This window comes from Ixodes scapularis, unplaced genomic scaffold (genome assembly GCF_016920785.2).
Source record: "Ixodes scapularis isolate PalLabHiFi unplaced genomic scaffold, ASM1692078v2 PGA_scaffold6__148_contigs__length_123643588, whole genome shotgun sequence".
In the NCBI taxonomy this organism is placed as follows: domain Eukaryota; kingdom Metazoa; phylum Arthropoda; class Arachnida; order Ixodida; family Ixodidae; genus Ixodes; species Ixodes scapularis.
Genome location: NW_024609881.1, coordinates 59,870,367 through 59,941,877, shown reverse-complemented (window position 1 = coordinate 59,941,877; position 71,511 = coordinate 59,870,367). Strand labels below are relative to the sequence as shown.

Genomic DNA, 71,511 nt, shown 5'->3' with positions numbered 1-71,511 from the left:
ACGACTGGGGACGCTTTCACTGAAGCTTGTTTTGCTGCAATACACGCGTTTATTGTAGCAGAAGGAGCTTCAGTGAAAGCGTCCCCAGTCGTTCTGAGCTCCGTCAATTAAATATGCCGTATCGCTTGTCTGTCTGGCTTCAGTGTTGCTGTAGGCGACAAAACATGTGTCCAATTTTGTCACAAGAGGCATATTATGTCACGCACATGTAATTTTGATTTTATCTGGCTTAATGTGCTGTAGGTGGCTGGTCAAAGAAATTGGTACTTGGACGCAGCTAATCGCAAATATTTCTGACAGCTTCCAAGGCTTAAGAGCCAGCAGGTCCCAGTTTGCCTCTCCTCAGAGGTGAGAATTCCAGATTCCCGAAGCAGGAATACTGAAGCCAGACGACTGGTACAGCATTTTTAATTGACAGAGCTCGGAACGACTGGGGGCTCGTGCATTGAAGCTTATTCTTCTGTAATACACGCGAGCGACATTGACGTATGCCCAGTTACGTTGCAAGAGGTTATCTATGTCCTGCGCATGTAATTGTTTTAATCTTTTCGACTTAGTGTACTTTACGGGGCTACTCAATATAATTGCTACTTGAACGCAACTAATCGCAAATCTCTCTTCCAGTTTCCATGGCCTACAAGCAAGCAAGCACCAGTTTGTTTTTCCTCAAAGGTGAGCATTCCAGATACTTTAGTTAGGTGCAAAGCAGGAACTGTGAAGCCAGACGAGTTGATAGGTTTATTTATTGACGGAGCTCAGAATGATCCGTGGCAGTGGAATGGAAGCTTATTTTTCCCCAATCAAACGCAGACATAATTTTGAATCTATCCGGCTTAGTAAAAGATTTCTACTTGTTGCGAACTAATCGCAATTTTTTATTTTGCAGTTTCTATATGGCTACACCTAGCAGGTGCTGCTTTCATTAAAAGGTGAGGATTTCACAATCTGTTTTCAAACAGCAAGTTTTTGAATGAGGGTCCTAAACAATTAACTTTCTTTTGCAGTAAATGCCAGATCCTCCAGTTCAGGAATATGTTAAATATATTTTGTATGGATAAGCCCAGTGTTTCGCTTCTTTATTCATAATTTGACAACAACAACACTTTTTATTTTATCACTCAGAAATACACACAAGAAGAGACTGCGTGGCAAAGAAATGTTGTGCTGAACGTGATATTCCAACTCGCATATAGTTTTATTGGTAGCCGATATAATATATTGGATTCCAATATCCATAATACGCTGAGTATATTGGAATCTTAAACCCTTATTGGATCCCCATACGACACATGGGGATCCATGAAGGGTTTATACGGTATTGGATTCCAATATTTTCAGCGTATTATGGATATTGGAATCCCATAACAAATCCTTATTGTAATACAATACAATAAATGTAATGTTTTTCAATACACTGTCTATATTGTATTGCAATACAGTAAAAAGATATTGTTTACCAATATCCATAATACCCTGTTTATATTGGGGTTTTCCAATAGGGTAAACGAGAAAGAGGTGACACACGGCATGGTGAGCAAATATCAAAACAGGTGAGCTGTCTCGTCGCACAGAAAGGAACATGGAAATGAATTTTACTTATAAGCCATGAAGAATCAATGGCACCATTAATGATATTATGCAGGAATACCAAGTCAAGGACTGTTCTTCTGTGTGATAAAAGCTTCAGCGAAAATCTATTCAGTAAGCATTCATAGTCATAATACACGCGTCGTCCAATCCATCTATCATAAACAATTCGAACAAATCTTTTTTGCACACGTTCTATGATCAAAGCCTGTGTTACAGAAATTGAATTCCAAATCACAGAAGCAAACTCAAGCCTTGAAACCACTAAGGATTGAAGAAGATGTATTGAACAATGGGGCTTTTTAAAATGCTTGGTCAAACGCGATATAACTCCTAGAACTTTCATTGCAGAGCTGACAACAAAAGAGACATGATTTTTAAAAGTTAAACCGCAGTCAATGAACACACCAAGATTCCTTACAATTGACACTCGTTCAATCGGATTTTCCTCAAGATGATAAGTGTTATTTATGATCGCGCGGCGTCTGCACAAAGGTATCACTTTTGTTTTTAAGGGAACAGGGTAGGCCCTATTCTTCCCATGTGTTTCAGCCTATGTATGTGACCCTTTTTCTCAGGATGTGCTAGGGTTAGAGGATTCATGTTGGTATCATTGTATTTAGCTTTCTGTGTTCTCTTTACTGAACTAGATTTATTGTTATATATATTTTAGTTCTTTTTTGCTTTTGTTTTTACTGGACCCTTCTAATTTTAATGCCAAAATAGACAATAAACAGCTTGTCAAACAATATTGCCTTGATTAATTTCCATAATTCTAGTTCAGTAGACTCCCCCTTGTGTTGTCTTGTTAGTGGAGAAAAATGATACTTCTAGTTTTTATGGTTTAGGAGAAAAAGGGTCAAACGTCGCAAAAAAATGATGTTTTGAGATAATCGACTTTGAAGTGAAAAAAGGCACTTTATAATAAACTTGCACTCTAGAAATGCATGCTGATGTATCCGTTCGGTAGCCACCAGCCAGGTTGTCACCTCCATAGTCAATATTTAGTTTCTTTGTTTGCTGTCTTGCTTTTTGGGCCTCTTTTGTGACGAGCTGTGTAGCCCTGTCTGCCAAGTAAAGTCGTCGCCGGTCAACGTCCCACAACCACTGCACCATGAATCATCCTGGTAAAACGCCAAGTAGAGGCTTGAAGTTGTCCGTTTTGACGTCTCTCTAATCAGTGTGTCCACCAGCACTTTTCACAGTTCAGAAAGTAGGTGCAGGCGACGCCAGCTCTTAGTGCTGCTTTTTTAACCAGCTGCAAGTCCCCACCACAAACTTTGCACACCCAGCTTCGGCGACGGTACAGGACAGAAGGTCGTTGCCAATCAGTGCACAGTTGCAGTCACTAACACTTGCCTTGAGCTCTTCAAAGCGTGCTGCCGAGTGCGACAGCTTCGAAGAAGACGCACCCGTGGTAGCCGCTGCGTCAGGCATCAGAATGCGTTGCGGGGACTCGGCGGCATAAGAAATTGACCTATGCCGACTACTCTGGAAGCGATGCTTTTAAAATATCTTCTTCGTCTTCGTCATTTTTAACATTCCAACCTTGCCCGTGGAAGCATGCCGAAGCAGAAGCAAAAGTATGCGCGTCGCGACTGACACCGGCAGTGTCTGAGGATTTATGGGGCTAAAAATTAAAAGCTAGACAGCCTTTTGCTGTTGCTGGACGAGCAATAAACATTCCGCTTAATCTAGTGAAAATCTGCGTTTTTTTTACGTTTTTTTTTACAACATAGGAGAGATACAGATCGTGCATAGGTGTAAAAGGGGGCGTGGTCGGTCACCACCTAGGTTTCGGAAAACGTAATTTTTCCTGTAGATAAATCGCGCACGCTCAAATTACACAGTCAGCATTGTTCAGGAAAGACAGGGCAATCCAAATCCCTAAAAAACAAAAACTCAAATTTTTTCAAAATTTTGCTTTACCCTGTTCCCTTAAAGGATTAAGAAATAACTGATTTTGTTTACACCACTGTACTATATTAGACACATCATGTTGTATCAGATCACAATCTAAATGCAGTGAACACTCTTAAACAACTTGATATTGTCAGCAAATAAAAGCAGTTCAACGTTCTTTACACATGACACTTTATCATTTATAAAAATTGAAAAAAGTAGAGGACCCAAAATTAAACCCTGGTGCACGCCTGCTATTGAAAAAAAAAAACTCGTTGGAATAACTGTCAGCGACCCGAACACTATTTGATCGGAAAGACAAATAACTCTTAAACCAGTTACACAATTCTGTACGGACACCATACAGATGCAACTTGGACAAAAGCAACACGTGACTCACTTCATCGAAGGCTTTTGACAAATCAAAGTATATTGCATCTACTTGTTCTCTGTTTAAAAGAAACCGCACACAGTAATCTAAAAAGGTACACGAATTTCTTTCCACAAACCTACCCTTTAAAAAACCGTGCTGCAAGGGCGTTATTTTTTGACGGAAATAAAAAGTCATCCTGCTATGCACAACAATCTCAAAAATCTTGGAAAAAGCACAAAGCAGAGAAACTGGAGGGTAGTTCGCAACTACAGATGCGTCACCGCCTTTTAAGATAGGAACAACAACTGTTTTTTTCCAGAGCGAAGGGAAAACGCCTGAACTGAGTGACATATTGAAAATGTGCTTCAAAGTAGGAATGAACAGCTGACCGCAACCTTGGATAACAAAACCTGGTACACCATCTACACCAGAAGAACACTTCGGTTTTAACTTCCTTATCGCCTCGGCAATATCAAGAGAGTCCACTCTTATAGAACTCAAAAAATTGTGACAAATCAGCTCCTTATCCTCTGGTAGAACGGATTGCTGATTGTCAGAGAAACATTTGGCAAAATAATCAACGAAAACATCTGAAACTTCATGAGGTGATTAAACATAACCCAGGGTGTTATCTAACAGGCACGTAAGCAGATGACAGGACTAACGTTACGTGTATGTTGCTTCGTGACCTTCCAGAAAGTCTTCTGGCGGCGAAACAAGCTATTTTCTACGCTGTCAAGATGCATGCGTTTATCACGCTTGAACAGATTCTTCGCCAAGGCCCGAAATAAACTGAATTTGGTGTACATAAGTGAAGAGCCGCATTTTCTATAAAGACGGTGGAAATGTCCTTTCTTGACCAAATAACATTTTAAATCCCTGGAAAACCATTCAGGATGTTTGGATGGCTTTGTTGAACGCTTCGGTACAAAAGTGTCGATGGCATCTTTTACAATTGTCGTTAGAGTCTCGGTAGCACGATCGACATCAGACATGGCGAAAACGTTAGACCAGTCGAAAGTTTCAATATATTTATACAAGCCAAGGTAATCTCCTTTTAAAAAACTGTAAGCTAATGGCTTTGACGATATCCGCGACTTCCACGGAAGAGATAACTGGACTATTAAAGGTGGATGAAACTTATCAACTTGTACCAAAGGATCGGAAGCCAGACATAAGCTTAGAATGTGGACATTTGAAAGAACGAGATCTAAGATATTACCTGCGCAATTCGGTATTGAATTTAATTGTTCTAGACCACTCAAGTTAATAAAAGACAACAAAGAAAAGGCCTTTCTAGCTGTTAACGTATTATTGTTTAAAGCTTGCAATGACCACTCTACACCCGGAAGATTAAAATCTCCGTATATCTGAACACGAAACTTGTCAAAACCGATCTGCTTTCCGAGAAATTCAAAATGTTCAATACAAGTGGTTTCATCAAATAACGGGGGAAAATGGTACGTTCCTATCAGGTAATTAAATCCGTCACTTGCCTTAATCTCGATCCAGACACATTCTGAATAAGTTTCAAGATCAAACCGCCTATGCGATGCCACGGAAACTTTAGTTGCAATTAAAACTCCCTTTCCCATCGTTTGCCCCGTACACAAGTAGTCTCTATCCCTCCGATAGACCGTGTAGCTGGGGTTAAAGTAACTAGAGACTGATATACCATCACAAAGCCAGGTTTCAGTTATACATATAATATCATGACTTGAATTAGTTGAATTGTACAAAAACTCGTCGGCCTTAGTCCTCAGGCCTTGTACATTTTGGTAAAACACGGTATTGAGTTTATCTATAGATCTATAAATCTATAAATTACATCTATAAAAAATATAGATGTAATAACAAAAGATAAGATGTATGAGCTTGAGCACGGCTGAACAAGCACAGATGTTTGAAAAAAAGTACTGTCGAAAACTCAAATGTCAAAATAAAAATTAGGTAGAATGTGGATACAATTATGGATATGGTCATGAATGCAGTTAGCAGATTCAATATGAAGAATATGTGTTAGACGCAGGCTCAAGAAACCTGTTGCGTCTATATTCATTCAAATTACTTCGCAGAACCCAGCGCTGTAGTCTCAGGTGGGAGTATGCTGAATAAGTCTACCGAAAATGAGTGTAGACGGAAAGAGCAGTCTGATCTGCGACAATGAGCATTACGTAAGTGACATGTCATTATTACTGTTACAGTGCCGAATGCTTCAAACTGTCAGTCGCATCATTCTGTGAGTTTCCTCCGTACATTACAGGGTTTGGCCCTCTCGAATGCTTTGCGAGAAAAATGATGAACTGGAAATATCTAGAGTAGTTCTAAAAAAACTAGTTCCAGAATCTTGTCTCAGCATCGTAAACAATGTAAAAGTTTCTAAAGAAAAGGTTAGTGCAGGAATTGAATCAACTAAATACTTTGTTTTGCGAAACCATCTTGCCGTAGTAAACGTATAAGCTTCCCCTAGGTAGAGCTAGTCATTACGGACGATTGTGCCCATTGCGTTCCATAAAAATTTAATTTGCGACCTACAATATTTACAGACTCAACCAACTCTGAATAAGTGGACCACTTGGCATTAAAGATTGGCCTCACCATGACTGTCTGCCAACATCTACATAATAATTTCCATGAACCTATATATTTCCAGAAAATATTTGGTGCGAGCTGCTTAAAACACGAAAGCACTTTTTAACAAGTGCTGTTGTTGGGCAAGTTGGTATGGTACATTAGAAAACATGATTGCGCTTTGAAGACGGGGACATAGGAAGGACAGCCACCACAGAGTGCTAACTTGCAACTGATTTAATTCAAAAACCCCAGAGTAGAAACACACTGCATCAACGCACCAGATCTCATCCAATCCGTGGCGCTGCAACAAGCAGCAAGTACGCCAACTCCTTATCCGCCAAGTCAATTGACTCCACACTGACACAACACGTGCCGGAACAATTTAGAGCGTCAGCCTCCATAATCTCTCTAACAGTCCTATCTTTGTGCCTAGCAAGAACAGTAGACGAAGCAAATAATGGTTTGCCCCCGCAGTCATGATCTGTGGTGTCACTGTCATGACTGTGGGTGCAAACCATTATTTGCTTCGTCTACTGTTCTTGCTAGGCACAAAGATAGGACTGTTAGCGAGATTATGGAGGCTGACGCTATAAATAGTTCCGGCACGTGTTGTGTCAGTGTGACGTCAATTGACTTGGCGGATAAGGAGTTGTCGTTCTTGCGGTCTCAACCACGGAGTGGTTGAGATGTGGTGCGGTGACGCAGTGTATTTCTACGCTGAGGTTCTAGAATTAAATCAGTTGAAAGTTAGCGCTCTGTGGCGTCTGTCGTTCCTATGTCCCCGTCTTCAAAGCGCAATCATGTTTTCTAACGCACTTTTTAACACTAATAGAAAGCCTGTAGTGGGCCACAACTTAAGCAGTCTTCACTTCATTATGAAGAGCAATTACACATATGTCAACCATGATTATAGACCTGCAGTGAATTTTTTTCTTAAGTTGAACGTGCTATGCTTTTTTTACTATCTAAATCTTTGCAGAGCTGACAGTGTGCAAGTTCCTGTTTTTTTTTTATATTTCACATGTCCCGACTGCTGGGTGTGGTAGGCACATAGGATTGATGACACCAACGTAACACAATGAGTATTTTAAGAATTTGTTTGCGTATAGCACGAGCAAAGTGATCTGCGGGAACTTATTTCTGTGACACCATCGAACCTACATCCGCGGGCTTTAAGTTCACATGTTAATCTTGTCTGCAGACTCCTTTTTGTAATTGGAACTCTTTCCAACCCAAGATTTGAATATGTCTTTTGCATTTTAGGCTTAGTAGTGCTTTTGCTGTTCTATTAATAGGTAAGAAGAATGCTTATTTCAAGTGGCATACCTAACACCTGGTGGCACGAGGACTCCCCCGTCGTGACGCTGATCGAAAGTCACAGGCAGGGAGACACTGCGATGCTCTTGTTGCTGGGACTACCTCCCCCATGGTCCTGGCCAGACCACAGAAGATTGAGTCCAAACTTGTGGCCACTACGATCTCCAGATCTTGAGGGACACAAGTAGCTGAAAATAAAAACAAATCACAATCAAGTACTTGGCAGAGCTACATTAGAATGGCTAGCATATTCTTTCGTGATCAGCACATTGATCCTTTTATTTTAGTCATGGTCACCCCCCAGGACAAGGCCACGTAGGCGCTAAAATGATGGGTACCGAATTAAGGCGAATGATCAAATGCATTCATTCAACCCTCTTTCGCCCCAACCTGAGAGATTTCTGTCAAATATTCGCATTCAACAGTAAAGACTATAAATAATACTACTAATGCAATGCAGAGCCATATAGTGGGAGAGTTTAGACAGTGGGTGTGGCGACCAAGGCGCCGGAGAGGAGGAAAGGGAGGAGAACGCCGAAGGAGGGAGAGAGAAGGCAGCAAAGAGGCAAAGAGGAAACGACCGTCATTTTGACGCAAAGCTGTCGGCAAGGAGCACTGTTGAGGCTACGCGTCGTCTGGTACGGTCTTATTTCTTTTTTTTTTTTTTGCCTGAATAAAAGTTTGCATTCAAACATGGAGGAACTTTCTTTAGGTTTTCAAACCACCGAGGAATAACACTATATCATTTTATTGCCAGAGCCTGCCAAATAAAAGGAAAGAGCCGAAATTTGGATATCGATCCCATGCCGGGCTAATGAATGAAAATGGCGGCCCTCCCCGCTCAGCTAAAAGCAGCCTAGAGTTCACGCGCATGCGCTCACGCCTCTCGCTCTGTGCCGCGGGCTGATTAGCTCACTCGCAAGGGAGACGTTACGGCAGCGAAATCATAGACTGCCAGGCTCTCCCCATATATGGCTCTGCTGCAATGGAAACATTTTCCTACCCTCGTGCTCAGTGAGTGTCGACTGGAGATACAACTCCAGTTCATACATTCACTGAACACGAGGGTAGAGTGTAACAGCAGAGGGCAGGTGTCTGGATAGAAAGAGTTTAGTTGGCGCACCAAGAGGCCAACGAATAAAAATGGGCACTACTCTGAGCAAAATGCCCAAAAAGCGTGGATCTCGGCTTGACACTAACAGCGGCACACAGTATCTATTTTACTGACAAAGGGGTACAAAATCATTACTTTCAGCTACCTAATCAAACTAAATATTTTTCCCAAAAAATGCTTTTTGGGAAAATCTCTAAATTTACAACAACTATTAAGACAACAGCTAAAAAAAAACAATGGTAAAACCAACAATCGAATTCACCTGCTCTCCAGTAGCATGACATCTATGGCAGGCAGAGCTGCAGAATGAGCAAGGAGTTTAAAAGACAGAGTATGTCCTATGTATATTTTTTTCATGCTGCAAAGCAAGCGCTGGAAGGAGGTTTCACGACATTAACAAAATTTCTTGCAATCAGTTTAGAACTAGTTAGAGCATTGAACTTGTCCTTGCCCCTGGCATAACGTTTCAGTTTTGCCCATGGAAACTCACATAAATTTGTAAATAAAAACAAAAAAAGACTAACCTTCATAAAAAAATCTGTAACTTTGGCAAAGAAAAGTTACCTTGAACAAAATGTGTGCGATACAGTTGTACAGCGTCCATTTGTGTGCTTAACCAATTTTGAGGCAAATCGGTGACAATGAAAACAAGACATTAGAGTACAATTAACGGAAAGACAGAAAGGATGCATACCTACAACAAAAAAAAAAATTTGAACGACCCCGGGCAGGAATTTCTGGTGAGGCTCTCGGAGCGACTCCCTGCAAAGGGCCTGCGCAGACCAGAGAACAAGATCGGTCAGAGCTTGCAGCCATAAGGTGCTTCATACCATGAAGTTACAGAAGCGGGTGCAATTGGAAGCAAAGGGCATTTCATTTCCCTGCAGAACGAAGAGTTTAATAGCTAGTATGCATTCATAAGGTGATACAGTCATGAATGCACAGAGTTTTCAATGCAGCACTATATCACCAACTTGTTAACCATGCCGGGCAAAACTAAAAGCCGAGAGTATTATTCCAAATTATCTCAGCTTAAAGTTAACCACGATAGAAGCTTCAAGCCATCCTTGCAAATTCAGTGCACAAAGCAAGCCATGTGACATTCAAGTTGGACGCCATGGTACGTCGAGCTTAGAATCATGTGTCATGATGTTTTTGCTACAATGGCTTGTAGTGTCAAAAGTGGTCCAGCCTAAAGAGACGCAAAGTATAGATGTTTGTGAGTAGGGCCCTCACCTAGTCTGCAGCTACATTGCGAAATAGGACGTTCCAACCGGGATGTTTGCTGCCTGTAACCACACGACCAGCTTGTGCCGAGCAATTGTTCGAGCAGAGTACATGTCCTCAACAGTGCCATTATTTGACAAGCATTTTTAAGAATGTTAAACATAACTGACTTACAGAGAGACTCCACCTACACAACTAATGACTTGGGATACCTAACTGAATAGTGATATATCAACTAAATGCAAAACAATTAACTGGCAGGCATTAAATTTTTCAAGAGGCTGGGTCGACTCCGCATTAAGTTGAAGGAGTCGATCCGGAATAGGACAATACAAACAAAAATATGCCTTAGAATTCCTTTTGCACCCCAAAAATGATGTGTTTTTGAAGGTAAGGTACACAATGTTCTTGATTCAGAAAGTGCCTCAGCTGTACAAATGCATATGTAATAAGGGCACTTGCCAAGGCTATTCTACTCAGCTCTGTGCAGGTTAAGCTAAGTTAGTGTATAGAAGTACACGCTCACTGACGTCATGAGAAAGGCTGGCTGCGAGAAGTCTCCATTGTTCGACCTCCAGCCCGTCTGCTACCTTCGATGACGTTTCAGCGCCTGATAAGCCTGGAGTGAGCACATCTGTCCAAAGCGGGGTGAAAAGCCCAAGCACATGCTCGAGGATGCACAGCCCTTCTCTTTTTGTCATCGGCTATACTACATATTTTTAGTAAGACATAATTTTAAGTGAGAAAAAGTAGTGCAAATATGCAGTTCACCTTAAAGATAACAACAGTTGCCATTCACCATTTTCCAAATAAGTGCTCTCACCAATCGGAACATCTACACATGTGGTGCGTGAGTGGGTTGAGGACTGAGAGGCTAAAAAACGAAGCGCTCAAAAGGCTTGTCTGTCCTTCCAAACATGCGGGTAAATTTGTCGCAAATCCCAGATTTTTAGACAAAATGATTTAGGATGAGGAAATCTTGTCTACGCTTGAGGTAGAACATTGAATTGTGATTCCTCTATATTGTGCGAACCATCCTTTAAACTGCGGTACCACCAGCAAGTAAACTTTGTGCTGCGGCACGCGTCCATGCTGCCGGCTTCAGAGGAAAACCACTGCTCGTGTTGAAGACGCCATCCCACAATGTACAGGCAACAATGTTTAACAAACTAAAATAAAATTTATAACATTCAATAGACACAGATAGGCTCACAAAGTGTCGACACCACGATTGTTGTTGTTGGTTTTACTCTTGCATATAAACAAAAGTGACTTCCTCTTTCCTCCGATGTACAGTAAAACCCCCTTATCTTCATGGCCCCTATTTCTTCTCGAATCAGTCACAGAGGACATAATCGCAGCCACTGAATTCTGCAAAACTAAAGGCTGCGAAAATTAAAGGTTCGGAAACATTATGGGGTTTACTGTTCTTCCGTGTGTCACATGATGTTAATATTTCAAGGAGGATTAAGGTATTGGTTTAAGAAAAAACTGACCTATGAAAAAAAATGCCCTTCTCCAGGTTAGGCACGCGAGGATCTTTTGAACTACCTATAAAGTTTGTTGCAAGTTTGTTTCGGTAGGCGCTTTGGTAAAACGGAGTCAGAAAAGTAGCTATACTTGTTGTCAACTATTTTGTGCTGCATTATAAAGCTAGAGTAGATTCCACAGTGCTTCAGCACAGCACTCTTTGTTGCGAGAGCAGATGTGGTTTAGTGTTGCATCCCATTTGCATGATCCAGAGAAACTCTCGCTGACAGTGTTGGAGCACTCCAAATAATAACTGCCGACTGTGGAAGCATTGAGAGATGCACACATGCGAACTGTGCATTTCTTAAAAGTGGATTCGAGCAAAGGTAAATACAATATGTATACTTACGACGGCCATACTTGCCTTTCTGAAGTACGACCACTTTTCCCTCGGTAGCACCATCCAGTAAGAAGCACCAGCAACACGCCCATGAGACGCCGCCGCCTCCTGGATTGAATGACGACCCGCCTTAGGTCTTGGAAGGAGATCCGGAACACTGCTTTAGGCCAGATGTTGTATCTGGTGGGGCAGGGATTAGAAGTAAAAATTAACAAATTTATCTGAAGCGCTACATTCCTATAGGATAGCAGTATTTTTTTAGGCCAGTGATGCGTTTTGATTAAACACAAATGGTTGGTTTATATGATAAACCAGCAGCCCCTATTTTGCTTAAGTGTAACGCAGTGTCTAACGTTACGTCCGACGGAACCCGAAATAAAAATTAGTTACACCCAACGTAACTGTCAAGCATTCGAGTTACGTCCGACGTAACCCGAAATAAAAATTAAAGTTACCGTATTTACTGGAAAATAGGTCGAACTCTATTTCATGGACCCACCGAAAATAACATAAAAAAAAAAGAATTCAAATATAGGTCGACCTTTTTTTTATTTTTAAGAACAGGGGAAATTTTGGGCAAAAGAAACAAACCTTTATTTCAGGGTGTCGAACCGGAACCGAGCCGAAAACCGGAACCGAACCGGTATTTTTCCCGGAACTGAACCCGAACCCGAACCGTTATATTGTTATCGCGATGAACCCGAACCGGAACTGAACCGGAAAAAAATAACGGTTACCGGCTCATATCAAAACGGTTCGGCCACGCGCTGTTGACAATGAATGTGCTATCAATGCCATTTGTTTTTTTAAGTTCCGTCAACTGACACACACCTCGCTTACACATTTTTCTTCTCCACTCAGTCTTAGGAATATAAACGCCGCATCCATGAATCTTGACAAACGGTGCATCCATGAATCTTGACATAGGAACCAGTATTGCGCTGGTCGCGGCTTGCACGGAAGAAAGAAAAAAGGCGGTGCAAAAAACAAAATCGCGTCACGGGGTTTTACTTTCTTGCAATCTCGTAAATCCTAAATGCTGCTGTGTGCTCATTTCATAACACGGTTCTAGAACGCGCGAGTTTTTGAAGCTTGCTTCAATCGGAATGAGAAAAGAAAAGGCTGTGGAGTTTGATAATAATGCATCCGGTTTCGTATAGGCACTTAGAAGCTAACATATTTGTGAGACAGCGAACTCTTTTATTTAAATATTTATCCTATTACGTCCTTCTTGCGTTGCGTTCGGAGAAGTGTTTTCCATATTCCGTATCTTGTTTAATGAAAACTTCTTTAAAGGGGCCCTGCAATCATATTTAAGCGTCTACCTTTTTTGCGGTTTCCACGTCTTTTGGGGTTGAGGAAAGCCAGCGGGCACGGAGAGAGTAACTAAATATCAGTGCGTCATATTTTAACCGGACGACGCGGAAACCTCCTCCACCGACGAGGGCGACCCGCGGTACCGAAAGCGCGCAAACTGTGACGTCTTTGGTCCTGGGCTTGTCACTGGTCAAAGCCGCTAAGAGCTTTTTTTTAGTCGAGATACAAAATATAAGTGTCGCGAACCGTTTCAATTATGTATGAAAGTAGTTTTTGTTCACTATTTTAGATCAGAAAAGAAACAAATGCAGTTTAGAAAGTACGGAAACGAGAAATGACCCGTCGACATACCCGCCACCAAGCGGCGGAGAAAAACGGCGCATACAAGAAAAGGCTAGTGGGATGAGGCTACGTCGAACGAGGAGCGTAGAAAGGTCCCGGATGTACGCGGCGGCGCTGTGGTCGTATACCGGCTCAAGAATCCGACCGGTTCCGAGCGTTCCGAAGGCCTTCGGCGCGGGCCCTGCTGGCGATTTGGCCATTTGGCGGTGCGTCAGCGCGAAGTGGCTCCCGTTCTGAACTGATCTTTACCCCGTGTTTGCTGTCGTTTGTGGCCAATGAAGTGTTATGCCGAATTAGTGATTAGTCGCGCAGCAAATGCAATGCAAGCTGCCCTGGCCGCCCTCTTCATACAGCGTATCCAACACGTGCTTTAGTGGCGCCCTCTCGAGCCGTCGACACGGAGTGCGGCAGCCGTGTGCGCTCGATGAGCTACCTCAGCTCACTACCCTTCCTCTAGTTCAAGGCCACTCAAGCCAGGACCTACAACGTCATGAAAGAGGTTATTTTTTGCTTGTTTTTGTAATTCTAATTTGCCTATAACTTTTAAAGTAAAGCGAAATTTGAGAAAAGTTGGATTAAGTTACTACGTTCAGTACGCTCAGGTTCAGTGCAAATTAAAAACCAGTCAAAAAGTCATTGCAGGGCCCCTTTAAGGGTCTAATTTGAGTTACCGAAGGCTAGTTCAAATAAAGAGAGCTGTATTTTCTCCCCACTGTTCCTTCAATTACTTACACGCCGAGGTTTCGGGATAGTTAGCGAGTTCTACTTGCAAGTGGGTTTGTAAGGAGGTCGCGGATTTTATAGCTACTGCGTCGGACCCAATTAGATGAAGTGCGAATGCCTAAACGTCGGTGAGGTAACCTTTGAGTGCACATAAAGAAACCATTCCTGGTAGAAATCCCTGAGCCTTACACTACGATGTATCCCGTTTCGTATGTGCTGATTTCAGATGTTTTATTTGTAATATATTTTAATGTTGCAATTTCTCATATATAATTTCCGAACCGGTTCGCGAACCGGTTCAGCGCCCCGAAAAGGTTCGCGAACCGGTTCGCGGATCGAATTAATCGAACCGGAACTGAACCGGAACAAAATTAATTTACCTGAACCTGAACCGTAACCGAACCCGTATTTTTTTCGGTTCGACACACTGCTTTATTTACATCACTCTCAGCTAAATCACGGGGCTTCCCTCAAACGGTCTTGACGAGTGTGGCAGAGGTCACCCTACAGAAAGTAAAAGGCCACACAACCAGTAAAGTGACGCAGTCGGCACTGAGCAATATGAGGCCAGAGGTTGTACCATATGTACACAAAATGGCGCACAACCTCAAGAAGGTTGCAAACAGGTACGGAGTACCTCTCGTGTTTTCAGCGCCAAAGAAACTCGGACAACTTTGCCCTCGAATTACTAAAGAAATCAAGAACGATCGAGGATGTGGCACGAAGCACGCCAGGCCGTACATCGAATGCGTCACGGGGGTCGTGTATGAAATCCCCCTAACGTGTGGAAAATCTTACGTTGGACAAACGGGAAGATGCACGAATGACCGTTTAAGAGAGCACGCGCAAAATTTAAAGACAAATGACGGGGCACATTTGCCCGCGCACTGTAGGGTCTGCAAATGCGAGCCGCGCTTCGGTGATACCAAGATTCTCGGTAGAAGCAGAATTCAAAGGGCACGCGAACTGCAAGAGGCATATTTTATCAAGAAGAGGGGACCCCAGTGCGTCAGCGACACGTCAATAGCATTGTATAACGCTGAGATTCGTTTTTTCGATAAATACATGTAAACGGTTTTATGCTCTAATATCTCGCGCATGAGTAGCCTGGGTGACGATAAGTGTATCAGATATATATATATATATATATGTACTTCCATCTTCCTTTCCCAATACAGTTGTGAGTAGCGCCCGTGTTTGTCTTCTTTCTTGTGTACGTCTTTTTTAGCGCTTTTAACCATGGTTCAATTCAGTCAACACCAACTAGCCCAACAACAAGTTCTTTTAAATCACGGGGCGATGCCAAAAACTTCATCACCGTCAGAACTTCTCGACATGTCATCGTCGTCCGAAGCTTCGTCAGCTTGGTAGTCATCCTCGCAGATTCGCAACAATACTTCACTGACACCGTTGTAAAATGACGACAAGAAACGAAAGAAGGTGCGAAGCGACGAGAGACATAACTACAATGACGCAAGCAAAGCCGCCGTTTCGCCATGAGCAACACGCGAGCCGAGCCGCCACAAGCAACTAACAAAAGTAACATCTTTTTTTTTTCTTTTTTTGTGCGCCTTTGCGAGGATGGAGGGCAAAGTGCATGCGCATCGCGTTCCTCTCCTTCCCCATTGCCCTGCAGGGGGAACGCTAAAGGCGCAATGGCGAAATCCAACGCCCGAGGGGTGCGCGCAATAGCGACACCGGCCACCGCGGTTGTTTTCGGTTGTTTACCAAAAGATTTTTGAAACAAGGAGCGGCGCGTCTCTACGGCAACGCCGGCTCGGTGACTCGATAGCTTCATGCCTCTGGTAGGGTAGCAAAATTTGGTCGCGAATTTAGGTCGAATTTCTTTAGTCACAATTTCCGGAAAAAATAATAAAGAAATGTCTACTTATATTCGAACAATTAAGGTAGTCAGCCGCGCGCCGAGACACACATTATGAAAGCGATTGGTGCGAGCGACCAAGGCGATGAGCGACGTTTTCTAGAAGCCCAAGAGCCGAGCGGCGCAAGCAGTGAGAGTGAGAAATCGTTGCTCGGTGCCGGCACTCGTAGCTTCTCGCCGTCGCTCGTTTCGTTGATCGCTATATTGCTTACATGCCGTTCAGAAAGGCGCTCTAGGTGCTTACTATTGCATTAGGACCAGCCTCGCATCCAACAGTAACCAGTCTTGACTTTTTTTTAAGCCGCCCAGGTTAACATCGTACGTACATACATTTTCAAGCATGGCTCCTCGTTCATTGCTCCATTTACTTTTTCGTATATGACAAACCGCGATGAAGCACAATTATTCTAGTTCAAAATTGTCACGAACACTTGGCACGCAAGCTTACACTGTAGCGCAACTAACGTAATTTGAAAGTAGAACGAAAACGGGACGAGATTCGCTTACAGCTTCACGGAGACAAAGGCCTTCGAATCCTAGGCCTAACGGCCGAATTTGGGAGTCGCCTGCGGTCCGGCGATCGGACGAGTCGAGCCGGCCGCGCTGTGCTGACCCCGGCTGACCACGCCTAGTTGAACTATGAGAGGCGTCGTCGAGTTGAGAGCCAGAGACACAGTAGAAACGGACCGTAAAACCTCTGTCCCGTAAAACGCAGAAGGAGCCAGCGACGCCAAAACCGCTACGTCGCCGTCTCCGCGACGACCGGAAGCGTGGAAGCCGGGACTGGCCGGGAAGTTGGAAAAGGCGCGGCAGCGGAAGCCACTGGGCGGAAGCTTTACGTTTCGGTTTCGCTTTTCTCCGACGCCGGCCACGGTCGCGGGCTGGTGGGCTTGAGGCTGTTTGCGACGACGCGAGGGGCCACGAAACGACGCCGAGTTGGCCAAGTACGAGTCACGGCCCACGATACGATCAACGGGCCGTTTGCCGCTGTCGAACGGCGATGCGGTATCCGCGGCTTAGTGTCACGATCGGTTTGTTGCCGTGCACGTTGATTCAAAGCTTGAAGTTATGCATTTCCGTCCGTTCCGTTCCCGCACCAGCCGCACCACTTTTTCCGGTGCATCGCACGTGTAGGCCTTTCGACGCATTCAGTGAACGTAAAGATCGTGCCCGCTGTCATCGGTGCTGTGTTAGAAGTTGGGAGACGGAAGAAGCATCAAAACCAAGGCGTTTAGGACTCCAGTCCAGGCCGCCGGTCCACTCTGAACAAAAGGCGACGTAGGTGTGCACGCTTTGAGGAAGCCTCCACGTTTCGCCGCGCCAGACCTCGCCGATCGCGGGCGGACCAACCGGACCGCGAGTCCGAGAGGCTCTTGCGCAGCCAGGAACGGCACCGAGGTAGGAGCTGCTCGTTCTGCGCTACCATGCAGTGCTCTACAGTGCTCGGAGCTCTCGGTGTCATTCGTGCTTGCACTGAAGCCTTTGTGACCCCTTCGGACGCGCAAGTCGTACTTCGCAAAGGTTTGGATGGGGCCGCCCTCACCGAGCAGCTCCGCTATATTCCGCTTACTTATGATCGCCATAAAATCTTGCGTTTGTTCTCGGGAAAAAAATTACGAGGTTGGCCGCCGCCATGTTCTCATCTGTTCACTCGCTCCCGCAGCGAGCGCCTCCCGATAATCCTCCCCGTTCCAAAATGCGATGCGGTCTTCGTTTACATGGGCTGAATGAATGCGGACTCGCTAGCTCGATCCACCTCTGTCTAGTGACTTTAATGCAATGCGCTTTGCGCATTATGCCGTTTACATGACCGCATATTGAATGCGGCAACTGGATCCAATGCGACTAAGTCGCATTCATGTAAACGCGTCTTATGTTCTTTTTCGACATAAATGGTGTATGTAACGATACCGGTGGTAAACGATGGAAGTTTTTGGTGGAAGATGGCGGTCGTCTTTCTGCATGTATGGTTTGGTTTTACCGGTGGTCTTGTGGTATAAGTGTTTTTGTTGGAAAGATGGCGGTCGCCTATGTCATCGGACGCAAAATCATACCAGCCATACCAAATCATATCGGTGAGCAAACCGGCTGCCAGTATAGACAGACCCGGAGCCATAGCGGTGCCGGTATCTCCAGAGGTGGAGAACGCCAAGCCAATCTAGCTGCATGTATAATAACAAGAAATTGTGTTGGTGTCATACCAGAACTGAAGAAGCAGCAGGTTTGTTTCTTGTACGTTTTTCCAATAGGGTAGAGGGGCCTAATCCTAACGGTCAGTCGGATAATTACATACAACTTGTTAATTATCTTTTTAATTAGTGAAAATGAACATACGGTTTCAATTAGACAGCTGCTGAGAGTCATCGAAAACCACTAAATCAACTCTTTTTAGAAGCATATAACGCAGGGGTTTCATTTTACGCGTTCTGTAAAAAAACGCTTCATTTGGACGCGTGTCCAGGTTTCGGTTTCTTATCAGAGCGCATCTCTGCGCCCGCGGTCCTGTTACCCATGGGCGGTTTGCTCATCTCACTGCCGCGGCCGAGGTAGCGGCCAAGAGGGATTTCTTTGCAACGTGACCAGCTCCATGGGGACAAGAAGTACCTAGCGTCCCTGCCTAATGCCTGAGAAATACGTGTCGCTTCAAGTACAAAAGTTCAAATTCGCTAGTAGACAGTGACCGCAGAGCCTTTCAACTTGAATCCAATTAACTGCCCCTTTGTACCTTAGGGGCGCCAGGTAACGTTACGGCCAGGGAAGGTAAATACGAGCCAAAATAAAGAAAAAGTCACGCAATGTAAAAGCGGTGGCGGAATACGCCAGCGTCGAACGCCTTAACCTTCCGCTGTAAGCGCCTTGCAGGTGGGCGCATTTCGGTCTTCTACGGATGGGAAAGGAGGAGTCAAGGTGGGGGACCCAATTGGAAAAACGTAGAAGAAACAAACCTGCTGCTTGTACAGTTCGGGTATGACACCAACATAATTTCTTGTTATTATGTATGCAGCTAGTTTGGTTTGGCGTTCTGCATAACTGGAGATACCGGCACCACTATGGCTCCGGGTCTGTCTATACTGGCAGCCAGTTTGCTTGCCAATATGATGCGGTGTGCTGGTATGATTTTGCGTCCGATGACGTAGGCGACCGCCGTTTTCCAACAAAAAACGCTTATACCACACGACCACCGTTATAACCAAATCATACAAGCAGAAAGACGACCGCCATCTTCCAACTTAACGTCCATCGTTTACCACCGGTATCGTTACATACTCCATACATGTCGAAAAAGAACATAAGCCGCGTTTACATGAATGCGACTTAGTCGTATTGAATCCAGTTGCCGCATTCCATATGCGGTCATGTAAACGGCATAATGCGCAAAGCGCATCGCATTAAAGTCGCTAGACAGAGGTGGATCGAGATGTCGAGTCCGCATTCATTCAGCCCATGTAAACGGAAATCGCATCGCATTTTGGAACAGGGAGGATTATCGGAAGGCGCTCGCTGCGGGAGCGAGTGAACAGCGGAGAACATGGCGGCGGCCAATCTCGTCGGCGGCGCGGAGAGCGCTCCCGCAATTTTTTTCCCCAAGGACAAACGCAAGCTTTTATTGAGATCATAACTAAGCGGAATATAGCGGAGCTGCTCGGTGTGGGCGGCCCCGTCCAAACATTTGCGAAGTACGACTTGCGCGTCCGAAGGGGTCACAAAGACATCGGTGCAAGCACGAACGACACCGAGAGCTCCGAGCACTGTTGAGCACTGCATGGTAGCGCAGAACGAGCAGCTCCTACCTCGGTGCCGTTCCTGGCTGCGCAAGAGCCTCTCGGAGTCGGGGTCCGGTCGCGATCGGCGAGTTCTGGCGCGGCGAAACGCGGAGGCTTCCTCAAAGCGTGCGCACACACGTCGCCTCTCACTCAGAGTGAACCGGCGGCCCGGCCTGGAGTCCTAAACGCCTTGGTTTTGATGCTCCTTCCGTCTCGCAACTTCTTCCACAGCACCGAAAACAGCGGGCACCATCTTTACGGTCACTGAATGCTGAATGCGTCGAAAGGTCTCCACGTGCGATGCACCGGAAAACGTGGTGCGGCTGGTGCCGGAACGGAACTGCGTTAACTTCGAGCTTTGAGTCAGCGTGCACGGCAACAAACCGATCGTGACACCAAGCCGCGGATACCGCATCGCCGGTCGACAGCGGCAAACGGCCCGTTGCTCGTATCGTGGGCCGTGACTCGCACTCGGCCAACTCGGCATCTTTTCGTGGCCCCTCACGTCGTCGCAACCAGCCGCGAACCCGGCGCCGGAGAAAAGCGAAACCGAAACGTAAAGCTTCCGCCCAGTGGCTTCCGCTGTCGCGCCTTTTCCAACTTCCCGGCTTCCGCGCCTCCGGTCGTCGCGGAGATGGCGACGTAGTGGTTTTGGCGGTTTTGGCGTCGCTGGCTCGTTCTGCGTTTTGCGGGACAGAGGTTTTACGGTCCGTTTCTACTGCGTCTCTGGCTCTCAACTGGACGGCGCTTCTCCATAGTTCAACCGGGCGTGGTCAGCCTGGGTCAGGCCGGCTCGACTCGTCCGATCGCCGGACCGCAGGCGACTTCCCAGTTCGGCCGCGAGGCCTAGGATCCGAAGACGTCTGTCTCCGTGAAGCGGTAAGCGAATCCCGTCCCGTTTTCGTTCTACTTTTAAATTGCGTTAGGTGCGCTACAGCGTAAGCAGGCGTGCCAAGTGTTCGTAACAATTTTGAACTAGATTAATTGTGCTTCATTGCGGTTTGTCATTTACGGAAAATATAAATCGAGCAATGAACGAGGAGCCATGCTTAAAAACGATGCCTGTACGATGGTTAACTTCTACCTCGGCGGCTTTAAAAAAAAAGTCAAGACTGGTTACGGTTGGATGCGAGGCTGGTCCCAATGCAATGGTAAGCACTTAGAGCGCCTTTCTGAACGGCATGTAAGCAATATAGCGATCAACGAGACGAGCGACGGCGAGAAGGTACGAGTGCCGGCACCGAGCGACGAAGATTTCTCACTCTCGCTGCTTGCGCCGCTCGGTTCTTGGGCTTCTAGAAAACGTCGCTCATCGCCTTGGTCGCTCGCACCAATCGCTTTCATAATGTGTGTCTCGTCGCGCGGCTGACTACCGTGTTTATTCGAATATCATTCGACCTTTTTTTTTTTCTTCTTTTTTTTTCCGGAAATTGTGACTAAAGAATTTCGACCTACATTCGCGACCAAATCTTGCGACCCTACTGGAGGCATGAAGCTATCGAGTCACCGAGCCGGCGTTGCCGTAGAGCCGCGCCGCTCCTTGTTTCAAAAAGCTTTTGGTAAACAACCGAAAACAACCGCGGTGGCCGGTGTCGCTCTCGCGCGCACCCCTCGGGCGTTGGATTTCGCCATCGCGCATCTAGCGTTCCCCTTGCTGGGCAATGAGGAAGGAGATGAACGCGATGCGCCATGCACTCTGCCCTCCATCCTCGCAAACGCGCACAAAAAAAGAAAAAAAAAAGATGTCACTTTTGTTAGTTGCTTGCTGCGGCTCGGCTCGCGTGTTGCTCATGGCGAAAGGGCGGCTTTGCTTGCGTCTTTGTAGTTATGTATCTCGTCGCTTCGCACCTTCTTTCGTTTCTTGTCGTCATTTTACAACGGTGTCAGTGAAGTATTGTTGCGAATTTGCGAGGATGTCTACCAAGCTGACGAAGCTTCGGAGAATGATGACATGTCGAGAAGTTCTGACGGTGATGAAGTTTTTGACATCGCCCCGTGATTTAGCTGAGAGTGATGTAAATAAAGGTTTGTTTTTTTTTCCCAAAATTTCCCCTGTTCTTAAAAATAAAAAAAAAGGTTGACCTATATTTGAAATATTTTTTTTTTATTTTATTTTCGGTGGGTTCAACAAATAGAGTTCGTCCTATTTTCGAGTAAATACGGTAACTTTAATTTTTATTTCGAGTTACGTCGTACGTAACTCGAATGCCTGACAGTTACGTTGGGTGTAACTAATTTTTATTTCGGGTTCCGTAGGACGTAACGTTAGACACTGCGTTACATTTAAGCAAAATAGGGGCTGCTGGTTCATCATATGAACCAACCATTTGTGTTTAATTAAAACGCATCACTGGCCTAAAAAAAATTCTGCTATCCTATAGGAATGTAGCGCTTCAGATAAATTTGCTAATTTTTACTTTTAGTCCCCGCCCCACCCGATACAACATTTGGCCTAAAGCAGTGTTCCGAATCTCCTTCCAAGACCTCAGGCGGGTCGTCATTCAATCCAGGAGTCGGCGGCGTCTCATGGGCGTGTTGCTGGTGCTTCTTGCTGGATGGTGCTACCGAGGAAAAGTGGTCGTGCTTCGGAAAGGCAAGTATGGCCGTCGTAAGTATACATATTGTTTTTACCTTCGCTCGAATCCACTTTTAAGAAATGCACATTTCGCATGTGTGCATCTCTCAATGCTTCTACAGTCGGCTGTTATTATTTGGAGTGCTCCAACACTGTCAGCACTAGTTTCTCTGGATCATGCGAATGGGATGCAACACTAAACCACATATGCTCTCGCAACAAACAGTGCTGTGCTGAGGCGCTTTGGAATCTACTCTAGTTTATAATGCAGCACAAAATAGTTGACGCCAAGTATAGCTACTTTTGTGATCCCGTTTTACCAAAAGCTCTGCCGAAACAAACTTGCCACCTTATAGGTAGTGCAAAAGAACCTCGCGTGCCTAACCTGAAGAAGGGCATTTTTTTTCATAGGTCAATTTTTTCTTAAACCAATACCTTCAGCCTCCTTGAAAGTTAACATCATGTGACACACGGAAGAACAGTAAACCCCTTAATGTTAATGAACCTTTAATTTTTGCAGCCTTTAATTTTGTAGAATTCAGTGGCTACGATTATGTCCTCTGTGACCAATTCGCGAAGAAATAGGGGCCACGAAGATAAGGGGTTTTTACTGTACAGCGGAGGAAAGAGGAAGTCACTTTTGTTTGTATGCAAGAGTTAAACCAACAACAACAATCATGGTGTCGACACTTTGTGAGCCTATCTGTGTCTGTTGAACATTATCAATTTTATTTTAGTTTGTTTAACATTGTTGCCTGTACATTGTGGGATGGCGTCTTCAACACGAGCAGTGGTTTTCCTCTGAAGCAGGCAGCATGGAGGCGTGCCGCAGCACAACATAGTTTATTTGCAGGTGGTACCGCAGTTTGAAGGATGGCTCGGATAATATGGGGGAATCACAATTCAATGTTTTACCTCGGGCGTAGACAAGAGTTGCTCATTCTAAATCATTTTGTCTAGAAATTGGGGATTTGCGACGAATTTGTCCGCATGGTTGGAAGTGCCAGACAAGCCTTCTGAGCGCTTCGTTTTCTAGCCTCTCAGTCCTGAACCCACTCACGCACCACATGTGTAGATGTTCCGATAGGTGGGAGCACTTATTTGGAAAATGGAGAATGGCAACTGTTGTTATCTTTAAGGTGGACTGCATATTTGCAATACTTTTTCTCACTTAAATATATGTAGTATAGCCGACGACAAAAAGAGAATGGCTGGGCTTCCTCCAGCACGTGCTTGTGCTTTTCACCCCGCTCTGGACAGATGTGCTCACTCCAGGCTCATCAGGCGCTGAAACGTCGTCGAAGGTAGCAGACAGGCTGGAGGTCGAACAACGGAGACTTCTCCCTGCCTTTCTCATGGTGTCAGTGAGTGTGTACTATACTCTAACTTTGCTTAACCTGCACAGAGCTGAGTAGAATAGCCTTGGCAAGTGCCCTTATTGCATATGCATTTGTACAGTTGAGGCACTTTCTGAATCAAGAACATTGTGTACCTTACCTTCAAAAACATCATTTTGGGGGTGCAAAAGGAATTCTAAGGCATATTTTTGTTTGTATTGTCCTATTACGCATCGACTCCTTCAACTTAATGCAGAGTCGACCCAACCTCTTGAAAAATTTAATGCCTGCCAGGTAATTGTTTTGCATTTAGTTAATATATCAGTATTCAGTTAGGTATCCCAAGTCATTAGTCGTTGAGGTGGAGTCTCTCTGTAAGTCAGTCGTGTTTAACATTCATAAAAATGCTCGTCAAATAATGGCACTGTCGAGGACATGTACTCAGCTCGAACAATCGCTGGACACAACCTGGTCGTGTGGTTGCAGGCAGCAAACATCCCGGTTGGAACGTCCTATTTCGCAATGTAGCTGCAGACTAGGTGAGGGCCCTACTCACAAACGTCCATACTTTGCGTCTCTTTAGGCTGGACCACTTTTGACACTACAAGCCATTGCAGCAAAAACAGCATGACACATGATTATAAGCTGGACGTACCATGGCGTCCAACTAGAAGGTCACATGGCTTGCTTTGTGCACTGAATTTGCAAGGATGGCTTGAAGCTTCTGTCGTGGTTAACTCTAAGCTGAGATAGTTTGGAATAATGCTCTCGGCTTTTAGTGTTGCCCGGCATGCTTAACAAGTTGGTGATATAGTGCTGCATTGAAAAGTCTGTGCATTCATGACTGTATCACCTTATGAATGCATACTAGCTATTAAACTCTTCGTTCTGCAGAGAAATGAAATGCACTTTGCTTCCAATTGCACTCGGTTCTGTAACTTCATGGTGTGAAGCACCTTATGGCTGCAAGCTCTGACCGATCTTGTTCTGTGGTCTGCGCAGGCCTATTGCAGGGAGTCGCTCCGAGAGCCTCACCAGAGTTTCCTGCCCGTGGTTGTTCTAAATTTTTTTGTTGTAGGTATGCATCCTTTCCCTCTTTCCCTTAATTGTACTCAAACGTCGTCTTTTCATTGTCGCCGATTTGCCTCAAAAGGTAACTTTTCTTTGCCAAAGTTACAGATTTTTTTATGAACATTAGTCTTTTTTGTTTTTATTTACAAATGTATGTGAGTTTTCATGGGCAACACTAAAACGTTATGCCAGGGGCAAGGACAAGTTCGCCGCTCTAACTTGTTCTCAACTGATTGCAAGAAATTTCGTTAATGTCGTGAAACCTCCTTCTAGCGCTTGCTTTGCAGCATGAAAAAAAATTATAAATAGGACATACTCTGTTTTTAAACTGCTTGCTCATTCTGCAGGTCTGCCTGCCATAGATGTCGTGCTACTGGACAGCAGTTGAATTCGATTGTTGGTTTTGCCATTTTGTTTTTTTAGCTGTTGTATTAATAGTTCTTGTAAATTTAGAGATTTTCCCAAAAAGCAAGCCGGGAAGAATAGTTTGATTAGGTAGCTGAAAATAGTGATTTAGTACCCCTTTGTCAGTAAAATAAATACTGTGTGTCGCTGTTAGTGTCAAGCCGAGATCCACGCTTTTTTGGCATTTTGCTCAGAGTTGTACCCATTTTTATTCGCTAGCCTCTTGGTGCGCCAACTAAACTCTTTCTATCCAGACACCTGCCCTCTGCTGGTAATCTCTACCTTCATGTTCAGCGAGTGTATGAACTGGAGTTGTATCCCCAGTCGACACTTGCTGAGCACGAGGAGAAAAATCTTTCCATTGTAGCAGAGCCATATATGGGGAGAGTCTAGCAGCATATGATTTCGCTGCCGTAAAGTCTCCCTTCCGAGTGAGCTAATCAGCCCGCGGAACAGAGCGAGAGGCGTGAGCGAATGTGCGTGAACTCTAGGCTGCTCCCAGCTTAGCGGGGAGGGCCGCCATTTTAAGTCATTCGCCCGGCATGGGATCGATATTCAAATTTCGGTTCTTTCCTTTTATTTGGCAGGCCCTGGCAATAAAATGATATAGTGTTATTCCTCGGTGGCTTAAAAACATAAAGAAAGAAGTTCCTCCAGGTTTGAACGCACTTTTATTCAGGCAAAAAAAAAAGCAGACAACGCATAGACTCAACAGTGCTCCGTGCCGACAGCTTTGCGTCAAAATGGCGGTCATCTCCTCTTTGCTGCCTTCTCTCTCCCTCCTTCGGCGTTCTCCTCCCTTTCCTCCTCTCCGGCGCCTTCGTTGCCACACCCACTGGCTAAACTCTGCCACTATACGGCTCTGCATTGCGCTAGTAGTTTTATTTATAGTCTTTACAGTTGAATGTAAATATTTGACAGAAGTCTCTCAGGTTGGGGCGAAAGAGGGTTAAATGAACGCATTTGATCATTCACCTTAATTCGGTACCCATCACTATGACGCCTACGTGGCCTTGTCCTGGGGGTGACTATGACTGAAATAAGAGGATCTACATGCTGATCACGAAAGAATATGCTAGCCATTCTAATGTAGCTCTGCCAAGTACTTGATTGTGATTTGTTTTTATTTTCAGCTACTTGGGTGCCTCAAGATCTGGAGATCCTAGTGGCCACAAGCTTGGACTCAATCTTTTTCTGCGGTCTGGCCAGGACCATGGGGTGGTAATCCCAGCAACGAGCGTCGCAGTATCTCCCTGCCTGTGACTTTCGATCAGCGTCACGACAGGGGAGTCCTCGTGCCACCAGGTGTTAGGTATGCCACTTGAAATAAGCATTTTTCTTACCTATTAATAGAATAGCAAAAGCACTACTAAGCCTGAAATGCAAAAAAACATATTCAAATCTTTGGTTGGATGGAGTTCCAATTACAAAAAGGAGTCTGCAGACATGATTAACGTGAACTTAAATCCCGCGAATGTAGGTTCGACGGTGTCACAGAAATAACTTCCCGCAGATCGCCTTGCTCGTGCTATACCCAAACCAATTCTTAAAATAATCATTGTGTTTCGTTGGTGTCATCAATCTTATGTCCCTACTACACCCAGCAGTCGGGACATGTGAATTATAAAAAAACAGGAACTGGCACATTGTCAGCTCTACAAAGATTCATATAGTAAACAGAGCATAGCACGTTCAGCTTAAGAAAAAAATTCAGTGCAGGCCTATATTCATGGTTCACATATGTGTAATTGCCCTTCATAATGAAGTGAAAACTGCTTAAGTTGTGGCCCACTACAGGCTTTCTATTAGTGTTAAAAAGTGCGGTAGAAAACATGATTGCACTTGGAAGACGGGGACATAGGAAGGACAGACACAACAGAGCGCTAACTTTCAACTGATTTAATTCAAGAACCTCAGCGTAGAAACGGACGGTGTCACCGCACCACATCTCAACCAATCCGTGGCCCTGCCACGGACCGCTAGTACGCCAACTCCTTATCCGGCAAGTCATTTGACGCCACACTGACACAACTTGTGCCGGAACTATTTATAGTGTCAACCTCCATAATCTCGCTAACAGTCCTATCTTTGTGCCTCTCAAGAACAGTAGACGAAGCAAATAATGGTTTGCACCCGCAGTCTTGGCAGTGACACGACAGATCATGACTGCGAGTGCAAACCATTATTTGCTTTGTCTACTGTTCTTGATAGGCACAAAGATATGACTGTTAGAGAGATTATGGAGGCTGATGCTATAAATAGCTCCGGCACGTGTTGTATCAGTGTGACGTCAATTGACTTCGCGGATAAGGAGTTGGCGTACTTGCGGTCCGTGGCAGTGCCACGGATTGGCTGAGATATGGTGCGGTGTCGCAGTGTGTTTCTACGCAGAGGTTATTGAATTAAATCAGTTGAAAGTTAGCACTCTGTGGTGTCTGTCCTTCCTATGTCCCCGTCTTCAAAGCGCAATCATGTTTTCTAATGTACCGTACCAACTTGCCCAACAATGAGCACTTGTTAAAAAGTGCTATTGTGTTTTAAGCAGCTCGCACCAAATATTTTCTTGAAGCACATAGGTTCATGGAAATTATTATGTAGATGTTGGCAGACAGTCATGGTGAGGCCAATCTTTAATGCCAAGTGGTCCACTTATTCAGAGTTAATTGAGTTTGTAAATATTGTAGGTCGCAAATTAAATTTTTATGGTACGCAATGGGCACAATCATCCGTAATGACTAGCACTACCTAGGGGAACTTCGTACGTTTACTACGGCAAGATGGTTTCGAAAAACAAAATATTTAGTTTATTCTACTCCTGCACTAACCTTGTCTTTAGAAACTTTTTATATTCTTTGCGATGCTGAGATAAGATTCTGTAAATAGTTTTTCTACTACTCTAGATATTTCCAGTTCGTCATTACGGAGTGAACTCACAGAATGATGCGACTGACAGTTTGGAACATTCCGCACTGTAACAGTAATAATGACATGTCACTTATGTAATGCTCATTATCGCAGATCAAACTGCTTTTTCCGTCTACACTCTTTTTCAGTAGACTCATTCAGCGAACTCCCACCTGAGACTGCAGCGCTGGGTTCTGCAAATAAATTTGAATGAATATAGACGCAACAGGTTTCTTTGAGCGTGCGTCTAACACATATTCTTCATATTGAATCTGCTAACTGTATTCATGACCATGTCCATAATTGTATCCACATTCCAGCTTATTTTTATTTTGACATTTGAGTTTTCTTCAGTACTTTTCTCAACATCTGTGCTTGTTGAGCCGTACTCAGGTCCATACATCTTGCCTTTCGCGATTACATTAATAAATAAAACTTGATGCCGAGTAAGAATTCAAGGTACCGAATCTGTCGTGCGAGCTAAATAAGAACCAATAAAAAGCTCTACAAAGGAAATTTTGTTAAAGGAGGCTGTATGGGCATTAGAATAGCACATGCCATGCTAAAAAAAAAAAATTACAAATTCTTGTTAGGTATGCAAGGATGACAGTGCTGTGCTGTTTCTGATGTGTCAAAAAAAATCAGTGTCATACAGTGTTCCTTATGGAAGTACAAACTGTTGAATTCAAAGCCCAGAAGTTTTCTTCAAGAATGTTCCTGAATACAAATGTATTTAGAGATCTGAGCTACTGACTCATACATGACTATGTGATAAACATTCATTTTCATGTGCATTATAGTTTACAAGGTCTAGTCTGCATTGATTTATTGCATTCACGCTGAAACTGGGAGGGGTTCTCTGGGCATGAATAAAGAGATAAACATTTCTTGAAATCAAAACATTTGAGAACGGACAAAAGGAAGGATCTGAGAACGGTATCTTAGATTCTCTTCTTTTTCTCACAGTATCTCTAATGTTCCCTTTATTTCACCTGATGAATTTAGTTTTTAGCGCAGCTCTTAGCACCCGTTTCCGCGTTTCGCGGCGTCGCTGTCGGCGTAACCGCCCAACAAAACTTGACAGGAAATTGAATTAATGTTGTGGTCATGTGACGTTAATATTTCCGCTAAGTCTAGCTGAGAAACTGAATTTTTTTTATGGATGACGTGACACGGTCATGCAACGTCATTTTCCCGGCTACTTTTAGGGGAAAAACTGCATTTGTGTTGAGGTCATGTGACATCAATTTCCGCGCTAAATTTAGTGGGAAACTTAACCCGCTAAATTTAGTGGGGAAATTTTCCCGCTAAATTCAGGGAAATTTCCCCCTAAATGGGAGGGAGCAGAAGAGGAGGAGGGGAGGGCGAGGAGGGGCCCTACCCTCCCATCTTCCTCTTCAAGATCTGTACTGTATTTTCACATTACAGAGAATTGTGAACGTCTCATATTTTATCTCATGTTTTTTCTACTTTTATATTGCAGGTGCGCTTGCAGCACAAATCTGGGTTGTGCTGATCCTCTACGCACAAGTTAGGAACTCCTGAGTGGCAAGAGTGGGAGTTTGGTCTGACAGCTCAAGGGACACCATTGTTCAGTATTGAATTTTCAATTATCTTCTTTTGAGCAAAGTTAAGCTTTGCTGCATGCAGTTCTTCTAAATATAAATGCCTGCAACCAAATTTACCAGGTCACGACATTTTGCCTCTGCTCTTAATGCTCCTTGTGAGCCTCGGATTAGAGCTTACCGGTGTGCAAACATCATGCTTGTTTGAAACCACTCACTGATGTAGAGACTCGCTGACATCCAGCGTTCCAATGAAACGCTGGATATCCATAAGTCTTTCTTGAACAATGCAAGCGGGAAAGGAACCATACAATCGTATCGTATTGGGGGACATTCTACAGAGTGTTTTTTTGTATGTTTTACAGATTTAAAAAAAAAGCCGTATAAGCTACATTTACGCAGTCTGTGCACGTGTGTTATATGGCCAGGGCGGCATAGTATAAAAGGCTAATTTGTAATGATCAGTCGGCTTATTACAGAGATGTGCCAGATTTCTTTGAGAAAACTAGATGGAGGTTCATTCTAGCGTAGCTTTATCCCGCGAATCTGAATATCCCGTTCGTTTTCCACAAAGATATAACTAAACATGAGAAAACACAAAAAAAACATCCTACCAATAGTGACATCGTAAGAACACCCTTCGGCCGCGAAGCGTGTGTCGCTTAAGGGCCGCGCGTCCAATCGCAAGTTTTCTAGGTATATTCTCCCGAATTGGCACCAGTCGCGACACATTTTTCTGCCCTTTTAAAAAATAGCATGTACGTGCATAGCTTTGATAGGCGCTGAAAATGCGTGAACAAAGATTTTGAAAGCTGCTCTTGTGACGTCGCTCTCTAGGGAAGTGCTTTCACAGCGCTTTAAAAATGACTCTATGCAGCCTCAATTAATTAAATTAGCAAATAATTTTGATATTTGAGATTCTGGAGGTCAAATGAAGAAGATTTAAAAGTGTTTTCTCAAATACAAAACCGCTTCAGCCTCTCCTAAGAATAGTATGTTCCTTAAATTTTTAATCAGTAAAATAGACCCATGGTTCCAATTAGAAACTTGCTAAGCATAATCAAAACACACTAAATCAATTTTCTTTGTGAAGATATAAGACAAGAGCAGCATTTTATGGTGTTCTAAAAAAATGGTCAAATTGGACGCGTTTCCAGACTTCGATTTCTTACCAGAGCGCATCTTTGCACCTACGGTCCTGCTGCCCGGTGGCCGCAGTGCGAAGCCGCCCCCTCGCCTCCCTTGTAGGATGGAGGGAAGCAAGGTGCACGTGTGTTGCGCGTCTAAGCCCCTGGAGAACAGGACCGTGGGCGCAAAGATGAGCTCTGATAAGAAACTGAAACCTAGAAACTCGTCCAAATAAAGCATTTTTACAGAACGCATCAAATGCTACCCCTGCATTATATCCTTCTAAAAAGTGTTGATTTTGTGGTTTTCAGTGACTCAGCAAGTTTCTATTAGAAACCATATTTTCATTTTCACTAATTAAAAAGTTAATTAACAAATTGTATTTAATTACCAGACTGATTGTTACGACTAGGTCCCTATACTATGTACGCCTGGCCGTATAACTCGCCTGCACAAATCGCATTAATTTAGCTTTCACGAACTTTCTAGACATATATGTAAAGCTTAAAGCTAAATCGCCCTCTACAACAGTGAAAAGGCCAACCACCACGTTGGACCCATATGGCTCCACCATGCAGGTATCGCCTTTTCGCTGTTATAGGATGTCCCATATTATGTTATGCATGTATGGTTCCGCCCGTCTATATGGTTCCGCCGTAATCCACTACGCCGGTATAGAATGTCCCATAATACGACACGCTTGTATGGTTCCGCCTACCTGTATCATTCCGCCTTAATCCACTATACTAAAGCTGCCTTTTCGCTTGTACAGGATGTCCCATATTACGGTTACGCTTGTATGAGCCTTTTCCATCATCTTTCCATCATCGAAATTTTCCAACAGTGGAGGAGGTTACACTAAACTCCGCCTCCTCGAAGGGGGGGGGGGGGGGTCGCGGATGTAAACTTTTCGGCGTCGGCAATGGCAGACGTGCTGTACCAGCTGTAGCTATAGCCGTGAGTCCTTCGCGTGGTTTCTGGTTTAAAAAAAAAGAAAAGAACGTTCCGCTTCTGTCCTGTGTGATTTAAAGGTCGGCTACGATCAGGCGCTGTACAAGGGGCAGTGTTACCAGGGGAAACAAAAACGTGCTGAGTCTTAGGATGTTGTGGGCACATTCTCGACGGTGTTCTGGGAGGATATACAGATTGAAAGCTCTTTCTCGATTCGGTGGATGGCGGTGCATGTCCGTTCTTAGTTGGTGGTGTGATTTGTCTGGTTAATTCTGATAACAAACGACACTCTATCCTATTAGATAGGTGCGTGGTTCTCTGCAAATTGCAAACTTAGAGGGACAAGCAGCTCCTAGCCGCACGAAAAATGAGCAAAAACAGGTATGTGATGTCCTTACATCCCTGTTGGAAAGTCTCGATGATGGAAAGATGACGGAAAAGGCTCATACAAGCGTAACCGTAATATGGGACATCCTATACAAGCGAAAAAGGCGGCTCCAGTATAGTGGAATAACGCGGAACGATACAGGTGGGCGGAACCATACAAGCGTGGCGTATTATGGGACATCCTATACCAGCGTAGTGGATTAAGGCGGAACCAAGTAGGCGGACGGAACCATACATGCATAATGTAATATGGGACATCCTATACCAGCAAAAAGGCGATACCAGCATGATGGAGCCATATGGCTCCACCATGTTGGTTTCACCTTTTCACTGTTGTACAGGGCAATTTAGTTTTAAGCTTTACATATATGTTTAGAAAGGTCGTGAAAGCTAAATTAATGCGGTTTGTGCAGGCGAGTTATACGGCCAGGCGTACGTAGTATAGGGACCTAGTCATAACGATCAGTCAGATAATTAAATACAATTTGTTAATCAACTTTTTAATTAGTGAAGATGAAAATAGGGTTTCAATTAGAAACTTGCTGAGTCATTGAAAACCACAAAATCAAGTTTTTTTAGAAGGATATAATGCAGGGGTAGCGTTTTATGCGTTCTGTAAAAAGCTTTATTTGGACGAGTTTCTAGGTTTCAGTTTCTTATCAGAGCTCATCTCTGCGCCCATGGTCCTGCTCCCCAGGGGCTTAGACTCGCAACATACGTGCGCCTTGCTTCCCTTCATCCTACGAGGGAGGCGAGGGGGCGGCTTCGCACTGCGGCCACCGGGCAGCTGAACCGCAGGTGCAAAGATGCGCTCTGGTAAGAAACCGAAGTCTGGAAACGCGTCCAAATTAACCATTTTTTTAGAACGCCATAAAATGCTACTCTTGTCTTATATCTTTACAGAGAAAATTGATTTAGTGTGTTTTGATGATGCTTAGCAAGTTTCTAATTGGAACCATGGGTCTATTTTCACTGATTAAAAATTTCACGAACATACTATACTTAGAGAGAGGCTGAAGCAGTTTTATATTTGGGAAAACACTCAAATCTTCGTCATTCGACCTCCAGAATCTCAAATATCAAAATTATTTGCTAATTTAATTAATTGAGGCTGCATAGTCATTTTTAAAGCGCTGTGAAAGCACTTTCCTACAGAGCGACGTCACAAGAGCAGCTTTCAAAATCTTTGTTCACGCATCTTCAGCGCCTATCAAAGCTATGCACGCACATGCTATTTTTTAAAAGGGCAGAAAAATGTGTCACGACTGGTGCCAATGCCGGAGAATATACCTAGAAAACTTGCGATTGGACGCTCGGCCCTTAAGCGACACACGCTTGGCGGCCGAAAGGTCTTCTTACGATGTCACTGTTGGTTGGATGTTTTTTTGTGTTTTCTCACGTTTAGTTATATCTTTGAGGAAAACGAACGGGATATTCAGATTCGCGGGATAAAACTACGCTAGAATGAACCTCCATCGAGTTTTCTGAAAGAAGTCTGGCACATCTCTGTAATAAGCCGACTGATCATCACAAATTAGCCTTTTATACTATGCCGCCCTGGCCATATAACTCACGTGCACAGACCGCGTAAATGTAGCTTCTACGGCTTTTTTAAAAACAATATGTAAAACATAGAAAAAACACTCTGTACCCTATTGAAAATATTTCCATACTCGGCATACTGGGCCAGTATCAAACCGGATTATTGGACGGGCAAACTGGGAATACTGGTAGTGGTTTTACTGGGCATACTGGGCCAGTATCAAACTGAATTATTGGACGGGTATACTGGATGCACTGGAAATACTGGATATACTGGGCATATGATAAAACCAGCCATACTGGTCACACAGGTACACCGGTTTCACTGGTGAAAACGGTACAACTCGTACCTGAGACCAGTACAGCCAGCTTCACCACACTGAAAACTCAGGCTACAAACTATCACAACGATTTTATTTGCATAGAAATTTTAACCACTCCTTTAGTGGTTTTAACAATAAAAAATGGTAAATACAAGGCTGAATAACTAACTGAAAATAGTCAGCCAAGAACCAAGTGTCTCGTATATTGAAGGCACCATGGTGCCTTCAATATACGAGACACTAACTAGAAAGAAAAGACTGACTAGACAATAAGAACATTCAGCGTGTGGCGCAACATAAAGTCCTAAGGATAACACAGTTTCACCTTCCATCCGAGCACAGGGGGGAGCTATGAGTCACCCCAGGCAATCCAGCGCTGGGAGGGTATCACGTAATGTTCTGGTTGGGCAGAGATCAAGGAAACATGGCGCTCTCTCAACGGTGGATTGGCTGGGGTGGCTGGTAGCATCCGCTGCGCTTGGAGAGGAGGTGAAACTAAGTATAAAAGAGAATTTAAAAAAAAAAAAAAAAAAAAAAAAAAAACATTCATGGTGCGGTCAAATATGCTCGAGGCACCATACTGTCGGTCAAATATGCCCGAGTAAAGATTAAAAAAGTCCGACTGTACAAGAAAAACAAAAAAAACATTGCATGGTGCCTTTATTATGCCCGAGGCACTAAAGAAGATAAAAGAAAGTCTAAATACTAGTCATGACTCAACATGGGCTGGAAACTGGACTCTCCCAACTGTGGGTTTGCTGGAATGGACGTAGCGTCCGCCACACTTTGACAGAAGGTGAAACCAAATATAAAAAAGAATTAAAAAAAACATTCAGGGTGTGGTGCAACGCCTGTCTGTCAAATATACCCGACGCACCACACTGTAAAGATTAAAGTTTAACTACACAAGAACGAAAAAAACCATTGCATGGTGCTTTCAATATATTCGAGACACTAAACAAGATAAAAGAATGTGACTAGACAATAAACACATTCAACGTGTGGCGCGACATAAAGCCCTGACTTTAACACATTGTTTCACCTTCCGTCCGAGCGCAGCGGAGGCTACAAGCCACCGCAGCCAATCCAGCGTCCGGATGGTATCACGTAATGTTCTGGTTGGGCGGAATTCAAGGAAACGTGACACTCTCTCAACGGTGGGTTGGCTGAGATGGCTGGTATCATCCGCTGCGCTTGGAGAGAAGGTGAAACGAAGTATAAAAGAGAATTAAAAAAAAAAACATTCATGGTGCGGTCAAATATGCTCGAGGCACCATACTGTCGGTCAAATATGCCCGAGTAAGGATTAAAAACGTCCGACTAGACAAACACTAAAAATACTATTGAATGGTTATTTCAATATACCCAACACACTAAACAAGACAAAAGAAAGTGACTAGACAATAAAAACATTTGTGTGGAGCAACATAAACCCCTAAAGCCTTCCATTCGAGCGCAGCGGATTCTATGAGCCACACCAGGCAATCCAGCGTCCGGAGGGTATCACGTGATGTTCTGGTCGGGGGGAGCTCAAGCAAACATGACTCTCTCTCAACAGTGGGTTGGCTGAGATGGCTGGCAGCCTCCGCTGCGCTTGGACAAAAGGTAAGATCAAGTATAAAATAATAAAAAAAACAAAAAACATTCGTGGTGCGGTGTGACGCCTGTCAGTCAAATATGCACAACATAAAAACATGAAGGTAAAAAATTGCACTAAAAAAGAATAAAAGAAAAAAAAATTCTTCGATTAGAAAAGCGCCAGAAAACAAGGACAACAGGAAGAATAGACGAAACGATGCGCTGTTGTCCTTGTTTTCTGGCGCTTTTCTAATCTAAGATAAACCAACTTGCCCAACTCAACATTCTTTTACAGAAAAAAATCACTCTGCACTGCGGCACCTGGCAGGGCGGCCCAGATCCGAAAGAAAGTTCGTCATTGTATTGTTAATCTGTCGCAGACGGACAGCATGGTCTTCTTGGGGGTTGGCAGCCTCAGGGTTTGGGTGGTGGTTGATGTAGTAGCTCAAGGCGTCTGAAAGAAAATTGGATCAATAGTTACTAGTTAGAAGTAATGTAAGACCCGCATAAAATCAGAGTTCTTTTTTTTCATATTTTGCCATGTAAAATTTGCGGCCCGTATTATACGCGGGTCCCAACAATTTTCAGCTTCAATGAGGCGCGATCTAACGCAGTTTGACATAGTTTCGGTTTCAAAGCAATATGGTGTTCAAAATAGCTATCATCCCCATTGAAGGGTTAGGGAAACGAAATTCCAGTGCTTATTTTCTAGCTTGAATGTGTTGCATGTTGCACCCTAACCCCAAAAACACCAGTCTTCCGTTGAAAGGCACAAGAAAACTAATTCTAAAGCTAAATAAACAATCTTTCAATGTGCACCTGGTGGATGCATGCGGAGCCTATTTGGGAGCTAATCTGACAATGTTGGGGAACTTGCTACGTACTCGTAACATAGCAGATTCCCTCGGAGCAGCGCCGCCCTTTGGAATTACAACATTTTCCCTTTTAGCTTACCACCTAGCTCAACTCACATATTGCGTATTGTACCAAATGGTCGAAGGGGAAAGAAAGGGAGGACTCCCCTCTTTCTTGGACCCTCGTTCGTGCAACCGGAAACAGCCATTCTCCCCACAGAAGATTAGCCAGTCCCTCAAAACACAAATGTTACTTTCCCCACCCCGTTCAGCCCTAAGCTGACAGTGTTGTGGAAGCTACGTCCTCCATGGGCCAGTCACATGCTCGGTTGTAACGCACCGACGCTATTGACACCACCAAAACTCTGACAATGCCACCAAGGGCAAAGCTCATAACCACGCCTGCCTTGCTACTCCATGGACGCGAGAAATCTTTTCTTTCTGTTTTTGTTTGCACCGGATATCCCGACGCATCGCGCTCTCCATTCGCTTCTCTTCGAGCGCTTGCTCGAGTGCACCGTTTGGAACGAACAATATAGCCAGTCATTCAAAATACAAACGTGTAATTATCATTTACGGTTATTATCCGTCATGCTTGACTCATTTCCAAACGAAATCTGAATATTTAAATTTTTGTTTCCGTACCCCTTTAAAATAGCAATGTCCGAGGTGCCACCATCTTCCGCAGTCAGGCTAGTTTTCGGGCCCGACGGTCCGAAAGCAACACTCTGCTGCCTTCAAAAGAAAAGTCATTTTGGTTGTGGAAGACATCGGCAACAGTGCTGCCGGATGACAATTCGCCATAAATGAAGGCAGCATCACCCGATGAGACGACAAACGCAAGCTGATCGCGTGCAACGAAACGAGAAGCTTTAGAGGCCCAATGAATGGAGTGTTCGCCGACGTCGAGGCACATCTCAGCGACTTTGTGAAAGAGCAATGTAAATGGCACCTTGCTGTAAACATCGAGCTGCTGCATGAGAAGGCGAGAGAACTTTGGCAAGCCGACCCCCCACTGTGTTGCTTGCTCTATTCGCCGCGCCAAGTTTTCACTGCATCGGCGCACGCTCGTCTCTCGCCCTTTCAAGATGTGCGGGATTTCAGATGCACTTGACGGCACCGAAGCTGAAGACGACTGCCTTTGGGAAGAGGCGTCGAACAAGGAGTCTCATGGAAGTGATGACAGTGGTTGAGGTTTGATTACGACACAAATAAACATTTTTCTTAAAGGACACATGCAAAGGAAAAAAACATTTCTTGTAAACAGGCTAGATGGAAAAAGAATATTATAAAACGAATTAAAAACAAAGAAAAAAAATTTAGCTATATTTACGGCACAAAACGAATTTGTATCTGGCACTCGCGGGTCAAAGTCACGCTGCCGCCGCCGCACGCTGAGCGTTGTGCGACGCCGCTTCAACGCGTTTCTCCGCACCACCGTCTCTGCACAGCACACAGGTCTATCACGTCGGCTTATGCTTTTCCAGGGATTTCCTTTGGGCTCTAGAAGTTTACTTATTAACCTTACTTTTTTGTTATACTTCAAACAAAGATGAGTAAGTTACTTTTAGAGGCCATAGGAAGCTTCCGAAAGAGCACAAGCACCACGTGATAAATATGGGCCAGTCACGTGATAAGTAAGGGCCATTGTTCCGCGGCGCCAACTATAAATTCGTATAGCGCCGTAAATATAGCTCTAAAATTTTTTTTTCTTCGTTGGACTCTCAATTTGTTGTGTGGACTAATTGATCTTAAAAACTAGGGATGTCGCGAACCACCCTAGGTTCGATTTCGAAAGGTTTCGATATTTTCGAAGCGAGCTGAGGTTCGATTTCGAAAGGTTTCGATATTTCAGACCGTACGGAAGTTCCAATTCGAAAAATTCACAACTTTCCAATATCGTGGGGTTTCGAATTCGAAAAGTTCGAAGCTTTCACGGTTTCTAAAAGTTCGGGTTTGATTATTTCGAATATTTCTTTACTTGATGTTCGATAAATTCGAAGATTTCGAACTTCCCTAATTTGAAGTTCGAAAGATTCGAATTTCTTTGGATCTGAAGTTCGAAAACTTCGAACGTTTCGAATTCTTAAAGAAGTAAAGTTCGATCAATTCGAAGATTTCAAATTTCTTTCTACATAAAGTTCGAAGGTTTCGATTCTCTTTTAGAGCTAAAGTTAAAAAAAAAGAAAAAAACTTTGAAGGTGTTTTAAATTTTTTTGAAGTCCGAGTGCGCAAAATTAGAAGTCCGGTTTTCATGTTCCGCCAAAGTTTCAGTTTCAAATAATGTTTTCACGCCTCACTGGTTTTCACGAAATCAGGTTTAGAAAAGTTCGGGTGTGATATTTAAACTGTGCGAAGTTGGTCAGGCAACTAAATAAGACGACGAGTGTCCCGGACGTGCTGGAATATTTTCCAGTGCAGAGTGACATGTGACAATAGATCAGTAATCGTGACCGTCAGCCCGGTGTGATCATTAACGTGCATCACGAAGTAGTGATCCTACGAACGCACCGTTTACCGATACTCATACAGTTCGAAACGGCAAGGGGCAGGCAGGTGATTGAGGCTCAGAAAAACCTTGAAGTGATCTGGCAAAATGTCCCCCCTACTCCCTTGCACGCTGGAAGTAATCCGATCGAACGCCGCCCGATTGACACTGGCATATAGTGAGTTTAGTTTACACATGATGCAAAATCTTGAAACTGGGAATGAAATTCGAAAGAAAAATTGTAAGACAGAAAGAAGGGGACAGGACAACGTCTCATACTGAACTCTGGGAATGAAATTTGAAAGAAAAAGTGTCAGAAGACAGAAAAAAGGGGACAGGCCAACGTCTCAAACTCACCTCAGGACAGTGTCTCAAACTCAACTCAGCTGAAAACTCAGCTCAGCCGAGTTTGAGACGTTGTCCTGTCCCCTTTTTTTCTTTCTTCTTACACTATTTTTTTGCGAATTTCATTTCCAGTCGCGGGATTTTGCATCATGATCAACATACACCAGCTCGCCTGCACCTTGACAATATTTTTGCTTGTAATTGCTTTGGAGGTTTATTTTTTGGCACGGAAGAAACGCCACGGCGAGCAAAAAGCACAAAAGCTGACACAACTTGAGGTCGAGGAGCGTTCTACCATACCAGTGGCGTCGGAAGAGGAAGAACGGGGGGGGGGGGGGGGGGGGGCGCTCCAGCCTCTCTCCCCCCCCTCCAGGATATTTAGGATTGTTAAAGAAAACAATACGGGGAAACAGGGCATAATCGAACTTATTTAGTCTGAAATTATTTATGCACATGTAGAGCTACTGTCGCTCTTCACTGCATAAAAGATCGCGTAGATGGTCGTTGTTGGAAACTGGTTTTCAGAAGGCAGTACTCGTCCCATGCTCGGTGGCTCGGAAGTTCAAAGCTATGCCTTTTTGACCTAAATAACTGTGCCATTGGTAATAAATAATGAATAATTAAACATAAAAATAAGTGCAAAAATAAAAAAAAAATTGGAGAAAAAAATACTATCAAGAACCCGCCGGAAGTGTTGTATTCTTGCATATTCAGGAGGCCCAGAACTATGAAACAAATTTCTCCTACCAAAATCTGTACAGGCCAGAAGAAACACGTCCCGAAAGCGTAAAATGAGAAAAAAAAATTATGACGTGCTGAACTTGAAAAATTCTGAAAATCTTCCCCCATGAGATAATTTATTCCTCAACATGAAAAAAAAATATATACATTATTTTGTATTCTGTAGATGGTAATGATATGTAGTGCCTCTCGTGTTAATTTAAATACGATACCTCAAACAACGTAGGCGAAAAAATTACCAAGTTTAGGGCATAATTGCCCGTAGGTACCATGTTTGGATATTTCTTCAAAACTCGTCTTGAACAGCAATAATCATATCTTAAGACGACACTTACCTAGGCTATACATAGATCATTCTTAAAAAAGTTTAACATCTCTGCCATAAATAGCTCCGGCTATGCGTGCTTCAAATATGACACAAACGACAATTGTGAAAAACCCGTCGTCCTTCGTCCCTTCGTCGCTCCTTCGGGAATCTATTTCTTTAAAACCAAGCATGCCAGATGATTGAAATAAACGGCATTGTCTTTCGCAAGGAATGCGGCACCACATGCAAAATTGGGAAAAAAAATTACGAATGTACCTCACTGCTTGAATCCAAATGAAACCGGCCGCCGGTCTTTCGAAGTTCGAAGAACTACGAACTTTCACCCTAAAAGTTCGAGTTCGAACTTTTGACTTTTCTGGAATCAAAAGTTCGACAATTTTCGATTTCTTTAGATTAATAGGTTCGAAAGTTCGAAAATTATCGACTTTCTCAGCGTAGAAAGTTCGAAAGTTCGAAAGGGTTCAAACCTTTTAGTGCAAGAACTTCGAAAGTTCGAAAATAATCGAATTTTTTAGTCTATCAAGTTCGAAAGTTCGACAAGCATCGAATTTTGCTGCGTCATAAGTTCGAAAAGCATTGAACTTCTCAGTTTAATAAGTTCGAAAATTTGACTTCGGTCGAATTTGTCCATATGGAAAGTTCGAAAATTCGAAATCGTTCGAACCGCTTGATTCGATCACCGAAACTTCGATTCGAAAAAAGTTCGCGACATCCCTATTAAAAACCCTGAATTTTGATACTGCCAGTTGCACAAACCAGACTGGTTTTTATATTTTCCTGGAATCCTTGGACAAGTTGTGTTTTCCTCTTCTATTTTGATTCAAACGTTTGTTCGTAAATGTCGCAGAAAGGTGTCTTCCTCCCCTCATCAGAAAAACGAGGTAGCCTCCCCATTATACAAGCTCTTGATGCTGGTGGCAGATTGAAGACAGAACAACAAAGTTTTGTTCAAGCATTTGAGAGTGCACATGATAAACACTATTCAAAAGCCACCTCTGCATCACATATCTAAATTCTGAAGATACACCAAAACACATAGCTTACTTTTTACTGCGGCCACCTTCCTTGGTGTGAGTGCTTGCTTTGCTGCGGCTCCAAGTTTGGCCAGGCGACGGCTGGCTTGGCCTGTCACGCTTCTTTGCCGCAGCTCTTCGATGGACCAGATGCACCGCATGAGATCTTTAGTGAATCTCTGGTCACTTGGCAGTTTCAAAAGGTGCGTCATTTTTGTTTCGGAGAGGTAGACATCGTCTCCCAGATGAATCTGTGACAAAAGGCACGCAATAATAAGGAAGGATTCTATGAAGAAAGCAGGATTTTGCAAAAATCATTTCGTAATATTGGTCGGTTTCAGGACATGCAATGCTTTAGTCACTCTAATGTTAAGGCCCGTTCACACGCTTGCAACCTCTTAGAACCGAGTGTCTTGGAACCTCTTAATCTCTCTTACGACAAGAGGCAGTCCAGCATATTTTCTAGTTCTCTTGTGCATTATCCTTTCTTTCTTGGCTCGAAAAACGTTTGTCAACGTTATAAACGAGCCTGGTATTACAAACATTTGACCTCGGAAATCCAAAACCTCCGCTCTTGTGAAATGCAGTTCCAGAGTCACCGCATAGGTGTCACCAGCATGCCAGTGTGCTCTCTTGTCTTAAGTAATTTTAAGAGGTTTCAACAGGTCTCATTTCTCTTGGTCGTACTCGAATGCAAGTGTATGAAAGGGCCTCAAGTAACCAAAACACATGATGTCAGTTCAGTCCTCTCTGAACTTTAGTGCTTATATATTAGTCACCGATGTGCACAGAGGGATTGGAATACTGATTAGTGCGCCAAGCGCTGCGAAGAGGAGAAATCTCGAGTCATGACAGATGCATGCGGCACCTGCCGCGGAGAGAACGCCGAGAATGTCAACACATCGCACTTCTCGTAAGAGCGAGCAGTAGCTATGCTGATCATTGCAAGGCATTTCCTCAGTAGATGCACGGAGTGCTGGCTGATTCTCCCCTTACAAGGACAATGAAACAAAAAATGTAAACCAGTCACTTACATTCCCTTGCCTGACTTCATAGAGTGGTCGCAGTGGACCCTGGACAGCTGCATTCAGCTGGTGTGCTGTCCATGAAATATAAAAGTGTGTGCACTGATGAGATGAAATGGTTAGCTTGATTTTAGGCAGAATTTACAGAAACTCCCTAAGGATTCACAAGTACTTGACAAAGCATAAGTACAGCCTGTTCAAGGCGAACTCCATTCAACCTAAAATGTTGGGATTACGACGAACCCACATTGGAAAGGACTACAGTAAAACCTCGTTATAACAAAATGGGATAGAACAAACTAATGGATATAACAAAGCAATCATAATTCCCCTTGCTTCCTAATAGCGGAAAGAAATGGACATTGGCTATAACAAACTAATGGTTATAACAAAATAATTATGACCGCTCCTTCAACTTTGTTATAACGAGATTTCACTGTATACTGTAAGTGGGGACAACTTTCTGCGGCTATGAAGTTAGGGGGGGCACTAAAGGAGGTTTCTAAGGTTGTTTTGGTGATAACTCACTTTAGAGATCTAGGCAGCCAAAAAATTACAAAAGCATGATCATGCGCAACCTGACCGAACGACACACGGTGCTCAACAGCTAATCACAACTGCTCGCTTCCCACATGTATTTACCATATATGTTAGTGTCCCAAATTAGCACTTCCTACGGCACCAGAAATTTGAATGACAGCATTCCGACTAACAAAAAAGCAGCAAAAACTCGTCATCACTCGCCAGCGCTAACAATATCGCGCTTTGTACCCAACTGCTTTCTATGAGAAAACAAACGCTGATATCAATATGTACAATCATCAGACTTTGATGGCTCGGTTTACCAAGATTTCCAGCTTCGCCATGAACAGGACGTTGAGGAAGAGCCGCTGGTGGGGCAGGGTGTTGGTCCAGAGGAGGTGCTGCCACAGGGATCGGAGCGGGGCGATCCAAAAGGGGGACAGCTGCAGGGGCAGGAACGGGCTCTTGATCCAAAGGGGGGGCTGGAACGTTGTGTTGATCCATAGGGGGGGCTGCTGCAGGGGCGGGGGCATTGTGTTGATCCATCGGGGGGACAGCTACAGTGGCGGGAGCAGGGTGCTGAGGCAGAGAGGGTGCCGCTGCAGGAATGGGAGAAGCAAGGAGTAGAGCTGCCATTGACACGAGACCAAGGGAGGCAGCTGATGCTAGAGCACGCGGAAAAGATGGAGACCTATTCATTAATTTCGATCATTTAAACAAGCTCCTGGCTTTGAAGAACCTCAGCATCTTTAGAATGCCTGAAAACTGTATAGCTGAAAGATGCTTTATGGCCTTTACTGATTTAGCCTCCAACATCCAAAAGCGTGGCCTTTAATCTTCCCTGCGACATCAGAATGTCAGTAACCCAGACTTACCCGAGTACGACGCAGAAGCAAGATCAGACCCATGGCGGCTGTTCGAAGCATGACGACCTAGAAAGTAAATACAATAATTGGTTCCTGGCTTTGCAAAACCTCAATATCTTTAGAATGCCTGAAAACTGTATAGCTGAAAGATGCTTTAAGGCCTTTACCGATTTAGCCTCCAACATCTAAAAGCGTGGCCTTTAATCTTCCCCGCGGCATTAGAATGTCAGTAATCCAGACTTACCCAAGTGGGACGTAGAAGCAAGATCAGACCCATCGCGACTGTTCGAAGATTGATGACCTAAGGAGTAAATACAATTATTGGCTCCTGGCTTTGCAGAACCTCAATATCTTTAGAATGCCTGAAAACTTTCTAGCTGAAAGATGCTTTATGGCCTTTGCCGATTTAGCCTCCAACATCTAAAAGCGTGACCTTTAATCTTCCTCGCGGCATTAGAATGTCAGTAATCCAGACTTACCCAAGTGGGACGTAGAAGCAAGATCAGACCCATCGAGAATGTTCGAAGCTTGATGACCTAAGGAGTGAATACAATTATTGGCTCCTGGCTTTGCAGACCCTCAATATCTTTAAAATGCCTGAAAGCTTTCTAGCCGAAAGATGCTCTATGGCCTTTACCGATTTTGCCTCCAACATTCAAAAGCATGGCCTTTAATCTTGCCCATGACATTAGAATGTCAGTAATCTAGACTTACCCGAGTGTGATGTAGAAGCAAGATCAAAGCCATCGCGGCTGTTTGAAGCTCGACGACCTGAAAAGGAAATACAATTATTGATTAGCGCATGAAAAGACATGCTCTGAAGAGCAATTTACCAAGGGACACTGCAGCTCCGTTCTGTGAAGCCTTCTTACGGGCCACTTCTGCAAAAAATGGAAGTAGAAGCAATAGAAACACTGTTACACAAACAAAATCCATAAAACAGGGGTAGGACAGAAAAAAAAATTATTTTGGAGTAATTTTTGGACGAGGAAAATTTGCGTTTTGCAGCAGCTTAGGACCAAAATATCCCACATTTCAGAACAGAAAGCATTGAAAACGCAGCTTTGATTATGGCCACTGCGCCCCAAATAAGTGAGCTTGACCACTGCACTAGAAACGCTGACCATAACGGTAAGTTCAAAATGGCATCACCGTCCATATTTGCAAATAGGTTAAAAAAAGCATCAATATTATGCAGTAAAACCCAGCAGAAAACAATGATTTGGGAAAATGTAACCATTAAAGGGGCTATGACAGATAGATTATTCTTGATATGGAATGCTCATAGGCTACTTAGTAGATACACCAATTGTGCTATTTTTAGAGCTCTGGTAATTGCAATAATCGGTTTATAAATTTTTATCATTTTCATCTGGCGACCAGGCAACACTGCACAAGTTACTCACACCCATGGCGTCCATAAACCATGTGATCATGAACGCTCTCTCATTCAAGGCGCCCCCATGATCGCCCAAGCTCTCCCTCGCCGCGGCACAATCAAAACCGCTCACGCAGCACGGTAACCGACACGCTATTCTTGCTCTCGGCCCCGGCCCGTTCACCTTCCACCCTGCAAGTGCCTGCGAGACATTCTAGGACGACGGTGACCACGCCGAGTTCGTCCATAACTCGCATCTCTGGAGCTGGTCGTCAGCGGGTTGCAGTCAAAATGAACAGCTTCCAACGTCTCTTGATAGCAATCACCCTCATTGCTGCTGCGGTCAATGTCGAACACTTTGACAAGGCGAGCAGCAATGCCGTAATCGTCACAGACCGTATGCTTGAAAAGCGGAAGGTAAACGAGGAAGCTGAAGCTCGAGACGCCATGAGAGCCAAGTCTGTGAGCTTGCGCAAGGGGACGCCGCGTGGGAGGCTGGTGAAGTCACCAGCCTCCCAGCCAGGGTGGCATTTTCAAATAGGGCGGGTCCGAGGGACCCGCATATAAATCGATTCATCCACGAAACTAACGCGCCACTCTCAAAGCAAACTTAGGAGGATTATAGAAACATACAAGGGGTCCTAACAGTACAGTTATCTCATTTTATTTTTGGCATCTCATAACCCCCTAAAGGTGTATCCACACGACGGACCAAATTGCTGTTTCGGTCCGCGGGCCGCGCATTACGTGATCTTACGTCACCGGTTTTCGAGGTCCGCCGGCGGTCCGCGGACGGCGCTTCTGAGAAATGCCAAGTGACTTTTTTCGCCCGAACCTTGGCGGCGGACCGCGGCGTTTTTAGTATAATTGAAGTGCCAAGTCTGGCAACAAGCTGACTTTTGTTGTTTGGACTGGAATCCAAATCCCATGTCGTTTTCTTTAGGCGCCAACTGGTGAAGACGAAGAAGACCAACCTTTTGTTGTGCTTCGATGGCGGTATGGTGTGACGATGCAACTTTTTACTTAATCGCGCTCGTGGAGCAATTCCCCGCTCTGTGGGACAATAGATGCATGCCCTTTCCGGTTCACTTAAGTCCTCCACGTCCTCAATAGTCAACGCCAGGGCCACCGCGGCCAAACGTCCCTTTCGTTCAACCTCCATCTTGGCTCCTTACAAATAGCCGCAAAGCAGCTCGCTGCATGCGTTTGGCGGAGCTGTGAGGTCGAGGGTTAGTCTGGCCCGTTCGCTCTGTCAATCTCTTTTGGTCCGCCGTGTGGATGCTCATTTCAGCCGGGCGGTCCGCGGGCCGCGCATCACGTGATCAATCGGTCCGCGGCCCGGTCCGTCGTGTGGATACACTTTAAGGGATGTCGAACCGAAATCTGGATTCCACAAAACATACAGCAAAAGCGTGCAATGGGATGCTACAAACACAAAAACATCACTCATCAGCAATATATCTAACCGATGACTGTATTTAAAAAAAAAAAAAGGCGTACTTGACAGAAATGTTTACGTCTCTTTTCTCCGAGGAGAGGCAACGGCCCTCGCGTCTTCACCTCGCCACCTTGAGGGGGCAAAGCGAAGAGAGGAGGAAACAAGATATCTTCACGTCACGCGCCTCGTCGGCCTGGTTCAATCTCGGCCTCTTTTTCCAAAAATATGGCCGTCCATTCGAGATATCGCCCAACGAGTAATGTTGTAGTGATTGTAGCGTCCAGACCTACATCTGCATTTTTTTTTTAATCCAAATTTTGGTTTACGATCCCTTAAATGATATTGAGGAATTTCAGATGAATTTTATATCGGACTGAGTTTGATGGCCATACTAATGCAGAATTTTAAATTAGAGTTCTGCATTTCTTTAAATAAGCATTTGACACAATTAAGACGAAAGAGTGTCAAGAGAGCAAATAGTTCAAAGCCGATTGGGCTAACCCAAATACTGCCCGCACCTTGCTGCTCCTAACACGGCAATGCAAGGCAGCAAAGCCCACTAAGCATGAAGGCCGTGACAGTGTGCACAGTGGTTAAGAGATAGGCAAGAAACGATTTGTAATTTCCCCCAAGTGCCCTGGCGCACATCCGACCAATAGACGATTTGCTATTTTCCCAAGCGCCTTGGCCCGCGCGCGAGGAATGGTGGGGAGACTGTCCCTCGCCTGGCCGCCCTGCCTTGAGATCGCATTGCCTCCTCTTAATCCTCTGTTTTTCAATTCCATTACTTACGTTTATCTATTCAAGCACATTTTTTTACGGCTTCTAAGTGTTTTTATTCTCATAGTATTTGTGTCTTTATTTTTCCTTTTTCGACGAGAGTGCCAACGGACAACACGCCGCTTCGCGCGTCGTTCCCCAGGTGAGTACTACCGTTGCCACTGATTCCTATCGCGCTGTTCATTATAATTCAATTTGACCCGCGTGCAGTCGAGAGGAGCCATTTATAAACACCCGCGTGCATGTCATAGAGATAGGCAGAGGTCTGAATCAACAATCGCGACGCGAGAGCCCAGTACGCTGTGATTTGGCCGCCCGCACTCGCTCCGTTGACTCGGACTGTAGCGTGTGCCTTCGAGTGCCGCTTGCTTGACCAAGATACAGCACGCCGCTTTGTCGCCGCGGATCATTTGCCCGAATGCCTGCGAAACCGTAACACCATTCAGCATATCCAACGCTGCGGCGCCTGACAACTGCATGCAGTTGTCAGCACTTGAAAAAGGGTGTTTGCAACTGAAAACCGCTTAGCCTTAGCATATAGATCAGGGGTGGCCAAGCTGCGGCTCCCGAGCCGCATGCGGCTCTTCGCGTGTCAAAGTACGGCTCGCAACTCCCTCCCCTGTTCCCCCCCCCCCCCCCCCCCCCCCCCCGTTAAAAAGAGAAATGGAACGCGTTTTAAATCGAAAGACAGGTTGCGGGATTGTAGTCTTGTGCTACTGCTACCTTACGTACAGAGGGACTGCTTTTGACTCGGATAGATTAAAAGTAGTTCGAGTTCCGTTTATTTGTCTGAACAAAAGCCCCGCCCCCCCCCCCCCCCCCTACCCCCCCTTGCGGCTCTTGGAAGTTTCGTGGTTTTGTTTACGGCTCTTAGGCCGGGTCAGCCTGGCCACCTCTGATATAGATTAAGAAGGCATACCATAAGCGCCTGACAACTGCTGCAGTTGTCAGGCGCCGCAACGTTGCGTATGCCTCAGCTTCGCAAACGTTCGTACAAATTATTCGCGGCGACAAAGCGGCATGCTTATGTTGGTCAAGTAAGCGGCACTAGAAGGCATACGTTACAGTGCGAGTCAACGGAGCAAGCGCGGGCAGTCAAATCACAGCGCACCCGGCTCTCGCGTCGCGATTGTTGATTAAGAGCTCTGCCTACCCCTATGACATGTGCGCGGGTATTAATAAACTGCTCCCCTCAGCTGCACGCGGGTCAAATTGACCCAAAATAAGCAGCTAACAGCACGAAAGGAATCGGTAGCAACGGTAGTACTCACCCGAGGAACGACGCGCGAAGCGACATGTTGTCCTGTCGGCACTCCCGTCGAAAAAGGCAAAATAAAGGCACCAATACTATATATTTACAAGAAATATTGAACGCAGAAGAGAATAGAACCACTTAGAAACAAAAAAATACACTGGAATAGATAAAATTAGGTAATGGACTCGAAACACAGAGGATTAAGAGGAGGCAAGCGACAAGGCAATACGATCTCAAGGCAGAGCGGCCAGGCGAGGGACAATCTCTCCCATAATCCCTCGCGTGCGGGCCAGGGCACTTGGGGGATTTTGCAAAAGGTCTATTGTGGGAACAGCGTTTTCGTATGCCCAGTCCCCCGGCTGCTCTTCGATCAGATTGCCTTCCGTTGCCGTGCATGTCCTCTTTATCTTCGTTATTTAGCGTTAATTCTTTCTTTTCACATAATCTAGTTCATTATTTTCTTTTATATGTGTACTTATTTCGTTCTCCATGCCGTATTTTCCGTGCAAGATTCGCTCTTGTGTGTACATTTTGTCGCCTTCAAAACGAGTGTTGAGGGACGCCAGGCTGCTTCTGAAGCGAGTATTACTGTTTTCACCATGCACTATCCCACCATTAGCTCACTTATCTACCTGCATGCAATGACCAGACAATAGTTTCAAAAACCAGTGAACATGTCACCACTGAAAAACAAAACCGTAATTGCAAAGCGAAGGCAACAGTGCTTGGATTTGGCCGTTTGCGCTCGCTGTGTGAAATGTGAACATATGACATCAGACTACTGTTTGCGTGCCCAATATGGAAGAGGCTGCTTTGTCATCACGAATAGTGCATTTGCACGATCCTTTCCTGGCTTGCCGCAGTTGCGATCTGATGGCCATGTCTGGACTGCGATTTTCGTAAACAGTCGTATCTTCACCAAAACACACCTCAGGAGCAGCGAAAGAGGCGGTTTGGCGTCCATCAATGCCCACGTCGAAAACGACAGAAAAAACATGCAAGAGCAAATCGTACACAAAAAATACAGTAGGCAGAACGAAATAAGTACACTTATAATCACGAAAAAAAGACTGAGTCAACAAACACCGTTCCCACAAATCCTAGGACGCACGCCGTGGCATCTGGGAAAATGACATTGTCTATTCGGTTGTCGCAAAACTCTCAATGGTGCAATACACTGTGCCGAGCCTCCAGATGCGTGCGACGAGTTTAGGCACATGCGCAGGAGATGTATAATGTCTGCAGCAAAGAAAAAACCCAATTCACGTGAAATGTTTCACTAGCATTTGTTGCCGGCTCATTTTCGTTATTTACTTCAAATGTCTCCTACCAAAAGGCAGGCATGTTTCTAGTTAGGGACAACATTTCTTGGAATATCACAAACGATGACGACATACGCACGACTATGACGCTCGTGCCCATAGCTTTTGACTGCATTGCCAAGAAAGGTGGTCCCCGAGTGCTCACTCGCCGCATCTTCCCTGGTGCTGGGGAATTTGGCACAGTCTAGTGGCAAAGCTGTCACACCCCTGATAAGACCGGTTCAAAGAAGCATACCAATCTTGTCCAGAAGGGCAAGGCCTAGCCGCCTGCTGTATTCCTTTTCCTCTCTCAAGCGCTTTCGAAGTTGGACAATGACTGCATTTTTTTGACGAAGTGACTTAGTCTCTTCATCACTCTCGCTGCTCTCTGACCTCGTTCTCTTCGTTCCCTGAAATGAGAATAGCAATAAGTGGGTTCTATGAGCGCATAAAAATTGTTTATTTAATTTTTTACTTATAGAGAACTTTAAATATTCCCAGGCTTTTTCACCTTGGAGGTTTCTGTCCTGTTGGAGTTGTGGTGTTCGCACAATTTCTTTTGAGCAATAAGCTGTGCTTGTTTTCCGTTCTTTGGGTTTTTTGAAGACGTCTGTGCACCCAATGGAAAATATTACGCCAATTACATTATTGTTTTCTAAAGGTTGACAAACAACTAGCACTTTGTGCCATGCAGAACACCCTTCTCCAATGTCCTTCTCTCTCATCTACTTGCACAATGTAGCCTAAAACAGTACGATGAGCCGATGCACAGGCTCCGAAATTTCTATTTCGTGAAATTCTATAAAAGGTGTCTTCAAACTTATGCCTCGATTTATTCACAACATCTGTAGTCAAGACAGTCTATGAAATATTTTAGCTCTATGCTCCGTTCCATACATAGCGTGCAACGCAGTCAAAGCTAGTGCACCGGTTTGCACTGCCGACCATTTGTACGTTTGCCCCATAAGATAGTGCTGCCCCTGTAAAAAAAAAAAAAAAGTAAAAAAATGTGCATCTTCGGAGCTAGTAACTGATAGCGGCGTTACAATTTCGACGAAACACCAATATATTTTTTTCTTTTCTTTTTCAATAAAAAGGAAAAGATAATGTTAACTACTTTAAATTGTTTTCCGTTTTCATTGGTGCGGCAGCCACTTCGGGCTTTTGGGTTGTGCGGCTGGCCCCTGCCTTGCCGGTTTTGAGAACAGTCTTACACAGCAAGCCCAAGTACCTCTCCTGCTTGGTTATTTTCAAAGATTCGTTGTGCGGAGATCTCGAAAGAGTGCGAACAGGTGAGCGCCAATGTGTACACGAGTACAAGAACAATTTTCCCGGAGACGTGTCAGTCCGTGAAGCCCTGGAGACTGTCAGTAACGACACCGGAGCGTGCGGCCATACTGTCGCGAAGTGCAAGGCACAGTGTCTATCTGGCAAGGTGGCGTTTCCGAAGCGAAGACCTTGCAACGTGAGTTTTGAGCACGTGGACCGTGTTGTGAACTGCCTTCAGTTATGTCTGGTGTTAAAATCGGCCTTATGGCTTCAAAGTGAAACAAGCCTTAAGAAGGAACCGCGCCGGTGATGAATAGTGCCTACGGCTCAGTTTGCTTGCAGGACCTTAAGGCCCGTTCACATTCTTTCAACAGAGTATGACCGAGAGAGATGAGATCTGTTAAAACTTCTTAAAATTTTTTAGGACGAGGGAACACACTGGCATTTTGGCGCCATCTATGCGGTGACCCTGGAACTGCGTTTCACAAGAGCAAAGGCTTTGCGGGATTTTTAAGGTCAAATGTGCGTAATACCTATAAGAACGGCTCGTTTATAACGTTGACAAAAGCTTTTTGGGCCAAAAAAGAAAGGATAATGCGAGAGAGAAATAGAAAACATGCCCGACCACCAAGTTTACACTTGTACCCAATGGATGGCACCAGTGTGTCCTCTTGTTGTAATAGATATTAAGAGGTTCTAACAAAACCCGATTCTAAGAGGCCACAAGAGTGTAAACGGGCCTTTAACCTTGGTTGGCTAGGCAGACAATGCCCGTGGCTGCATTTAGGTGCGTCTGGTTTCTTCTGCCTAAAGGCCCGTTCACACTCTTGCAACCGAGTACGACCGAGAAAGACCAGACCAATTTTTAAGCCTCTTGCGACCTCTTAGGACCGGATGCACTGTAATGGAGCTGGTCCTAAGAGGTCACAAGAGGCTTAAAAACCGGTCTGGTCTCTGTCGGTCGTACTCGGTTGCAAGAGTGTAAACGAAACTTTAGGGACCGTAACCTTGGTCGGCTAAGTGGACGACGCATGTGCCCGTGGCTGCATTCCGAGGCCCCTGCTTTCCTTGAAAAGAAAACAACACTCGACCCTGACCTCGAGTGCCATGTGGTGTGTACGCGTCTATTGTGAATCACTCTCAGTTCATGGGGCGCCGGCACCAGAGCAGCGAGAAACTGCCGTCTGGATGACTTCCATACACCAGCGCCAGCATTCCAACTCTTAAGAAAACTTGGATGAAGTCGCATCCCAGTATTCGTTATATAAAGGCCCGTCCACTGCACTCTCAAGGTACTCTCCGATTTTCACGGTATCATGTAAATAAACGGTTTAAGCAGACACCCTGGATCTCAACCATTCTTACGTTTTAATGGGGCCGGCACTAGGTTCAAGCGGAACACCAACCCCTAGTCTACTCCCTTATAAATAAAAAGAAACAAGAAAAGAGGAACTGACCTATGCACTTCCGCAGTGCACACAATCATGCACAAAAATTATGTAAAAAAAAAAAAAAAAAAAACTTACACGTTAAGTGGATTTGAGGTACCGCCACCGAGACGTCGGTATCGCCAGAGCAGTGCCTTTTACAGTTCGTCCCCGAAACGTGTAGAGTAACACATTTTTTAAATATTTTTTCATGTGCACTACTTCAGTACCTTTCCCAGCTTTGTACGCTATGTATGAAACTGAGTATAGTGAAAATCTAGGAGGCAGTAGGCAAGTTCTACCACGCAGTCCTGATGTTGGGCCGAGACCTAAACAAATATAAAAAAATTTGATTTGTAAGCTATGACTAATCAAGGCAGGAGTGACAGGCGGTACGCTACAAACTCCCTGACATCACTTGTACAGCAATATTTCAAAGGGATGGCCGTATTTTGGGAATGAAAGGGAGCAATTCAACAAGGCTGACGGGACATACTCTCGTCATGATTCTTCATTCCCTCTCCTCTTCGCTAAGTTGCCTTGAGAAAGTGAACCGAAGCGAGGAGAAAAGTGAGGCCGCTTCTCATTCTAAACTGTTCTGTGAGAATTGTGCCGCTCTTTGTCCTAATTACAGCCATCCGTCTGCAAGTGCTGCTGTGGGACGAATATTTCAGACACGAGCCTAATGTACTGCATTTGGGACAAGATGCTTGAAAAAAAGTGAAATTAGTCAATACATAATAATAATAAAAAAAAATTTCACTTAAAAAAATAAAAATCTGGAAACTTAGAATTTTACATATAAGCCAACTACTGAGTCTGCTCGGCTGGCTCAGAACAGATGCAGTGAGCAGCATTGGTGGCGTATGCAGCGCGTTGTCTGCTACTGAAGCTTAAGCGCGAAACACATGTACGACGGAACCGTCCGATCTGACGTCCGACCACGCAATACGACGGTCGGAGGCGAGGGTTTTCAAAGCTCTCCGATGCTACGAAAACCCTCGCTCCCAAAGTCATTCCGGCAGTCCGCACGTCGGATCGGACGGTTTCGTCGTACATGTGTTTCACGCTTTACTGCGTCTGCACTGAGCTTCCCGTTGCCGCAGCAGCTGTCAAAACGCGGAGCACCGTCCATCCATCAGCGAGTTCCCCCTAACAGTAGGTAGCTCTATACATTCCTACTGGCAAAGGCTTGCTGTATCAGCAAGCTTTTGCCAGTAGGTGGCACATTTCCATGTGCCAGCAGGCACATGGAAATTAAGCTATTTGAAACATGAACTTGCCTTCTGCATGGAGTCTCCAACTCCACCTTCAGGGAGGTTGTTGAGAATCCTTGGCACTGCTACTCTTGCCTTCTGCATTTTTTGGATGAGAAGTTCAACTGTCCCTGCGAAGATTGTGGGTAACGTGCCAAACCATAGCATTACTTTTGAAAATTAGAACAAGCAATCACGCACATCACATCGCCTCGCACTAGTGGAGAACATGAAAGCTTCTTATGTTCTGATTTCAAAACGTCTTAAGATGGAGTGACTCCATTTTTAGCACACCAGCTTACGGAGCCTTTACTCGACTAGAATAGGTGTCTAATAGAGAGTTCGTTTCACACGCACTGGCGCTGTTCGAGTTCTCTCCCAGAATGCATCGCACTCGCAGAGTGTTGCACGGAGAACTGGAATCAAACGAACTCGCAAGATGCACCGAGTGCAGAAAACCAAGTCCAGAAAACTGATGCCGCCGCCATCTATGTCATGGAAAAGGTACCAACCTCAAACCGAAAATAGCGTTTTTCTGTTCGGAGTCATGGGTGGAAATGCGAGAGTGCAGTCGCTACCAACGTTTATCTACAAACGTTGGTCGCTGCAACCTGTAGTTTATCATTTCGTCGTTTACCCTGAGACTGGGGGGTCTCAGGGTAAACGACGAAATGGTTGACTTCCACCAGCTAGCCTGTACTTTGACTCTTTTCTGTAGTTTATATTTGCGATGACTTCAAGCAACTGGGCCGTCGTAAAGATGGTTACAGACGGCGTAAATTTCCGCAGCCAGCTGTCTACAAAGCGGCTGGTTGCGATCTCTTTATAGCCGCTTACACTGAAGAAAACTGATGATGCTGTCCGAGCAGAAGCTTGACCCATTTGAGCATGGTATCATACGTGAACCACTGAAAGGGTACGGCTTAAAAACTTGTCTCTTGGAATATCCAGCAAAACTTTTCGTGGGACTTTCGATTTCGATCATCATTACAGGTGAATCAGATATCAGCCGTGGTGAGGCGTTGAAAAAGAGCTTTCTCGAACAAAATACGACGGGGTACCTTAGCTTACGTAGGGAAATGTTAAACATTTGTCGACAAAACACGAGTTTTGTCGACAAATGTTCAATTTTTCACCCGCGCACGGATGGTGATAAACATATCGAGGGCCGCTGATGCGTCTGTTCTGAGCATTTCTTTACACGCCGGTATATTTCAGCGTCTGTACGGCAACGGAGCGACTTAAAACCTGCAAATAAAGCACGGTTTGTCAGTTGCTTCCTTCATGAAGTAGCAGACGCTTACAATTCAAGCTCGCATTTGATTCCTTTGCCCGCGGGACCCGATTTCTATCAAAAAATCTACTTTTTTTTCCTTTCGGTTCCGCGACACATCGTAGCAGACGAGTCCTCGTCGTCTGCTCATCGCTCCTCGCCGGAGCGAGGCATGACGGGATTGCATTTTGGCGCACTCACGATTTCCTCGGTGCAGCGAGTGCATGCACGCGTGGGGTGTTGGCGATGAAACGAACTCTTAAGCGCGAAACACACGTACGACAAAACCGTCCGATCCGACGTCCGACCGCGCAATACGACGGTCGGAGGCGAGGGTTTTCAACGCTCTCCGATGCTACGGAAACCCTCACCCCCAAGGTCATTCCGGCAGTCCGCGCGTCGGATCAGACGGTTTCGTCGTACATGTGTTTCGCGCTATAGAGTGCAACCACTCGCGGAGTGCCGGCTGAAACGAACCCGCTCCACGTTGCGAGTGGGCACGCGTGGGCACGAGTGCCGTGAAACGAACTCGCTATAAAACATTTCATGCGTGAAGCTCATGGGTGGCGCTTCACCTTTGTTTTTGTTCCTCGAATGCAGCCTTCACACTAAAAAAGTACAGTACATGCATTCGTAACACCCGTTTTCAAATAGCCCGAATTACAGCTTTTGTGAAACCATATGCCTTCATTGCGCAAGTACTTGAACGATGGGGGCATTTGTTAGAAGTAAGGCGCACTTGTTCGTGCCCGGCCGCCCTGCTCCACGTGCGTATTAGCTCACACAAAAATCTCCAGAACCGACGATTCCTGAGCATGGTATCTTAAAAAAGGTATCACACGAATACACATACCTCCAAGCATCTCCACCGTCGCTTCGTAGTAGCCTTCTTCCCCTCCCTTCTCAGAGATCCAGAACGCTTCAAGCTTTTGTTTTGGGTTGCAGTCTTGATCATCCCTAGGCCTAAACTTCTTTATCATCGAGATCGGCATAACCAGTCGGCCACCGTCGGTAAACTTTACAAATGCGTACATCGCCCAACGGACGCCCACAACACCCGCGACGCAAAAAAAACCGAGCGTACGGGCGGTCGAGGTCCAGCCGTCCACCTCTAACGGTCGAGCAATGATGGGGACGCGGGCAAGCAACGATAAAGCAATTATGGCGACGCAGACGGTCAAACGCAGGCACGCAAGAGACGACAGAAAGCGCGCGCAAGACAGGGACTGGGCTTGGTTAGGCTGCGCCTGTATGAATAGACAAATAAACAAAATTGACTATTATTTTTATATTGGACGGTAGCTCGCGCCACCTAGGTTTTAAGAGACGAAAGCAGTTTTTTTTGGCCTCTAACTTTTTATTTTGGTTTTGGTAAGTCTTGACATTTTGGCATCTTGCTGGACCTACGTTTTACTATACTCCGTTCCACCATCAGTCCGAGCGCAGTGGACGCCACCAGCTATTCCAGCCTATCCAGCGCCGGGAGAAAATCGCGTGACCTGCCGGTTGGGCAGAGCGGCGCAGGGAGCTCAAGGTCACATGACACTCTCTCTACGCGGGATTGGCTTGGATGGCTCCTAGCGTCCGCTGCGCTCGGACTGAAGGTTAAACGGAGCATAGTTCTATTTTATTTTTCCGGTGTAAGAAACCGGGTTCCGATTGCTCACAAACACCTAGAACGTAGTCAATCCAAGTCTCATTGACTATGGTCTCCATTATCCTTTCAACAGGTGGCGCCAAGTTCTTTGTCTGTTAAGTTTTAGCTGCAATGGAAAGCTCACCGGGTGCCAAGCGTCGGAAATGTTACTTGGCAGAGAGTGAGCCTTTTGTGATGCCTAGATCAACGCAATATTTTCACAGTACAAAGGGATGCTCAGGACCCTGGAGACCCCCCTCATGACGTGCTCACCCCGTTAACTCGAGTTCCCCAAGCACTAAAATCCGCTGGGAATAATTCTGATGACGAGGACTGCCATTCCGAAGAATCCGAATTGAGCACAGATGCCGAACGCGAGCGTTCGGAATCGTTAAATGCTAGCGACGAGAACTACGATGTTCAAGACGACGTCGTGAACTCTGGTGAGGACTATGGAGATGATGATGACGAGATGAATGGAAATGACCCTGTACCACAGCCCTTGCTCGAACACCTTCTGTCGTCCTGTTTCAATCAGTTCGGGACGGAGACACTTCCCCATTCTACGACGACAAAAGCCGGCGCCATCGCCATGATAATGGCCCACGTCGTATCGCAGGGCATGACGTGGTCGGGCCTCGATTCTTTGCTCGTGCTCATCAATGCCCTGTTTGGAAGGCAAGTCGTGCCGCAAAGCAAATATGCTTTCCGCAAGCTTTGGTCAGCAACGACGAAAAACTTGGTTCGCCACTACTACCTTTGTGAGGGCTGTGGAGCAGTTCTGGAAGACGCAGAGACTGCAGCCAGCTGCTCAGTGTGCCAGCAAGGGATAGATCTGAAGGTGCTAAAAGAGAATGGATCCTACTTCGTAATGCTTGACATGACGAAGCAACTGTCCTTCGTTATTGAGAAGACCAAGGAGCTTCTTCACAACAACCTCCTGAAGCTTGCCATGGAACGTAGTACCTCATCAAGCGGAAGTGGTGTCACTGACATAACAACAGGTGAAGCCTATGATGCTCTGCGCAGAAAGACTGGGATGGGGGACAGTGATCTGTCTTTGACTTTTTACACAGACGGCAGTCCTCTCTTCGTGTCATCCAAAACGTCTGTTTGGCCTATTCAATTCACTGTGAATGAGCTCCCTCCAAGCATCCGCTTCAAGCACACCACACTAGCCGGACTTTGGTTCGGAAAAGGCCATCCAAACATGACTGCCTTCCTCGCAAAGTTTGTTGATCAAGTCAAAAGCATGACGCCCGTGATGTGGGAGCATAGCTCTGAGATGCACAGGTCCAGAGCTTATGTGCTCTGCTGCTGTGTCGACGCACCTGCGAGGGCAGCAGTTCAGAACATGGTACGTTTCAACGGCTCGTTTGGATGTCCCTGGTGCCTCATAAGTGGGGAACACCTGGAAGGTATGTATCGGTCTTCTTGCACGTGCACATTGCAGTTCAAACTAAACATTATGTTTTTCTGAGCCTACTGGGTGCAACCTCATAATATATTTTCGTTTATTTTTATTCACAGGAAGCATGCGCTACGTGCCCAAGGAACCACCGGCTCCAAGAACATCTGAGCTTGTGGTCCGAGATATGCAGCTTTCCTTGAGATTGGGGATCACCATAAATGGAATCAAGGGTCCTTCTCCGCTAATGAATCTACCAGGTGTGGCTTTTTCCCTGAATGTCGAAAGAACAGGGTCAGATTATCCAAGGTTCAAGCGATTGAAGCAAACTGTTTCACACTGAGAACAGAAAGTATTAGTCACACAAAATCTTTGTGATTTTGATTCTGTTTTCGAATAGCACAATGCTCCGCAGGTTGATCACTTAATTGTGCTAACCTCTTTGGGTTCCGACTGTACTCTGATATGTTACATCCTTACTTTCTGAGATTATGAACTACATACTTTTGTACTCTCAATGCACTGTTGATTTGCAAATGTTCAGTAGCAGATGCTCAGCGAAGATGACCACAGCCGTGCCCCCAATTTCTCCCAAGGTCTGTTAGCTGATGTTACGACGGGCTACTTGAATGCGCTGTGCATTAATTTTCTATTTTAAGTTTGCAAGCCAATACTTATTTCAGGCTGCAACAGTGGAAAAATCGGTGATCAGTGGCGCCCAACTGAAAGATGCGAAGTACTTTGCACAAGCATACTGACACAAGCGTGACACAAGTATACTCACACGTAACACTGCTGAGCCACAAGTTTTGTGGTTGCTGTGTAATCTCAAGAGTAAGACAAGACTGTTCCCTTCCTTCCCTCCTTCGCAAAGCTTGGGGAAAAATTCATAGGGCCACGGCAGAGGCAGGGCTAGCATTCTGCCTTCCTATGCTTGTAAGAGTGCCACCTCCCCCCTAATTTTTTTTTTTTCACATAAGCTTAGCCAACAGTGGTCTCTAAGAAAGATGCCGTTGAAACAGACAGTAGATGCAGTACGTACACGCAAATTTCTTCTGAAATTCACGTCCATGCTCATTTGTACGAAGCGCTAAGAAGAGCATTTTGTAATGGTTTTCGGTGGTAAAACCTGTCAATATTCTCTGATCGGCAATCGACCGTTCAATAAAATTGTACTATATTTCGGTTTCAGAGAAACCTTTTGGAACACCTAATTGATGTTTTGATTTTCCAATTCACAGAGTAGCTGACCAGCATACTTGCGGAGTTAATATACTAATATTTTTTCTTTCACCGAAAAAGCAGGAGGTACACTAAAAGATTCAATGTCATGAACTGTTACCAGCTATACTCTTGGAATTATTGAACTTGTGATTCGTCAGTTGCATGCTTTTTTGCAGTCCCTAGAGTTAGAAACTGAGAGACATGTAACATTTACTTTCAGGATTTGATCTTGTGGCCGGAGTGAGCGTCGAGTATATGCACGCCGTTCTTCAAGGAGCAGCAAAGCAGTTTACAGAACTGCTGCTTTCTTCATCCAACTCTCAAAAACGGTTCTACATAGGTACGTCGTACAGTACCAAAATGTCTCATTTCCAGTTACAAGTTGGCGCATAAGTTGCTCTTTTCATAATTTGTGGCACCTCTTCGACCTATTTTTACCTTAATGGTGTTTACCAGGCCAATTCCTGACTTGAATCTTTACATACTAGTACTATTCGCGTTTCCTGCTCGTTACTTGCCCACTGAGCAGAAGCAGGGAGTTCTCCAGTGAGGGTCCCCCCTTGTTACTAGCTCCACAGTCCGGGCAAACCTAGAGATGTTGCAAACCTCCCAAGGTTCGAGTTCGAAAGTTTGAAGATATTGAATACTTTGAACCTTGCAACCTCGGACTTTCAGTCCGAGATCGCAAGGTACAAATTTTATGGGGTCTGGGTTTCGCACAGTCTCAAATTCATCTTCATGCAATTAATAATTTTTATCAGAATATCTTCTAGGTGTAACTCTATATATAGCAGCATTTTCGTCCACTTTGAAGCTGACACAAATGCCATTAGTGGTTGCCAAGGTTTTGCCAAATCTCCAGATCTGGAAAATCAGAATTTTAGCTTAACCTTCAAGAAGATTAGGCATAGATTGGGCAAAATAGGATTGCCAGGCTGGTTGACCGATTTTGATTAGCTCTACAGCTGCTTGTCACATTTTTTAATATGTATCTAAAACTAAGTATATTTACAGATACATATAACAATCGCTAAGCAAAATATTATCGATACAGGTGTCTTTGTTAGCTGCTCCAAATTTTCAAAAAAATAGAACATGAAATAGGGTAATGTGAGCCCTGAGGCAGTGTTAGTAGCCATGGTGGCTACTAGAAAAAAAGGCGAAATTAGGTAACAATTGTTAGCGACTAACTCAAATGTTATATTAACTTTTCAGTATTTCACTTGAGTGCACCTAATATGTCTAGAGGATGTAGGCTTGACCTCAATATGCTCTAACGGTGCCATTAAATTTTGATTAAAGAATTTGTGGTAGGCACTATGGGGTCGAGAAATGTCACGGTACTGAGCATCGGACTGAAACAAAGCGGACAATCGCACCGGTAATGTCATCGCTTTGCATGACACTGCTGACGTCCCCTGTGGCGGGGCACGTGAATCGACGTTATTGCAGCCGGCTTCACTTAAACAAGCCAAGCCGGCTGCGATAGCTTCAACCCACGTGCCCGCACCGCAGCTGACATCAGCAGTGTGACACAAAGCAATGAAGTCACCGGCGCTTTTGCTCTCTTAGTTTCAACTTGGCACCGTGTACCAGGGTGACATTTCTCGGCCCTGTAGCGTTCACAAATTTTTAACGAGAATTTGACGGCACGGCTAAACCATTATAAGGTCAAGCTTAGTTCATTAGCTAACTAATTACCCAAATTTGCCTTTTTTCTAGTGGCCACCATGCCCCGGGCCCAATTTACCCTACCTCCCATTTTCTTTTTTTTTAAATTTTGTTGCAGCTAATAAAAATATTACGTATAGTAATGGTAACAGTGCCATTTTAGCATGTTTATTTACAAAACAACGTTGATTTTCTTCAAAATGGTCACGGCATTCAATTTTAGTTTGTGTTTTGCCAAATCATAGCATGGGTGCCCATCTTTGATGGCCAGAGTGCATCCAATATATGCTTTATGTTATGTCCACTGTATTTTGCTGATTGTCACTCTTTGTACTGGCACGGCGCACTGCACATGCTTGATCTATGGCTTTTGAGACCACCCACAACCACATTTGCAGAAGCTGACAAACATACAGTGCTGTCACCACTTGTTAACATGTAGCGTAAGCTTCTACGTCGCTGTGAAATGGACTTTCTGTACCACGTCGCTTTAGCCATGCCGAAACCAGATCAAACATCGAGCTGACCTGTTGTCTGATATGTGCTTGTTCCTATGTTCGCATAGTCTGCATGCATGAACAGATAGGTACAATTTTTTTCCAAAGCTTAGCCCAATCAAAACAGGTAAAACTGATTTCATTACAGCCTGGCGTTGGAGAAATTCGACTGACCTTCGAGGTTCATTGAACTTTTCAAATTGAAGAGTTTGAAAATTGTCATATTTTTTAGCGTAATGAATTTAAATGTTAGGAAGATTGATTCTCAAATTTCTCAAACCTCTTTAAACCTCAGGGTTTGACATTTCACTTTTGAACCTCGGGTTTGAGCCTCAAAATTCTGGGGAGGCGAACTTTCATGAATACATTTTCGAGTGGTTGTACTTTGTACACAGCCTCATATATGGTTATTAAAGCAAGATAAATTACTCATGTGCCCAGTCACTTATGTTGCTTACAGGAGCACCATCCTGCGTGGCACGGGTCAACAGCCGCCTCCTCCAGATCAAGCCACCACACTGTGTGACAAGGCTGCCTCGTTCACTCAACGAGCGCAGTTTCTGGAAAGCGTCAGAGTGGAGACTCTGGCTTCTGTTTTACGCTCTTCCTTGCCTCGTGGACATTCTGCCTCTGGAGTATTGGAAACATCTCTCCAAGCTCTCGCAAGCAATACACATCTTGCTACGTGAGACCATCACAGCCGACGAGATCAAGCGTGCAGGTAAGCTTCATACTTTTTTTTCTCCTATTTGCCTCATAAAGGTCTTTTTTTTATACCGTATGACAGTCTCATGGGAGTGTCAAGATCTACCCGCATTGATTAGACAGAATGTTGTGTGTAAAGTCTCAGAGCATGCAATCAGGTAACTGTGGTAGGAAATCACACCCAAAAATCATCCAATGAGCTGCACGGCATTTGAAATTTCAGTTAAAGTTATGCATTCATTTTAGAGTCTGAGATTATATCCTGTGCATGCTTATTTTTTTGTTTTCAGAAAATCTGCTGATCGACTTTGTTGGTAGCTGTGAGGCCTTGTATGGAGTGGCTTCGCTTACGTTCAACGTGCACCAGCTCCTCCACCTGCCAAACTCCGTGCGTCAGTTGGGACCACTTTGGGCTTAATCCGCATTTGTTTTCGAGGGAGGAAACGTAAAGTTGGTGAAGCTGGTCTCTGCAGCTAGAGGACTTCCGGATCAAATCGTAGAGCGAGTCGTAATGACGCAGCAGCTTGAATGCCTTCTGGCAGATAGCAACGTGGCAATCACTGCCAATGAGCGGAGTGTGTGTGAAAGATTTCTTGATTATTCACACATCCAGAATGCCTGCTATGTTGATGAAGCATGCTTGCTAGGACGTGAAAAAGCTGCCATTCTAACAGCTATCGAGGAACGTGCGCTAGAGGTCTACGGTGGGACAGGCACAGTTGGCAGCGCTTTGGAATACCAGCGTTTTGTGTACAAAAGGCAGGTGTTCCATAGCACCGCATACACAAGAGCTTCAAAGAGTGACACCACTGTAGTGTCAACTGCTGATGGGGAGTATTTCAGAATTAAGAGAATTCTCCATGTTGCTGGTCTCGGGTGCACGCTCCTTTGCAGACGGCTGGTGTTACGGGAGACACCACTCTTTCCTGAGCATATAAAGGAATGTTTTCCTTCGCAGGTAGACATCTGTAAGGTGCTGAAACCCGAGGACATTAAGGCCAACTGCCTTTTCATGGTGTTTCCGGCTGACAGCAAGTGCTTTGTGTGTGACATGCCGAACAAAATTGAGAGGGACTAAAGTTCTTTAACATGTATACAGGGCTTTTTTTCCCTCATTCTTTACAGAATTTAAAAAAGCGTGTGTTGGGTACATAGATTCCGTCTTCTCTGTGTACTTCTGGGGCTCGGCAGACATTAGATGAGTGGATAAACGTCACAATATTTTGACTAATTAATCAAAATGTGTTGATTGATGTTTTAATTAACAGTTTAATGGGCCACATACACTATCAGTTTTAAAGAGCGCAATGTCTATCTGCCATTTAAGTGATGCGACAGCTCTCTATGCTGTAGATGAGCAATTTAGCCAGTGCAGTGTAACCGCAAGACTCGGGTCTTTAATGTGCATCATGCAATAGTAATACACAAACATGTGCCAGCACGATGCTCATCCAGATCGAAATGGGTAGGGGTTGTGGATAGAACCGAAGAATATTACCGCTTGCATGTGATCGCACATACTTCATTACTTTTCTCTTTCAAACTTAAAATGCATTTGGTGGTGCATGTTTGTGCACTTTTTGGCTTGAGTTTGCTGTGCTGTGCTTGAGCAGACCTCTAAAGAGGGTAATACCTTCTTTTGCGTAATGATGCAGAGTCGTTGCATTTCATGCTTTGTCATTGTTGTACTTCACTGTCATCAACCATGTTCTATTTATGTCCTTTGCTGCTTGCTTTAGATGCTATATTCTGTCAAAATGGTTTTATTGTGTAAAGCATTGCATATTATCAAATGTACTAAAGTGGAAAGAAAAATAAAGCACTGCTGCCTGATTGCACTAAGGGATAAAGACCACTACCGGGTGGTCTGTGTGTCGGGCCCAGACTTAAATAGACCTAAAATTCGGATTTCTGAAGTACAACACTGTAATTTACCATACAAGTTCAGCTAGGTGGTGGAAATTTTATATGTGATAATATTGATGAAACTTGCTCAAATCAAAAGTTACAAATAAAAACATAAAAAGTTGCATGAGCCGACATGTGGTTCAGCCTTTTCCTCTCAAAGCTAGAAAACGTTCTGGTCCACTGGAACATTTTATGAACAAAAACGGGGAACACCAGTAAGATGAGAGCTTTTTCTTTCCCTTGCACTTTTTGTTAAATAAAACGTTTTAATGGCCTACGAGGATGCTTTTTTGGTTTCGGAATGAGTATTCTTGTGTATTCCTTCGTTAACTTTTGACTGAGCCAAGTATTTTTTGTCACATCACTAATGAAATCCACGACCTTGCGAAACTAAGGTAGTAAAGTACAGTGCCATAGTTTACAGATCTGATTTTTGCTATAGGTCTCGGACCGACATATGCTGTTATATGAAAGTATTGACGTCGGGTATCTCAAAGGATGGTAATTGACTGAGTGATTTATTTGCACTTAAATTGGTCCGTACACGGCGGTCTGCCAAGCAAAGCAGATAGGCAAAAACCCTTACGCGTGTGTGTCTGCCAGCCTGCTGCTGTGTCCGTTGGGAGTAATACTACCCAGCTTTAGAATTAAGCATTAAAATTATGATGGCGGTGATGATGGAGGTGGTGGTGATGACGATGATGTTGCTGGTGGCGGTGGCAATGGTGATGATTCAAGAGGAGAGGGTGACGGAGTGAAGATCATGATGTCTGCAGACGCGAAGGCATTCGTCTCGCAAATACCTTGCAAAGTTCCCGGGATTCATCGTGTGATGTGGGCAGAGGGCTACGAGAAGCTAATGGGATGGTCCAAAAGTCTCTAATGGCGCCGGGCAGTAGGGATTCGCTGTGACGAACAGTCCTGCCTCGAAGAAGTTCGAGCTGACCTGATCTTCTACCGAGACGCACGGCGGCCGATAGGCGAGTCCCCGAAAGAGATTCATTGAGCAATCGGCACAGCACGCAGACTCGAGAAATCTTTCGTCTCTGATCGAGGGGACGCCAGCCAAGTTTTCTGAGCCGTGCGTGGTACGGCACGTCAGTCGTGCCAGGGACCAGGCGCAAATTTTGCGGGTTGCACGGCGCTGCACGCTCTACAGTCTCTCAATTAGATGTTGTTGAGGGGGAGACCAAACTGCATGCAGAGCAGTATTCCAATGAAGGCAGGACTAAGGATGTATATTGTGCCTGCAGGACCGCTGGCCCACCTGGCCTTGCGACGCGGGTGATGAGGCCAAGCGTCCTGCAAGACTTCGCGATAGTGCCGGCAATATGTGCGGAAAAATCCAAGTTTTGGGAAAACGTGACACCTAAGATAGGCAGGTGGTCTGATGTGCGCAGTGGAGTGCCTGCTACAGTATATACAAGGCAATTGTCTGTTTTTTGCAGTTTGAGAAACGTATCACGGAACTCTTGGATGCGCTCAGGCTTAGGTGTTGTCTCGAGATCCATCTCTCTACATCTTCTAGATGGTTTTGCAAGTGACGTGCGTCAGACTGGGACGAAATTGTCATCGCGATTGATGTATCGTCTGCGTATTGCACTAGGATACACTTGTCATTGCGTGGCATGTCGTTCACAAATATGAGAAAGAGCGTCGGAGCGAGGACAGAGCCCTGTGGCACTCCTGATGACATGACCCTCTCTGTAGAGCGTGCCCCACAGTACACAACTTGTTGGCTGCGATTCTGCAGAAAGCTTGATATCCAGGTGAATAGGAAATCGTGTATGCCTGCGTGTGTAAGCTTCTCAAGCAGGAGGTTAATGTCGAGCATATCCAATGCATTGCTTAGGTCAAGTTGGATTAGATCTGTCATGGTTCGATTATTCATGTGATCACTGATAAAATGGGTAATAGTTGCGAGTGCTGATTCGCAGCTGCGACCTCTTCGAAAGCCATTCTGACTGTCGGAGAGATAGCCGGATTCTTCAACGTGGTTGAGAAGCTGGCTGTTAACTATCGTTTCAAATGTTCGACAGACAATCGAGGTGATTGACACAGGACGGTAATGTTTTGGTTCATTCGTCGGCTTCCTTTTCCCTTGTGTAGCGGAGTGACCAAAGCTCATTGCCACGTTCCTGGCACAGTACTAATGTCGAACAGCCTTTGCAGACTCTGGCAGGTGGTCGGCAGCATTAGCGGACAGAGCCTTTTGAACCACGTCGGCGTGGTTCAAAGTTCAAAGAAAGTAATGCCATTGTGAAATTGCTTTCTAAAAGTAGCCGCCTCGGTGGCTCCGAGGCGAGAGCGTCGGCCTACGGATCCCCATGTGGCGGGTTCGAATCCCGGCCGAGGTGCCCGCAATCTGACGGAGGCTTATTGTGGAGAAGACGCCGTGTAACCGAACTTTCGGTTGCACGTCAAAAGATCCTCAGGTGGTCGAAATTAATCCTCAGTCCTCCGCTGGGGCGTGCCAGATGCCCGTCGTTGGTTTGGCACGTAAAACCCCCAAATTTTTGACTTTCTAAAAGTAATGTAAATTGCAATGAATTACTTTTTGTCCAGTAGTTCTAATTGTAATTACCTTATTTCGGACAAAGGTATAGTTTTGCTTGTTTAGACCACATCTCTGGGAAGCTGGAGCAAAAGGCGGAAAACGTTGTAACTATAATTAAATTACATTTATGAAGTAATTTACCAAAGTGTGCTGCTAGGCAGATTATAAAACAACCTTTCTTCGGTATATATACACGATTTTGAATAGTTCAACTGCCTGTTAGAGGAGCTCGATTTCCAATTTGAACAGTTTGACTACCAGTTTGATCAGTTCCACCACAATGCTCTGCTACAAGTTTGAAAAACAGTTTGATTATCAGTGTAACCAGTTCAGTCACCATTTTGAACAGTTTGAATACCAGTAGGACCAGTTCTGCTACCACTTTCACCTGTCTAGCACTCAGTTTAGCCTGTTTGGCAAGTTCAGCTGCCTGTTTCCCCAGTTTGGCAAGTTTTGCTTCCCATTTGGCAAGTTCCGCTGCCTGTTTTGCAATTTTGCTTCCTTTTTGGCAAGTTTAGCAGCCTGTTTGGTCAGTTTTGTTTCTGTTTAGCCAGTTCGGGAACCTGTTTGGCAGGTTTGGCTGCCTGTTTGGCAAGTTTGTCTGCATGGTTGGCAAGTCTGGCTGCCTGTTTGGCAGGTTAAGGTGCCAGTTTGGCTTGTTAATGTTCCAATTCGGCCAGTTTGTTTTCTTATATCGCCAGTTTAATCAGTTCGATTTTCATTTTGCCCAGTTCAAATTCGGGTATGCCGGGTTGAGAATCATACTGTTTTTTTCAATAGGGTAGAATGTCCCCCGATACGATACGATTGTATGGTTCCTTCCCCGCTTGCATTGTTCAAGAAAGACTTGTGGACATCCAGCGTTTCATTGAAATGCTGGATGTCAGCGAGTCTCTACATCAGTGAGTGGTTTAAACAAGCATGATGTTTGCACACCAGTAAGCTCTTATCCGAGGCTCACGAGGACCACTAAGAGCAGAGGCGAAATGTCGTGACCTGGTAAATTTGGTTGCAGGTATTTATTTTTACAAGAACTGCATGCAGCAACGCTTAACTTTGCTCAAAAGAAGATTATTAAAAATTCAATACTGAACAATGGTGTCCCTTGAGCTGTCAGACCAAACTCCCACTCTTGCCACTCAGGAGTTCCTAACTTATGCGTAGAGGATCAGCACAACCCAGATTTTTGCTGCGAGCGCACCTGCAATATAAAAGTTGAATAAACATGAAATGAAATATGAGACGTTTACAATTCTCTGTAACGTGAAATTAGAGCACAGATCTTGAAGAGGAGGATGGGAGGGTACGCCCCTCCTCTCCCTACCCTCCTCCTCTTCTGCTCCCTCCCATTTAGCGGGAAATTTCCCTGAATTTAGCGGGAAAATTTCCCCACTAAATTTAGCTGGTTAAGTTTCCCACTAAATTTAGTGCAGAAATTGATGTCACATTACCTGAACACAAATGCAGTTTTTCCGCTAAAAGTAGCGGGGAAAATGACGTCGCATGACCGCGTCACGTCATCCATAAAAAAATTCAGTTTCTCAGCTAGACTCATCAACATCACATGACCACAACATTAATTCAATTTCCTGCCAAGTTTAGTTGGGCGGTTACGCCGACAGCGACGCCGCGAAACGCGGAAACGGGTGCTAAGAGCTGCACTAAAAACTAAATGCATCAGGTGAAATAAAGTGAACATTAGAGATACTGTAAGAAAAAGAAGAGAATCTAAGATACCTCCGCGTGCTCGGGTGTCCTCCGCGTGCTCGGGTGCCCCCGTGCGAGTGTGGCCTCGGCTCGAGCTGATACCGAGGGCTGTTCTTTTTTCTTCCATCAATACATCGAGTTGTGAGTTTGCGCTTGTCTCTTCTCTCTTCCCTCTTCTCTGTACCTTTCTATTTGTGCGCAATTTTAACCATGTTCAATCATTACCAACTCGCCCAACTAACCACTTTACTACAATCTAAGATACCGTTCTCAGATCCTTCCTTTTGTCCGTTCTCAAATGTTTCGATTTCAAGAAATGTTTATATCTTTATTCATACCCAGAGAACCCCTCCCAGTTTCAGCATGAATGCAATAAATCAATGCAGACTAGACCTTGTAAACTATAATGCACATGAAAATGAATGCTCGCCACATAGTCATGTATGAGTCAGTGACTCAGATCTCTAAATACATTTGTATTGAGGAACATTCTTGAATAAAACTTCTGGGCTTTGAATTCGACAGTTTGTACTTCCGTAAGGAACACTGTATGGCACTGATTTTTTTTTTTTTGTGACACATCAGAAACAGCACAGCAGTGTCATCCTTGCATACTTAATAAGAATTTGTATTTTTTTTTAGCATGGCATGTGCTATTCTAATGCTTATACAGCCTCCTTTACCGAAATTCCCTTTGTAGAGCTTTTTATTGGTTCTTATTTAACTCACACGACAGATTCCGTACCTTGAATTCTCACTCGGCATCAACAGTTTTATATATTAATGTAATAGTGAATGACAAGATTGATGGTCTTGAGTACGGCTCAACAAGCACAGATGTTGAGAAAAGTACTGAAGAAAACTCAAATGTCAAATTAGAAATAAACTGGAATGTGGATACAATTAAGGACATGGTCATGAATACTGTAGCAGATTCAATACGAAGAATATGTGTTAGACGCACACTCAAAGAAACCTGTTGCATCTATATTCTTGCAAATTACTTCGCAGAACCCAGCGCTGCAGTCTCGGGTGCGAGTTCGCTGAATGAGTCCACTGAAAATGAGTGCAGACGGAAAAAGCAGTTTGATCTGCGACAGTGAGCATTACATAGGCAAGTGACATGTCATTGTTACTGTTACAGTGCCGAATGTTTCAAACTGAAAGTCGTACCATTCTGCGAGTTCCATCCGTATATTACAGGGTTTGGCTCTCTCAAATTCTTTGCGAGAAAAATTATGACTGGAAATGTCTAGCGTAGTTCTAGAAAAACTACTTCCAGAATCCTAACTCAGCATCGTTAAGAATATAAAAAGTTTCTAGAGATAAGGTTAGTGCAGGAGTTGAATAAACTAAACACTTAGTTTTGCGAAACTATCTTGCCGTAGTAAACGTATAAAGTTCCCCTAGGTAGAGCTAGTCATTACGGATGATTGTGCCCATTGCATACCATAAAATTAAATTTGCGACCTACAATATTTACAGACTCAACCAACTCTGAATAAGTGGAACACTTGGCACTAAAGATTGGTCTCACCATGACTGTCTGCAAACATCCACATAATAATTTCCATAAACCTATGCATTTCAAGAAAATATTTGGAGCGAGCTGTTTAAACTGCCATAACACTTTTTAACACTAATAGAAAGGCTGTAGTGGGCCACAACTTAAGCAGTTTTTACTTCATTATGAAGGGCAATAACAAATATGTGAAGCTTAAAACTAGGCCTGCAATGAATTGCTTTCTTAAGTTGAACGTGCTATGCTCGGTTCAATATATTATCTTTGCAGAGCTGACAATGTGCAAGTTCCCATTTTTTTATATTTCACATCTCCCGACTGCTGGGTGGGGTAGGTACACAATATTGATGACACCAACGTAACGCAATGATTATTTTAAGAATTTGTTTGGGTATAGCACTAGCGAAGCCATCTGCGGGAAGTTATTTCTGTGACTCCGTCGAAGCTACATCCGTGGGCTTTAAGTTCACATGTGAATCATGTCTGCAGACGTCTTTTTGTAATTGAAACTCCATCCAACCTGAGATTTGAATAATTTTTGCATTTTAGGCTTCGTAGTGCTTTTGCTGTTTCACTTCAAAAATAGGTAAGAATGCTTATTTCGAGTAGCATACCTAACACTTGGTGGCATGAGGACTCCCTTGTCGTGATGCTAATCGAAAGTCACAGGCAGGGAGATACTGTGATGCTCTTTTTGCTGGGATTACCTCCCCCATGGTCCTGGCCGGACCACAGAAGAAGATTGAGTCCAAGCTTGTGGCCGCTAGGATCTCCAGATCTTGAGGCAACCAAGTAGCTGGAAATAAAAACAAATCACAATCAAGTACTTGGCAGAGCTACATTAGAATGGCTAGCATATTTTTCATGATCAGCACATAGATCATTTTGTTTTTATACTTTGTACTTGTACCTATTAAAAAACTGCTCCTTCACAGCCACAGTCATAGACACACCCCAGGACAAGGCCGCACAGGCCTTGAAATGATGGGTACCGAATTAAGGCGAATGATCAAATGCATTCATTTAACCCTCTTTCACCTCAACCTGGGAGATTTCTGTCAAATATTCACATTAAACTCTAAAGACTATAAAAAAAACCTACTAATGCAATGCAGAGCCGTATAGTGGGAGAGTTTAGCAAGGGGGTGTGGTGACAAAGGTGCCGGAGAGGAGGAAAGGGAGGAGAGCGCCGAAGGAAAGAGAGAGAAGGCAGCAAAAAGGAGACGACCGCTATTTTGACGCAACGCTGTTGGCGCGGAGCACTGTTGAGGCTATGTGTCGTCTGCTACTGGCATAATTCATTTTTGCCTTTATAAAAGTTGTGGGAGCCGAGGGTGAAAGACGAGGCAGAGAGCACGT

At 44.6% G+C, this 71,511-nt stretch overlaps 3 protein-coding genes across 3 annotated transcripts; 1 reads left to right on the top strand and 2 right to left on the bottom strand.

Moving 5' to 3' along the window:
- Positions 1 to 36,025: 36,025 nt before the first annotated feature.
- On the bottom strand, positions 36,026 to 43,929 carry LOC121833049. The gene is made up of 4 exons (XM_042286114.1): positions 43,398 to 43,929; positions 42,562 to 42,626; positions 41,559 to 41,778; positions 36,026 to 36,212 (listed from the first exon to the last, which is right to left on the bottom strand). The coding sequence occupies exons 1-4, from the start codon at positions 43,771 to 43,773 to the stop codon at positions 36,061 to 36,063; spliced, it is 813 nt and encodes a 270-aa protein (XP_042142048.1). The 5' UTR covers positions 43,774 to 43,929; the 3' UTR covers positions 36,026 to 36,060.
- On the bottom strand, positions 43,824 to 56,309 carry LOC121838502. Its single transcript, XM_042294780.1, has 7 exons — positions 56,171 to 56,309; positions 54,072 to 54,175; positions 44,774 to 44,821; positions 44,655 to 44,711; positions 44,420 to 44,476; positions 43,950 to 44,006; positions 43,824 to 43,847 (listed from the first exon to the last, which is right to left on the bottom strand). The coding sequence occupies exons 1-7, from the start codon at positions 56,307 to 56,309 to the stop codon at positions 43,824 to 43,826; spliced, it is 486 nt and encodes a 161-aa protein (XP_042150714.1).
- A 2,034-nt stretch (positions 56,310 to 58,343) lies between these two features.
- On the top strand, positions 58,344 to 62,876 carry LOC121833048. The gene is made up of 5 exons (XM_042286113.1): positions 58,344 to 58,371; positions 58,484 to 58,621; positions 59,806 to 59,925; positions 62,214 to 62,474; positions 62,749 to 62,876. Exons 2-5 carry the CDS (start codon positions 58,489 to 58,491, stop codon positions 62,874 to 62,876), a joined length of 642 nt encoding a protein of 213 aa, XP_042142047.1. The 5' UTR covers positions 58,344 to 58,371; positions 58,484 to 58,488.
- The last annotated feature ends 8,635 nt before the right edge of the window (positions 62,877 to 71,511 follow it).

Excerpts from the sequence above, each read along its gene's own strand:
- LOC121833049 (XM_042286114.1), bottom strand. The coding sequence starts at position 43,773 with ATGAATAGGTCTCCATCTTTTCCGCGTGCTCTAGCATCAGCTGCCTCC. Across the intron at positions 42,627-43,397 it reads TGGCGAAGCTGGAAATCTTG|CACACCAGCTGAATGCAGCT; the intron begins GTAAACCGAGCC and ends TTTCATGGACAG. Across the intron at positions 41,779-42,561 it reads ATGAAGTCAGGCAAGGGAAT|ATTCATCTGGGAGACGATGT; the intron begins GTAAGTGACTGG and ends CTTTTGTCACAG.
- LOC121838502 (XM_042294780.1), bottom strand. The coding sequence starts at position 56,309 with ATGCCGATCTCGATGATAAAGAAGTTTAGGCCTAGGGATGATCAAGAC. Across the intron at positions 54,176-56,170 it reads GACGGTGGAGATGCTTGGAG|GGACAGTTGAACTTCTCATC; the intron begins GTATGTGTATTC and ends CAATCTTCGCAG. Across the intron at positions 44,477-44,654 it reads TGCTTCTACATCACACTCGG|GTCATCAAGCTTCGAACATT; the intron begins GTAAGTCTAGAT and ends TTCACTCCTTAG.
- LOC121833048 (XM_042286113.1), top strand. The coding sequence starts at position 58,489 with ATGCGCTACGTGCCCAAGGAACCACCGGCTCCAAGAACATCTGAGCTT. Across the intron at positions 58,622-59,805 it reads TCCGCTAATGAATCTACCAG|GATTTGATCTTGTGGCCGGA; the intron begins GTGTGGCTTTTT and ends ATTTACTTTCAG. Across the intron at positions 62,475-62,748 it reads CGACGAGATCAAGCGTGCAG|AAAATCTGCTGATCGACTTT; the intron begins GTAAGCTTCATA and ends TTTTGTTTTCAG.